Source organism: Pipra filicauda, unplaced genomic scaffold, assembly GCF_003945595.2.
Source record: "Pipra filicauda isolate LSUMZ 115617 unplaced genomic scaffold, ASM394559v2 scaffold13_size5146498_pilon, whole genome shotgun sequence".
Classification (NCBI taxonomy): Eukaryota; Metazoa; Chordata; class Aves; order Passeriformes; family Pipridae; genus Pipra; species Pipra filicauda.
The window spans coordinates 1543615-1615703 of record NW_024103874.1 but is presented as its reverse complement, the minus strand read 5'-3'; the positions used below and the strand labels follow the sequence as shown (position 1 = coordinate 1615703).

Sequence of the window (72089 nt, the reverse complement as noted above, 5' to 3'; positions counted from 1 at the left end):
CAGAAGGAATTTTGGCCACCAGAACTTGGCTGGAAGCTACACACTCACTCTATTCCTTCCTTTCTCCCCTACATGTCAGGTCTGCAATCAAATGAAAAAATCCAGTTTTAAATTCCTTAACATCTGGGCATACACAGGCAGATTTTACCTCCTTTATACTCCCTGCAGTCCCACTGATATTTCAGCCCATGAGAATCTGAGATCATAGTTTGGCTTCAAGGAAATTGAATGTACTAAAGTACAGATATACCATCTTTTCTCACCACTGGAGGGAACATTTTTGCCCTAGCTTGAAAAAGAACTTGGGTGTCATTAAGATAAAATAGATTATGGAGAATTTGATATATGTGTAAATGTCTCCAGATATTTAATCAATGGGGAAGCAGTGGAACAGGTTTGGGCAGCCTACAGGTTGATGACCTGTTCTGATAAAACCTGGCTGGACTATTGAAGTCATTCAATATCCATCTGTGCTGCAGTTTCTCATGGCCAGCTACCTACATGAAGCACAGATTCCTGATTTTATTAGACTTTAACTTGCCACCCTCATACAGGTTTTTGCTTTAGGATGCAAGAAAGTAATCTGAAAGGAACATTGAAGTTTTGCCTATCAAAAAACCAAACCAAACCAAACCAAAACCAAAACCAACCCCCCAAAACACCCTCAAAAAACCTCTCAGGAACAAAACCAAACCATTATATACCCAGACTGGGATGGAGAGGGGAAACTGTGGGAAATATTGGCTATGAGTCCTACTATATGCATAGACATGAATTCTTGGCTGCCCACTGTATGAGCTAAAAGGTTGGATAGTAACAGTGCTCTAGAAAAGATTGAACCCTGGGGCTTACTGCGAGGCAATGATGGATTTAATGAGCTGGGTGTGTCTAGAGGGAATGGAGGAGATTCTTCTCGGGACATGCCCGCACTTGAAACTGTGTGGGGTTTGTGCATCTCTGTTAAATGATTTGAAAAAACTATTGTATGATCAAAGACACACACCTCCTCACAACACTGCCCTGCACTCGAGATAGTCTTATTTCTGTCATTGCAGTTCTTCGTGCAATAACAACATACTCCTTACGAGCTTAGTTTAATTTCTCATCCTGTTCAAACTCCTTTAGTGTTTTGTGCTATTTGCCACGTGGTCACTTGTGAACCATTTCACACCTTTTCAGTTACAAATAGAATCAAACCTGGCAGATTAGTGTGCAACTGAAATAAAAGTGCCCAGTGAAAATGCTAATGCTATGGTTTTGCCTCTGATCAGCAGGCTGCATTAAATAGCACATTTCCATTTACGCAAGAGAAGGTTTTGTTAGTCAATAAATCCATGCAATCTCAGAGGAAAGAATTAATCTTACATAATTGGACTTTTGTTTCAGGAAATGAATTTATACTAAGAGATTCAATCTCTTAATTAAAAAGATTTAGTGTGTTTGTGTTCCACTTAGCAGTTTTATTTGTTCTTTAATTTGCAGGAGTCCATACTGGGAAATAATTTAACAAAAACGCCAGGAGGAAAGGGATGTGCATACCAGGTTTGTGTGCAGACAAGAAACAGGCTCTCTTCAGCTATGCTACTAGTTTTGACTCCTAAGGACCTCTAAAAATCTCTGGACATGGTAGTTGCTGTGTCTGTAAAATGAAATTCAGCGGTGGGTTGTCTCGTGGCTGTGAGTGCTGGAATGCATAGAAGGAGCAGTTGGTAAGTGCACTCCTGGTATTACGAATGTAACAAAATCAAAGAAAGCAGGATAAGATTTCATGGATGGGAAACACTGCTTTAACAAGAGCCTTTTTCAAATGTCTTTCTCTGCTGACAAAAGATGAGGAAATTACTCGTAAATGCATTAAATTGTATTACAGGAGGGGGGGGGGAGAGCTGCCATCTTTATATTCTGCCAAGAGGAGAAAACCAGCAGTAAGCTGTTGGTACAAAAATGTTTGTATATTGAGAGTGATCCTATATCGAGCTTGTGTCCCAGTGTGGGAATTTTGTTTGCAAAAGAGTTGCCAGGATTGTTCTGCAAAGAGCATCCAACCCTCTGGACCCCCCTGCCTTTCCCAGGAACTCTTGCTGCTTGGCTTACTGCTTCTGACTGTGAAGTCTGAAAAGAGTTCACAGAGGAGCAACAGGATCAGAATTCCTTCTCACCTTTTGTTGCAGAAAAAGAAAAGGGTTTGATCCAATCCTCTAAAAACTGAACTGGACCACAAACAAACTCATGTTATGCTCACAAAACCATCACCTTCCAAACTCCTGGAATTAAAATTTTTAACTTGCTGTTTTCAACCAAATATAGCCAAATATCTCTTAGACCCAATAAAAAATTATTCTGGAACCAGCATTTGCTATGACTTAGGTAAGTATTCCATAGGTCTGACTTTAGCTTCCATTGAAAACTGATGTAAGGAACCTGCACCAGTGGACACAGGCACATATTTCATCCAACCCACCACTACCAGTTCCACGTCATGGCGATTAATGCTTTTCACATAAACACACTTCTTATTTCGAATGTTAATGCCTGTTTAGTGCAAGGTGAAAGTCTATCCAACGATAGAATCCCTTAAGAGTGTTAATTAAACAGGACAATAATAATCCACTGGTGATTTATAGTGAGGTGGATTACTAGAGCATAGTGGTTGGTCTGATAGGCATTTACTGCCTACTTAACCATTTAAGTATAACAAAAAAAAATCATTGTGGGACAAAAGGTGATGAATGTTTCTGCTAAAACAGTCCATTAAGATGATTCATTAACATTACAAAGAGGTCTGCAGCCTGTGTGCCACTTGGAGCCTTTAAAAGTCTGGGAAAGTGAGAGGCATTACCATAGGAAATGCTTCATGCTAAATGCTCGCTGATAGAATCTAAAGTCCACTTTCTGCAGATAACATCACTTTTTACATTTTGCACTACAAGGTCTAAGGATGCTTTGTACTTCTCGGTTCCTAGAGAATGTATCTTCCTAACAGCGCAGTGCGGGAGGAGAGGAGCAATAAAAGTCCCAATGCTCTGGAATACATTCGCGTTCCTCACACTTCCCTTTGAACTGATGGGCCTGGAATGCTGAATCGCTGGTTACACCACTGCGGAATGACATGGGAGTCATGAGTTATAGTCACAACAGCTACAGCTTTATTAAATGCACACCAAATAAAGCTCCCATAATGATCTTTTCAGGTCAAATAACAGCAGATTCCTGCTGTGTAACAGCAAGGCAGTGTACCAGCTACAACTGCTACAGGAATTGTGGGAGGGTTAAATCAGCGTGTAAATGTATCCAAAATAGTAAAATTAAGTTCTCAGTATTTTCCTAACAAATTATTCCCTGAAAAGCGAAATTAACGAAGCTTGATTCTTTATGGGCTTACGCTGCAGCTCTCACATTTCCCTCTTGGAATAACCCCCGTTGTCCTCCACCATATCCCACTGCAATGCCTCCAGCCCCCCTCATCCCTCCAGGCTCTCACCTCCCCCCTGCAAGAACAGGCAGTTCCCTTATTCCCTGAGGAGTACCACAGCATGCCTTGGCATCTTTCTCCTAGCCATTCCTTGGCTTCTTTTGGTTTGGCAGCCGAAGGAAGCAGTGTTTTCACCAAGGAATATCAGAGCAATGTGCAAATCACTCGAGTGTCTTGCTGCTGTCAAACACAATTGCTGAATTCTCCCTTCTTCCTCAATGGGAGCATTAATAAGGATTCCTTTCTCTACTTAGGAGCTAATTCTTGCAAACAGGTAAGGACAACTGGACAGAGTCTCTGAAACATCTACATAACCTGTGACAATGTGTCAGCATATTGGAAACTGGGTCAGACAAACAATAAGACTGTGTAGGTGGTTTCCCTAGGGAACCAGACTAAGAGGTGTGATAGGATCTCCACTGACCAGAAGTCAGTAGAATCTTGTTTATAGTGTGTACAGCACCTGTCCAGACTACCTGGTCTCAAAACAAGCTGGACCAGGTTCTAGGAGCACAGCAAGACACTTGTACCAGAGCTAACACATTCTGCTTCTCAGTAGGTTATTGCACTGGTTTATTTCCCAGTTGGTGAATTAGCACAGCTACACCAAATCCTGGGCTGGAGATGACTTTCATGGCTTTCATTTTCACTTCTAGATACCTCGGTTGTTCAGAAATTAATGTTGGAAGTGAAACATTACAGATACTGAATCTGTAAAAGGGAATGGAGCTGAGGAACACATGTGACATCAAACACAACTACCCCAAATGTAACTCCCCCCAGTACTGTTCAATACTTCCCAACTACTCGAGGGATTGGGCAAGCAAGATTTAATGTGCAATGCAAAGTATATTTCCATTTTATTCTTCTAGGAAAACAAGGTACTGACTGCATACACGACCTGTGAGCTTTATTACAAGGCATGCTGGACTGGACTGACTCCATCCGCAGAAATGGCATAACTGTTTCCAAACAAGGCCATTAACCCAGTAATCATCTTTCCAATAACCAGTCTCAGACACGGTAAACATCTTTAAAATTCACTATGCTGATTAATGAATTGAGAGTGCTTAGGCGTGGTGGAGATGTGTGCTGTTGAAACACATGCTCTGCACCTCTACAAAACACCTTTAGATTCCCCTGGGGCACTTGCAAGTCTCAGTTCTTAGTCAATAATGCCCAAGGGTGCCCAGCACCAGGGAAGTGCCTTTGTGGCAGGATCAGGCCTGGTGTAAGGCAGACAGAGGAAGGAAGGAATACAAAATAGTGGGAGGTTGGCAGGAGCACAGGCTAAACCAGAAAGAGAAGCTGAACGTGTGTGTCCACTGGGATGTGATGAGATTCAGAGTGGGAACAAGGATGAAAGGACTGGATTGAAAGATCCATGTTTGCAAAGCAAAGGAGAAAGGTTGAAATTTCAACCCAAAAAATTTTCTCACTTTTTTCCCTCTACATACTGAATTTAAACTCATTTAGCTAAGAGACAAGTCATAATATCTTTTTATATTTTACTCTAGATATTCCTTATGAACTTCCCACAAATCTACCCACCAGATTTCCTCATCCCAGACCACACTTCACTTGTGATCTCTTCTTAAACCTACAAAAATACTGAAGGTAAATGCCTTACATTTGTACAATCCAGAGGTAGGTCTCAGCTCAGAAAAGCTGGTTGAAAATCTTTGGACAAAGTGCTTTTTTCCATCAGAAAATGCTAACTTGCCAAAAATAATTTTTTAAAAAGTAATACGCTGATTTCCATGGAAATACAGTTAGGCAGGTTCAGATATTTCCATGAGAAAAATCTGTTCTGAATGAGAATGGAGTACAAATGTGGATGGTACTTTATTGACTCCCAAAGTCAGAAAAATACCCAAATGTATGCTAGCACCCTACCAAACACAACAGAGTGACTGTCTATTCTCCATACAGCTACTTAATTTTGTTCTAAAAAATAAAAATAAAATTCCCCAGGCCAAAGAGAGACTGAGTGATGAAACAGCTGGTGACTAAGTCTCACCTATGAAGCACAGGACTCCAAGCAAGCTCTTTTTCAACCCACTACAGAGCCCAAATTTCAGTCTGACAAAAATAATGTTGAAAACATTATGTCAAATGTCTGCTCCAAATCCCATAAAGCACTCCTTGGATAGGGCCCAAGTAAATACCCTAGCCACTGGATGTTGGCTATTCTGGGATGTCTCATTCTTTCTATTCATGTTTTGTTTTTTAAATCATTCTGTGACAAATCTAAAACAAATGTCAAAACCGTTAATTTTTTTACACACTAGATTTTTTCTGTTTCTGGACAACGCTAATTCTCAGTGCACCACCCTTAACTCTTCAATTCATCTCTTCTCTTATAAGTTGGTCCAAGTTGCTGGCCTTTAGAAGAGTGAGAGACATTTAGCTCTTGCATAGGGAAAATTAATTTGATTTGTGCATTCTGTATTGTCCTACATCACTGATTTTTAAAATTGTTTCACAAGCATTTGGGGTCTATGAGCTACTTCCATAGGGAGATCCAAAAAGATAAATAAGATATACTGCTTTGGTATGACATAAAGAATTGGCGGCTGCCAAAGCCTGCAAATGAGAAAATGTTAAAGATCACTGATTTAATACCAATATACTGTGTCCTACTGCTGTTAGTATAGGTTGAAAGCTTGCAATAAGCTTTTAGTTGCACTGGAATAAATAACTACCGACATTATTAAAAACTAAGAGGATCACAGTATTGTTTGGAAGAGAGTAAGAAGAATACTCTGGCTCAGGAGATGCATGTATAGCCAGATCCATCACTTCCAAGAGAAAGCAATTTTACACCAGTCAAAGTTAATATGAAGTTCATGTTGTTACTTTTTTCTCATCTTTATCCTAATATAATCATATGAAAACCAGAGAAAAATATCATTTGACACACTCCTTTTTCACGATTAACTGTTATCACATTTCCAATATGACCTCTAAACATGAGAATTTCTAGTCAAAACATTAAATAAAATCTGCTTTACGTGGCATTAAACACAGAAATCCATTTATTAATTTTTTTCTGTTTAATTAATTCCCATAAAGTTATCTAGATAGATTCAGAAAACAGCCTATCCACCTGGACTTCTCAACCAGAAAGTCTCTGAGGCAGCCAATTTTAGTCAGATACAGCTAATTTGTTTTCTAGAAATTTTCAGTAAAAACAATCTTCAAATGTGCATTTTTGAGGAAAGATTTGACAAAATGAACACTGTACCTTCAACACTGTACCACATTTAATTCTGAAAATTACAGCTACAGCACTCTGTATGATGCCTACATGCATATAAAGTAGAAAAATACAATTACATTCATTGGAAACATGGGCACGTGCTCATGGACCTTGGCTACACTGCTGTGAAAACATATTTTCACAAAAGGCTTGGTCACGTCTCAGCTGCTCTTCCTCAGAACTGTCCTTTAACAGGAGCATTTTCTCTATCCCAAGCCCAACACAGTTTACAGTAGAGAGGAATTAGGCCCTACAGTTTATTTCCCTTGATGTCCGAACTGCTCTTCCATACACACCAAATATAGCAAACAGTAAATGCTCAGCTTTTGGTCTTGCCTCCAGGCTTAGAAGCAACTTGCAAATCCTCTCAATTCACTTTGTGTCCCCATTCCTTCCATGAGGCTTGCTAACAGTATCTTTCACAAAGATTCTTTTGTTTCCACTGGAAAGGTTTCTTTGAGGTTTCCCTGTTTCTCTTTCTCTCAGTATCCTGCCACAGGGTGCTGGACCTTCATCCTGGGACTTGCCCAAATCCTTCCTTTTTCCAAGACTGGACTGAAACCTTCCATCCTACTCTCCTACAAAAGACGAGTGTGGACACTGTTCACAATCAAACCACTAAAGCTTAAAGCTGTGAACTGCTGGGCACTTCCCAGAAATATGAGACTGCCCTCAGACTCCATCACATCATGGAGAATTGAAGGTGTTCTGAATCTTGTTATTTTCTCTCCATGCTTTATCCTTTTACTCAGAATTCTTGTCTTAATGGATGTTCTCTCTTCCCCTTCCACAATCTCTTCCTATCTGAGTCCAAATAAAGCAGAAGCCCATGCTTTAAGTTAGAAATATCCCTATAAATCCAATAATAGGACACAAACTCCAACTTCTTTCAAAAGAAACTGGCATTTCCATCTGCAAATGTAGCCAGTGTAATTCCCAAATCATCCAAATGATGGACTTTTGCTGCCCAACTTGTCATCACTTCCCAATTACAGACAGTGAGATGCTCCATAAACAGGTTTCTGTTGAAGTGGAAGGTCTCCTGTGCTATTTTCCTGGTGTATTCAGGACATGGAAATAGCGACAGGAATAATCAGGAAGTGATTCAAAACCTCCATAGCCCTCAACTGCGTGAGGAGACAGTCTATGCTGCACGTATCCTGCAGTTACTCAGCTGGAAGAACAGGAGTTTGGTCCTTAATGGTCTCAGTTTGTCACTGTGCCTTCCATTTCTCTAAACACTGAACAACTGAAACCTTTCCCCTGCTCGTGTTAAACACATTATTCACAATGATGACATTTACCCCCAAAACAAATGTCAGGATCCTTCCGGAATGTAAAAACCTTAACTTCTCTGGACTTCATATTTTTGTTTTCATGAGCTTAACAGATAACAATGTCGAGAAAAAAACTTAAGCTCTTATACGGAACTCGTAAGAGTCTGTTTTACAGCTCCTTGATTCAAATAAACAAACAAACAAACATACAAACTGCTTCCTTCTGCTCTTTTCCCGACCATCCAAATATTTAGTACTCTTTATAGGATGCTAACTGTGGAATTCCATGCTTTTAAATTATGCTTTTTGGGTGCCTTGAACAACAAAAACAACAGATTCTCTCTTGCGGTCAGACCACCAAAGCGGAGTAAAGTGCAGTAACTCTGAGAGTTTCTGCCCCATGTTCTGCTCTGCTTGTCCTTTTGAAAGGGGGCTCAATGAAGAGCCTTGTTGAGACCTCCGCTGGTGCCACTGTTTATAGAGGGGGTCATTAGGAACAGTTTAGTCAGAACAAAAGGGGTTTTGTTTCTATTGTCCCGCTTGCAGTTTGACGATGTCTTAACTGAAAAATTATCTTAATAGTCTAACAGTATATATTCGCCTATGGGGCTCAGACAACTGCAGAAAAGGCTTTGGATGAATGCTGAAAAGATGCACTTTACAAAGCAAACTCCGTGCACGCTGAGCACGATTTAGGAAGCACGTTTTTTTCTGACTGAAAACTTAGAAGTCCCAGTCTCGGGAAGATAAACTCTTATAGCATTGCACTTACAACTAAAGCAGCCTCCACAAAAGGATCGGCAGTGACACCAACCACTCCACACACACCCCGGGCAGCCCGGGTTGGCTTCTGGGCAGGTGTAAATACATACACCTCCACCCGCTCACACGGTGCTCCACCAACCCACACCAGCACAGGAAAGAATCCCTTCAATATTATTTTAAAATCCTCCAGCATAAACGTCTGAATAATGATTTTCTGCTGCTAAAGCTCTGGGAGATTGCTTCATGCAGCCACTTGTAATGTGGCAAACCTCCTCCCTCGGTCGGACCCGGAGCTGGAACGTCCCTCAAACCGTGGAGAACTGGGGCCAAACTGTGCTACTCTGAGAGACTTGGGAAGGGATTTTTGTGGCCTGGGCTTTAGAGAATCAAAGGAATCTCCAACTTCCATCTTGTTTCAGACCGGTTCAGAAACACAGCTATAAATCATGGCAGATATAAAGTTATTTTAGAGGCAGAACCAGAGACCAAAAAATGCACATTGTGTCTCTGCAGCCCCATGCAGCTCGGAATTGGCAGCACAGAACTTCCAATTTGAGTGGCTCTAATACGTATTCAAAATAAACTGTGAAAATAATTGTTCCTATGGAAATGAAATATAAATAAAAATAGAAGCTGAGACCGTATAAGATAATGTTGGACCAAATTCTGTTTCCTGCTTATTTAAATGCACAAGATAAGCCTCAACAGGAGAGAGACTGCAGGGTGCAGCTGTTGTATATAATCCTGCTTCCTACAGACCTGTAAAACCAGCAGTCTCCAAAGATCTCTCTGCTCCAGCAACACAAGTTTTATGATTCAGGGGCATGGTACATATGGTTTAGCATACACACCCCAATTTTCCATGCAACCTCCCCTGTTAGGATTACTAATACTTGTGGCATGAGTAGTTTGTACAGCAGCTGTGCAAGGGTTATGCAAGCATTTATGTACACACTGGAATAAAGGCACAAAATAATGGTTCTTTTGAGGTATTACTCTGCACCTGCCTGGAGAGAAAAAGTAAAGCCATCCAAATTCATCCCATTGCACTTTACAGGTCAGAATCAGTTATCGTTGTTCCCTTTGACAAAAATGAACAGGTTTTATATGCTTTTTGTACAGCATAAAAATATCAAACTTCTCCACATTTAGTGAATGCAAACAGCAGGAAACTAAAAAAGTCATAAAGCATATGTTAATAAGAAGAATCCTGAATGTCTGATGGTGAACTGCAGAAGCAAAGATCACCATTTATTGCAAGCAAATGTAACAACTAAGCAGAATTTCAGAGGCACATTTCCAAGGTGCTGCAGCACGGCTTAAGTCCGCTCTGAGCAGTGACGTTCGAGCGCGTGCCCAGCATAGCTTTTCACAAATATAAGCCTGAGATTTCAGATGTTCAGATTACAATGTTACCAATGAAGGAAATGCTTGGGTTTGTGCCAAAAAACGTCAACCAAATCGAGTGTGCACGCAATAATTTAATAGTACAAAATTAAATTCAGTTTTGTTTGGGCTGCTTTGGCAATATTCGATTCCACGTTAAACAGTACTCATATGGCTGTATCTGTGCTGTAGGAACATATTACTTACATAAAGTTTGAAGACATTACTGAAGTATGCTGGTGTATGCACATTTACAAATGCTCATACCAACATACAAATAAAAATACAAAATACAGCATAGGCCTATATTCAAGCTGTAAACAGATGTACGATAAATGTAATACTACAAATGTTTCAATGACACAAACTCATTTCTAATGTTCTCTGGAGTAAATAGTAATAAAAGAATCCCTGTGGAGATCCAGTTTTGTGGAGATCCAGTTTTATGAAGTCCTTTGAAATGCTGAACTGTGAAGGACTGAACTTTGTCCACCTTACTCAGTTGACAACCATTAAATTCAGTGCTACAGTCCCATTTCATAAATCCAAAGATCATTTTCTATTTTAGCTATTGCTAGCATCTCCAGAAGAAATAATACCTTTTTCAAACCCTAAACCACAGATTTAATTTCTGACTCTCCTCTGATCAACAGCAATGAGAATCAATACTTAATTTTTATAACATAGTCAGTATTGTCCAACCCGGCACTGTTCAACCCAGATCTGTTCAGATTCCTGGATTAGAGCTAATATAATGCCTTACCCATAATGAGATTAATTTCTTGTTGGTGAATACGTTCTCAGTAATAATGCTGAAGGGATGAATAGAAACTTTTGATAAGAAGGATCCAATATAGCATAATTAAACATACAAGCTAATTATCCATTCTTATACAAATAATAATGGTATTATTTTTGCTATGTAAGTGTTTTTCATGCTCAGGGTACAGTGAAACAGTTCAAAATTCCCCAAACACATGCTATTTTAGTGGGACTATTTGGAAGGAGAAAAAAAGTTTGCTATAATTTAGGACTTGCACTTTGTTCAAGACAAATGAGAGAAGATGCAAAACAGAATGGAAAAGAAACATGGTTAAAGTTAAAAAGAGGACATCAAAGTAGGAAGACAAGGAACCCGACACTGATTCCACAGAAAAGAGGAAAAAATGCTTTGTGTCTGATTTTTGAAAAGTCATTAAATGAGTCTGTGAGCAGAACCCACACTTTTTACTGCCCATTTGGTAAAAGTAAATGCAAATGGCCAAATTCTGCCACTGGCACATGCCTTGGATGGGCACAGGATGATGACAGCAGCGTATACAAATTCACCTGATACAGACCTGCACAGTTTTGTCCATTTCATGGTTTTAAATCAGACCCTTTATTTATCTCCTAAATAAGTGCCTGCAAATACATCGACTTTCACACAAATGGCAGTAGTTGGTACAAAAATCAGATAAGACCGTACACACAAAGCTCAAAGAGATCAAAAAGCTACTCAATTGGTAATGTGGCTTGTGCAGAACCTCAGAAACATTGGGAGTTTGTTTTTATAGAAATTATCTGGAGCAGCAAGTGCCAAAAAACAGGGATTACTTCATCACCAGCATTTCGTTTTCCTTCTTAAGAAGAGCAGGATAGACAAAAGAAACAGAGAAGAGTAAGAGGAAAAACTGGTTTCTTAATTGATCCAGGAAGGAGGAGGAAAAAGACAGTGACATGAAGGTGCCAATATTTCAGCACCCTGTGTGGAACTGATCCTACAGGAAGCAGGATGGGGTTTACACAGCAGGCAAGAAAGGAGGGAAGAGAGAGACGTTGTCCATGAGAAAAGGTACAAACTGGATTGCCTTTCTGTTTGAAAGGTATTTGAAATTCAAGCTCAGATGTGAGGGCTGAACCTCTGCAGTTTGAGCTGCATCATCCTTTGTTGTATGCAGCAGAATAAATGCTGCCCTTTGTTGTATCCCAAATCAAGCTGAAGCCAAGAGCTGAGGACTTCACATCAAAAACTTATTCTTTAACAAATTCAGTTTCTCATCACACACTGCTAGAGTGATTTTGTTCTGCTGTTTTAAGAATACATGCAAGCAGTATCCCCATTTCAAACTATCAAACTATCAAGGATTTATTTAATGCTGTACCAGTGCAATACAATCAGCGAAAATACTGTATAAAAGAGAAAACTTTCCCAGTTATTCCTATGAAAGCACAGGATACAGTTGCAGCACTGTCCCTCTTTAAAGAGCACATCCTGCATTAAATCAGGATATAGGTAAATGTGGCCAAACCCAGACCACTTAAACAGACAGAACAAGAAAGAAACAGATTCAAACATCACTTTTTCAAGAAATTTGTCAAATCAAGAGGTTTCAAGGTTTACTTTTTATCCTCTGCTGTTTCTTTAATGACACCTACAGCTCCAACAGCAGCTACCTAAAGTGTTAGCAAGTCAGGAGCCAAAACTCCCATACTGTCTTTTTCTTTTCTTTCTCTCCAAGCATGTTGCCATTCCAAAGCATAACGCTGACCTGAAGTTTAGCCAGTTTTTGAAAGGGAGCTACAAGTAATTCAGGTGCAAGTAATTTAGGCAGCAGAGACACCTGCTCTCCACTCCACTGTTCCAGCCTCACAGATCTTTTCATCTCAAAGTCCATGCCAAAGGCAAGGCTCCTTGTCCTACTGCTGCTTGATGAAAGGCCAACACTCACAGTTCTGGAAAAACAGTCTACAAGGAACAAAAAAGGAAGAGAAATCAAGTTGTCTGCAGCTGAAAGGGAGAGCAGAGTGACACCAAATCATCTGTCAGCCCTTCCTACTGCAGCCTGACCCACACACCCTCTCCTTGCCCCCAGCTGTGCATTCCTGTGGCCTCCTTAGTTCCACCACAATATGTAGTCAGTCAGAACAAGGAGCTGATCCAGCAGAAAATTAATTCAGCAAAAACAAATACATAAATGGTTAAAAAAATACTTTAAAAACAAAATAAATTTCCTGACTTCTGTGTAAGTATTGGTACCAGCATTGGAGAGAGGTGGGGTTGCACAGCTGAAGGTCCAGGCTAGGGTGGGATGAGAAAAATAAGTTTTTCTCAGGGGGAGCCTGGCTTTAAATCAGCTTAAATTGATCTAGAAACCACACCCTCGGCAAGAAAGAAATTTAGGCAAATACTTGCCTGGTTAAGAGCAGGTTAGTGCTGCTCCTCAGGAAGTACAAAAGATGCTGGAGAGTTTGATCTTAACTGGGCAGCCAAAATGCAGCTGCTCAGGTACTGGTGTTTTCATTAGTGGGGAGCACTGGGACAGCAGCTATAGGGGTGATATTTTGAGCAGCCCCACTGGCACCAGTAAGTTGAGCAAGTGCTCCCATGTTACCTAAGGTGGATATGGCTTCACAACCTCTCTCCCCCCACCATTCTCCCAGAGCTTAAGCCATTCCTAAACATGTGTTAGGATTGAGCCAGGACTTCAATGCTGGTTCCACCACTATTTCAATAGTGCCATGAGTCATTTTGATGTGATGTCTCAGTTTCCCTGTTATTATGAGGTGCACATGCATGTATACAAACACATGAAACCATTCATCATGTTTCCCATGCAGCTTTTTGACTAGTTATCTGCTGTTCACGCAAGGATTTTAAACATAAAGAGCTAAAAGAAGTGCTGAACACTAGTCTCCAGAACAGTTGCAGGATCTGGTGCTGGATACTACTGAATATTGCTCTTCTATAAAAAGAAAGCCAAAAAACTGCTGAACTCTTATTCCTTGCCCCTCTTCTTTGTCTTAGGAATGAATCTTAATGTCAGCATAAACTTAGTGTGTATGTATATATACATATATATATATATATGGTTTCTGAAATTACCTCGGGAGGGGATTCAGTGACCCAAATAAACTATCCTGCCTTCCCCTTGTTTTCCAAGTAAGATTTGGGAAGCAATAGTCTACATTTGTTATCTGATATTGTTGTTGTTATTATTATTATTATTATTTACTGTTGTAGCAGACATGTGGCTGGACTAATCAAGACTGAGGCTCCATTAATGTAGATGTTGCACACACTGAGTTAAAAAAGCCACTGCTTTAAGAAGGTGACAATCCACCTCAGGACGGTATTCCACAAAGGTGTGTACCAGGGAGCAGGAGGAAAAAGGGAAGGCAAGAGTGGAGGGTACTCTAGTGTCATAAACCACCCGCATGCACAGGTTGATGGTTCCAATTCATCTCACCCCTCGGATTTCTAACGCTTCTCCATTAACTCTCTCCGCTGCCAGCTGGAAAAAGTGACCCGGGGCTCTGTGCACACAGACATACATACGTGTCTACGTGCGTGAATGTATAATGACCACGTTTTAAATAATTTAGTGCTCTTGGTTTTGTCCCGGACAGTCTCTCCTCATCTGTACTCCTTAAAAAAAAAAAAAAAGAGTAGAAGAGGAAAAAGAGTGTGTATGCGTGTTTGTGCAGACAGACGATGTACTTGCATCTGTAAACTCTGTGGGAGTTTGGGCCCCTTCCTTATGCATAAACCGCCCTCCCTCCTGGGGAGTCTTCTCCTTAATGACGTTCACGCTAATTTAGACGCTCGGGACCGGCTCAGCCTCTCCCGGAGCCCGCAGCCTCCACAAACATCCTGAAAAGCAACCTGAGCAGACGTCCCTCCTCGGGGCAGATCCAGGGATTTTTCTCTCCCGGGCGGTTTAGGAGCTGGCGAGCGAGCGAGCGCTCGCGCTCGGGTTTTCCAGCGCCTGCTCCTCCCACCAGAGACACCCTCCCGCCGCTCCCCGCCGGGCCGCGCCGCTCACACGGCTCCGCCGCGCCGTGCGGGACGCGGGCACAGCGCGGCCGCTCCCGCCGCCAGAGAAGAGCTCCCGGGGAAGGGTCCATGGGCCGGGGCCGATAGGAGCCCCCCGCCGCCGCCTCGGGCCATGAGCGGGCAGCGGCGCCTCCGCGGGGGCTGAGCGGGGGCCGTGCCGTGCCGGGCCGTGCCGTGCATGCCGGCGGGGCGCGTCCCGCGGCGGGGCAGCCCCGCGCCCCCCGCGCCGCCCCGCAGCCCCCGCCGAGCCGCGATGCCGGCGGCGGGGCGCGGGCAGCCCAGCCCCTGGCTGCTGGTGCTGGGCGCCGCCGCCCCCGCGCTCTGGCTGCGCTGCGTCCTCGCCGACTTCACGGTGGACAACGAGGTGCACTCCAGCTTCATCCACCGGCGGCTGCGCGGCCCCGAGCGCCGCGAGATGCAGCGGGAGATCCTCTCCATCCTCGGCCTGCCGCACCGCCCGCGGCCCCACCTCCACGGCAAGCACAACTCGGCCCCCATGTTCATGCTGGACCTCTACAATGCCATGTCCGTGGAGGAGGGGGCGGCGGGGGCCGCCGCCGAGGACGGCGAGGGCTTCTCCTACCCCTACAAGCCCATCTTCAGCACCCAGGGGCCGCCCCTGGCCAGCCTGCAGGACAGCAACTTCCTCACCGAGGCTGACATGGTCATGAGCTTCGTCAACTTGGGTGAGTGCCGGGCTCGGCGGACCTGGGTCCGGGGCAACCGGGCAGGGAACCGCGCCGGGGGGAGGCTGGAGCGGCGCCCTGGCCACCAGCGGGAGGACAAGGGCTGGTGGTGCAGGTGGCCGCGCTTGGGAGCTGTTTCCCAGCGGGTCAGGTGGGTGGCAGCCCACCTGGGCAAAGGACAGGTAGCGGCCCTCGGGAAAGCGCCTCCTTTGCCAGGTAGTGGTTAAATGGCACCAGCGTGGAGAGGGCACTGACTCCCCATCACAGCAGTTGGACAGCCACAAGCTTTCTCCACGCTCCACCCTGCGTGCCGACACACTAAGTCTCCCTTTGATAGTTGCTGCACTTCAGAAATTGGATTTGCAGGTAGGAGTTACACAGGACGATTAGCAGGTCTGTTCCACACCCCACACTGCCAAGGAATACACGAAACCCAGACAGGACCACGGGTCCCTGCACAGCTCCCGGTGCCGGGCTGGCTCTCGTGCTGGATGCAGAGCCACCAGGGCTGCCTGGACGGATAGTTCCCTGCGGCATCCCAGCGCCGCGCTCCCGCGGCCGGAGGGGCTGAGCCGCTCGCACATGTTTTCCTAATGGCTTGGGAGGGATTCCACAGTAAATCCTTATTTACTCCTGCAGCTTTTCCTGTTGACCCCAGTTTATGCCGCTAACTCGCCTCTTTTCACAAGCACATGTGGATGGGTTTATGCAAACGATAGAGAATTGGCACGCTTTGTATGCGCCTCGCTAGGCCTCTCTAATTGGATGCCACGGCCCAATCTGATTTCCATTTGCTCGCTGCAGATTGCACACCCGTGTGGACTGACTTGGCCGGATTTGAGTAAAACATTGTCAGGGTGCGCGTTCTATTTTAAATATGTAATTATAGACCTGGTTCGCTCTATCCATTTTTAGACCTCATCATGTGCGGCTCTTAAACCACACATGTACAGACTGGGTGCCTGCAAGTTCAAGGCAGAACCTGAATTGTATTTCCAAAACAAGATCCACTCAAACTTTGTCCCAAACAAAGGGAGACACAAAACACAAGAGGAGACCACCTCTGGCACGTAACCTGCTAAGGATTACAGACCCCCATCTCCCATAAATCCATTAACACCTTTATGGATGTCACTGTTCTGGACACTTCCACTGTCTGGAACTTCAGAGGGAACAAAGATTAAATCACCATCTAAATCACCACCTCCGTAATCCCAGCACTTTAACCAACTTGAAAAGATCAGCAGCTGTAAGGGCTCTGTGACACACGTTAATAATTATTAGACACGGTAGCCATCCCGGCACAATTCGTGCATGATAAGGAGACACAGGACGCTGTGGGAGATCTCTAGTTTGCATGAGCTGCACCTCCTTATTAACTGCCATAAGCTTCACAGTGGGAAGCTTGGAATTACATCTGGCCCGGGGGCTGTGCTCTGTGAGAGCTGGTGCTTTCCATTTGGAATTACAATGTTTGTCTAATCAGTGCTGGATCCTTAAGCTGATGAGCAATGATACATTTAAAATCAAATATTTGAGCAGTCAAAAGTACCAATGACAGTCAAATATTTGACTTTAGAGATAAGAGAGATCTTGCTAACACTATTCTCTGTGATTCTTGGGTCCTACACCGTGTACAGCCAAGTGCAAGGAGAGTCTCAAACAGAAGACAAAGGATGTTGAAATAACAATAGCAAAATTCAAACTTCTCTTTCCATAGCGGTAGAGAGGAGAGAACATTTATGAAACATGTAAGTACCTAATGGGAGGGAGTTTAGCCCTGGGGAAGCAGCTCTGCTCCGCAGGTGTAGTTATCTGCTGCATAACTTTCATCAGTGAAACTGCAGCGCTCCCGTCCCATGCTTCCAATGTAAGGAAAAGTCTCCCTGTCAGCCCATGGAAGAGGTGCACTCTTAATGTTCAGGTCACTAATTATTTTGAGTTCAAAGGAGTGGAATCGATCCATAAACTGTGAAATAAAACTTACATTTTGGATATGTCTGTGTCTATGTGAGAACTCTATACAGAGCAGGTTTCACCTGTATAAGCCGTAAGAAACCAATAGTCAACATCCCGATGTGATGGGATGGCTGCAGAGGATATTTAATTCGTTTCTACCTGCCAGGTTTTATGGTCAGCTTAGAAACCCAAGAGTGTTCTTGATGCAAAATACTAAACGATCATTTCATTTAGATGCTGTCAGCGTGGTCAGTGAGTAGTTAGAGCGCTGGCAAAATCCAATAGTTTTAAGGACAGGCGGAATTACTACCAGCAAGGCACATTTCGGAGGTTTATCTGTGCTGTTTTGTTCCCTTGTCAACAGTGCATGCCAGGACGAGTTTAAAAAGGACATAGATCTATAATAGCTTTCTTCATCCCTGTGCACACCTTTCATCCCATTATAGTCATCGCTCTTTCATCTTTATAGGACAAAGACAGGCCTGTTTATGGACGTTTTAATGAATTAGACCAGCCACTCGCTCCCGTATATAGTCAAACACAACACCTGCTTTGAGACGTACAGTTTTCTATGACATTCAGGGAAAATTAGAACATCTATTGTAGGACTGAATTTTTTTGGAGACTTTCTACAATGATCCCTTTTAAAGCAGAGCTGAATTCCTAAATGCAGACTGTAGTAAACTGTGTCCTACTTTTGTAAGAGATACTCTGTGAGCATTGCATTTCACAGGTAGGCTTTTATTACTATACTAGAGCCATCACAATGAGGAAGTGTCACAGTATAATAAAGTTTCATTTCAGAATGGAGGAAGTAAAAGTGAGTAAAGAAATAATACTTTTAAATTTCATTCAATAAAACATGTTAATTCCAGGCTTCCAAATGCTAATTTATAAAAGCACTTTTTTGCCTTATTCATGTTCTTCATTTATCCAGTTTTACAATTTCAGAAGGAAAAATATTAAAAAAAAATTACATTGCAAGATTTACTAGGATATATAGTAAATAAAGCCAACGACAAACCCCACATACATTGATTTCTATGGAGATACTGTGTATATTTATTCTAGAGAATTTATACTGGGTATTGGTAGGGAGGAACCAAAATACAGGTGCTCCGTTTCAGGGAGCTTTTTACTAAGCATGTAATGTTACTGTAAAATCTTGACAATTAATTAGATTTAGATTTATAACCAGTTAATTCACAGGCTACATTTTGTCTTAGCTTACACCTGTGCTAAGATGGATGGGGAATGGATTTTTGTCAAGAATGAAGTTACATGTAAATTAAAAGAGAATTTAGCCACAGTGGTCTGACTAAGTTAGTTAATTACTGGCTAATTTTGTAAAATTTATTACTATAATTTCAGTATTTAGAATTTCGTTTCTGTCCAAGTACAGTTTACAAACTGAACCATTTTAGGAACTGAAAAAATGCAAAGCATTTTTTGCACAAGTTTAATTTCAAGTTTATAAACAGCAACTAAGGAGTAAACATCCTCTAGATGACTTAGACCTTCTCTTCTAAAAATAATTGAGTTGTCCTTATGCCGGTAATCTTGCCTTGGTAAACAGAGTTGCTTAGAATATTTTTAAAAGAGTCGGCACAAGTGATATGCAATTTGTTAATTTGTCCCGTGGTTGATTATAAAATGAACAACATTGTTTAATCCTGGCAAAAAAGAAGTGTGGGGGGGCGGGAATTAGTCATTCTTGGAAGGAGCACTTGAAAGTGGCTTTTGTTAATATAAATCAAGAAGCTGAAGAGCCCCCAAGTTTCCTTTTATTTCATACCATCTGGCTATCCTTTTTGTTGACAAGTGTTTGGCATAGAGAACCATCTCTTTGCCCTTTAATAACAGGCTTTAACACTGTAGGGTATTAGAAAAAGATTCTATAACAGTTAAAAAATTTCCTTCGGGGAATACTTTATAAAGTGAGCACGGGCTGCAGGCATTTGCAGCTGTAACCTGGCTTGTGTTAAAATTTGGAAGGGGCTGCCTTGCATTCCAGCTCACTACAGGCCTTCATTGGTGTACAGCCAAAGGTTAATATAGATGTCACACAGTTTTTCTTTGGAGAGCCTCAGATATAAGAGTATGCGTACAGCTGTGTTTTTAGTAACCCTTTCATAATCACTTCTTTTAAACCTCATTTTCCTGCTTATATAAATCAAAGATTTTCAAGGATATTTGACCTGGATTTGAACTTATTTGATCTTCACATATTTCCCACTTGAAACAAAGCAGATTAAAAGTTAGCCCTGGATGCCTGGTCCCGATCACATGGCTTGTCCATACATTAGTCCCAAGCCCTTGGTGTTTTTTTTTTTTCCTCCTCCACCTAACGCTGCTAGAAGCTCTGAAGCCTGAACAGGTACATCCCATAATTGTTTTGGGCAGTGTGGATATGTGCAACACTTGGTGGCAGAACATTAGCTAAGGAAGGCAGAAAGCTTACAGCAAAGTGAAGGTATGAAGGACACTGATGTGCAGCAGGTATTCTTTGAATGTACAGGCATGTTCTAGAGAGAATTCAGTTAATTTCTAGTGGCAGAACAGAACAGGAACTATTTACCTCTGCTGTGCTGGTGCACTGGTAGCAGAGAAAGGAGCAGCTGAGGACAGATGTCCTTATGCAAGAAAAAAGGACGTGGAAGTTGTCACCGCCCCCCACCCCGCTTGCACACAGTGGATTTGTCCCAGGGCAGGATCTTTCCTCCTTTCCCACCCAGGCTGTCCTGGGGGGGGGGTGAAGCCCCCTCTGTGAACTGTAGTTTAAAAGCCAAAACACAGCGGCTCCTAAAGTGCTTTTGAAGGAGACAAGCCTTGATGGCCAGGTCTTGTGATGCTGGTAATGGGAGCTGGGCACCAGTGGAGCGTGGGGGACCTGCTCCCACCCGTGCGCTTGTGCCCCCAGTTGTGCTGTGCGTGTGCTGTGTGTGTGTGCTGTGTGTATGTTGTGTGTGCTGTGTGTATGTTGTGTGTGTGTGTGTGCTGTGTGTATGTTGTGTGTGTTGTGGGTGTTTGTGGTGTGTGTTGTGGGTTTTGTGTCTGTGTGTTGTGTGGGGGGGTTGTGGTGTGTGGGTGTGCGTGTGTGCTGTGTGTGTGTGTTGTGGGGTGTGTGTGTTGTGGGGTGTGTGTGTGTTATGTGTATGTGGGGGGGTGTCTGGGGTGTGTGTGTGTGTTGTAGTGTGTTGTGTGTGGGGTGTATGTGTGGGGGGTGTGTGTGGTGTCTGGTGTGTGTGTATTGTGGGGGTGTGTGCTGTGTGTGTTGTGTGGGATGTGTGTGTGGTGGGGGTGTTGAGTGTGTGTGTATGTGTGTTATGTGTATGTGGGGGGGTGTTTGGTGTGTGTGGGTGTGTGTGGGTGTGTTATGAGTGTGTGTGTGTGGTGTGTATGTGTGTTGCATGTGTGTATGTGTGTTGTATGTGTGTGTGGTGTGTGTATATGTGTTGTGTGTGTGTATGTGTGTTGTGTGTGGGGGGGGAGGTGTGTGTGTGGTGTGTGTATATGTGTTGTGTGTGTGTGTGTCCCTGCAAAGGGGGTTTAATGGCCTCTGGGCAGGCAGCACAAAACCAGGCTCTACGTTCTCTTCTGGAAATAAGCCCGACACACATTTTCGGGTCGTGGGGGGAGAGATGTGTGAGAGAAGGTTACACAAGTGGTTGGAAACATTAATTAAAAAAAAGATTATAACTATTAAAGCCCGGTCAGAGCTGTTGACAGGCTCCTTTTAAATAGGACACTGCGATGTTTTAGTTTAATACATTCTGGCAGTGTCACCGGGGTTAAGGCTAATACTGGGATGTGTGGATTCTGTCATGTTATTGTCAGGAGGAATGCAGGGATTAGGTTTAAAAGTGGCGGTGGGTGAGTGGTGCAGCTGTGTACACTTATTATAAAAGATTTAAGTCCCACTGGTAAAATCAATATATTAAATTGCAAGAGCCCCTGTTTTTAATTAGTTTAAATCAAATATACTGTTAGTGCCATTATGGCTGCTATCCCTTGAATCAAGTGAGGAAATGCTAATATTTATATGGAAACTGTTAATTTGTGGTTAAAATGATAACACATTTAGTTTTATACTTCTAAATTGTTCTAACTGGATTAATACCAGTGAGAAGTTGCAATGGTGGATGAAGTCATCTGAGCAAGAACACAAGTAAGCAAATTTTGATAATATGCCAGATAAACAGACTACCTGTTGATATATAGCATTAAGAGACCATGATATTTTAAGCCCTTTCCAATTTTCCTCTCTGGGGCCTGCATCAAAGTACTTATGTGAATTAACCACCCATATATAAAAATGCATATATTATTGTATATAAATAAACTATGCTATTATATATATTTCTTCTCTAAATGGAAGGAACTTATAAAGAAATGAGAGAGCTGTTTAAATTAGTTTCAGGATGAATATTTTCCTTCTGCAACTGTTTGAAGTAAATGGGACTGCTCACGAGGACTAATCACGGATAAAGTTCTGCACACGCTTATGTTTGGAAAAATGGAAACCCAAGAGAAAATTCTTGGCTAGGTCTTCATTGGTGTAAATTGTCAAATTTCTACTGGAGCTGGCCCTGTGGTCTCATTTATACAACTCTACGTCCAAAGTAATTCCCATAAACTCCCTCTTGATTTACACTAGCACCACTGAGAGCAGAATTGGGCCAAAGAAATGCCCCTGTGTTGAAATAATGAGCATGCAGTAGTTTCTGCTAGAGCTTCACACAGTTTTCTCTCCTAATCTTGAAATTGTTTCTGAGGGAAGTTTCCTTTGCTGCAAATAATCAAAACATGAACTAGCTCCTATTAGTCACTGCTTATCATTATTAGCCCGATCCATGTTGTTGAACTACAGCTGAATTCCCATCTTTGCAACAAACAGAATTTAACAAATAATGTTTGACAAAAATGTGAAACTGATATTTCTTAATACAAGACATATTTCATATGGAGAAACTTCAGTGCTGAAAGATTCCTGGTATCAAAATATCTGAATCATAGTACAAATAAACAGCGCCTTGTAAAGACTGCAGGGCCGAATTCCGTGCTGGAGTAAGTCCACTGAAGTCAGTGGAATTGTGCCAGCAGATAAACTGCCATCTAGATTTTTTCAGTGTTGAAGATTTTGTCAGTAAAAATCTTTGCTACAAAAAAGGTTGCAGGTGGCAAAGTTTGAACTGATTCTAATTCAAACAGTCCTTCTGGAAATCCTTATTTTGCTGATAAAAGATACAAAGATTCCTGAGCCCCCCCTTTATTTGGGTATGTGTTCTACAATTCCATTATTTATACATTAATACACCTGATTTACGGCAGGTAAAATAAAAGCCACCTTGGGTGTAATCCCTACAACACTGTGCTTTATCCATTTTTTTTAAACATTTGTATCATCTACCTCTCAGAGTCAGTGAAAATCCTTTAGTGATCCAGGCTGAGTGGACTGAATTCATGGCAACTTTGAGACTACAAGTTTTAGTGTAATTGCTTTATTGTCTTGGAACCAAGATGCTTACAATCCAGTTCCTGTGCAAACATGTTTAACGTGTGTTAATGTGTTTCAAAACCAGACCCTCTCCGCAAAATTCTGCTTTTCATTAATTGACATCAGTAGCATGGTACAGTATTTCAAAGCACTGGCCAAATATAAACTGTGTTTCTAATTTCCTTACTTTCCTGTGTTTGGAATGCCAATGTTAATTTGTTCCCATGGAAGAGTGAGAGCTGCCAACCACAGTTTTATGTAAATGGCTTTACAGTGCAGGGCTGCCAACATTAAACGATACTTAGGAATTTTCATGACATTTTGTATTTAATGCTTGTGTGTGTGTGAGAGAGAGAGAAATAGAGGGAGATGTATGGGATGTTGAACAGCACAAGCACTGATGATCAAGACAAATGTTTGAAGAAGTGTATCCTTTGAGTAACTATTACTTAATGTTTCTTCCCATTTAACATTTTCTAATAATCTATCAGATATTACATAGCATATTCCCTGTGCCTAGAAAAAAGCTGTTTTGCAGGGAACTTTGTTGCTAACTATCCAAACAATTCCCCCCACCTAATAATTTTAGTTATTTATTAATAGATGAGCAGATGGACTTTAGTTTGTGTTGTTCCTCTGATCATTCTGAACTAGACTGTAAGAATGTGATATTACTCAGCATGAGAAAATGTAAGAGCAAAAAAAGCTGCCACAACTAAGGAACAGGGGAATTAACTGATTTTGATTAAACTGCCAACAGATAATTTTTCTTTAGAAGAAAGGAGTAGCTAGATAAAATCATTTGCTTTCTTAAAGAAAATCAAGCGTAATAGTTTCTTTAGTGGTATGTCTGCCTTTGTACATGAAACAAACGTGAAGTTCCCTTTAAACAAGTTTATTTTAAACTGATGTTGGTAAAAACAAGGTCTGTTTATGTATTTCTCCTTTTATTCCTGGAAGATGTTCAAAATACAAATTGTTCATGTTTCAGTAGATTCCTCTTAATGAGTGCTATGGTTTATCTCTCCATTTCCCTGGTTTATTGGAACAGGTGCAGTGTCTGCCATCTGTGCCAGCCCTGTGCTATACCAACAAACAAAGTGTTGTTTTGGTTCACTGGATTTAAAAGTCTCCTGAGAGTAAAGAAATGAAAGAGAAAGAATTTAGAAAGTGCCTAGTGAGGGAAAGGCACTTCAAGTAATGTGCTTTGTCACTCAAGTCTTCCCGTAAATTACCTTAAGCTATTTCTAAACTGTTTGAAAAATTTTATCCGTCGAGGATTAAGTTTCTGTTGCATCTTGGAGGTCCCACACTATTCTTTATCATCTTTATCCTACTGCAGTAGCTTCCAAGTTAGAGTCTTTTGTTATCAGGTTGAATTAAATTTTACAGGAGTAAAAACTCTTTTTTTTCCTTTTCCTAAAGTGGAAGAAGCAGGAATTTTCATTTTTTCAGTGTTTCTGCTTCCACCTCATTTGAGGGATCCTGCAAATAGCCATCCAAGTTTAAACAAGATTATGTTGTAATTAGACAGACAAACTCATAATTATTTAAGGGCTAAACCAACAACAACAACCCTTTCAGGTTCATTTTGACAGTGTTTATCCAGTGTATCTGGAAAGGCTTACAATTAAAGTGCCTGAAGGGTGGGGATGAGATTTTTCAGCATGCAGTCAGTGCTATCGGGTCCACCTGGCCTGGGAAACTATGCAGGCTTTGTAGCAGAGAAAATCCTTTAACTTAGATCTTCATGGCACGCTCTTAAAAGCTGCCTTCCTTTAAAAATAAAAAAAACAAGGAAAAGGAGGGGAGAGGGAAGGCGCTGCTTCCCTCTAAGCAATAATTAAAACGACCAAGTGCCCCTCGGGCTCTGTGTGATGAGGGAGCCCCATCTCTCTGATAATCTCCCGGCGCATCGTTTTTTAAGGTTTTCCCTGTTGTACACAACTGCCTTTGGAATGAGCACAAAGTTTCCTCTCGTCAGGCTGCAGCCTCCCAGCGTGGTGCTGGGCTGAATCACACCTCCACGGACCCCACTGATGTCACCAGGCAATATCCTCAGCTGGAGCAGCCTGGCCCTGGGCCACCCCGGCGGTGAAGTCACCACCCCTGACACCATCCGAGGAGCTGGCACAGTGTCCTGTGCCCAGTCTGGGGGGCTGTAAATCAGGGTGAGATCTGACTCTCTTACTGGAGCCACTGGGCCAAATTCTGCCTTCAGCCGCCACGTTTCCCTGGCGTTGTCAGGGCCGTCTCGTTTTTACCAATTGTTCTTCCCACAGCACAGTGGCAATAAAACTTTTTAAAAGAGATCAGAAAGAACTCTGGGAGAACTACTAAAAAATGCTCATAAAATAATACAGCGTCAGTAGTTGGGAGTTATAATTCCGATGGAGAGACAGGTTTCTTCCTGAGGATTGGGAATAGGGCTGGTCATATTTCCCTCCCTGTCTACCTGGAACACCCATTGACTTTAATGAGTCTTTTGGCACCCCAAGGGAAAGCAAGTTCAGGTCTACCATTGAAATGGAAGATTAAAAATTACTGTAATTTAGCAATTCCAGCTTCTAGTGCTTACAGTTGAGTAGTGTTCAAATTGTTGTGTATCAGTATTTCAACAATTTATTTTCATCAGCCAAATATCTATAATGCCATCAGTGATAACCAGTCATCACTAACAGGAATCATTTCCCGATTGTATTTGTTCTGTTCACATGCTCGATGCTAGCTGCTCCTCCCCTGGTTCTTAAGGTTAAAACTTATTGCTTCCATCACTAAAAATATTCTGAACAATTTAATCTTGCTACTTTTATTTGTTTATTACTCTGCAGTCGTTATAATCCCACAGGGACTTTTTAGATGTTAATAAAGAGTACTGCACATCACTTTTCCTGGAGCTTGTGTGGCACTATAAACATCATGCTGAGTTTAAGTTCCCCTTTCTGACCATATCCTTAAAATATCCAGCATTTGTTAAGAGAAAGGAGGGGATTTTTTTCCTTTCTTTTTAACAAAAAGAAATAAAAGGGAGAAAAAAAAAGAAGTAACTTTAGCCTCACAATCTGCTAGCTACATAAAGCAGTAAATGTTCAGCTGAGGCAGGGAAAAACCAGAACTGCTAGAGACTGGTTGTTTCCTTTTGGAGGAAACAATAAATGTGCCCACTTGTATTTTAACAGCATTACTACTGGGCCCCCTAATTACACAAATATACTTGTAATAAACTGCAGAAAAGAAGAACTGAAAAAGAATCATTCAGCACAGATCTTTCTCCTCAGGTCAAAGAGAAGCTCTTGGGTAACCACTGTAAAATCCTGGCCCAAATCAGAAGATGAAGATATTTCAGCACTATGTGATGAATCATTTGTCTCCCGAGACAGGTGAAAAGGAGAAGCAAATCAGACATGCGGTGTAAAACTTCTCTCACTGGTGTGGACACAACTTTGACCTCTGAATACAACAGTTCCTGCAATCCATGGCATGCATTATAATCAAATTACCAGAATATTAGAGTCCATATCCACGGAAATCTCTGACTGTTACACTACATTAAAACCTAACACAGGGAATACAGAAATACACAACAGAATCCAGAAAGAAACGCATTCGAGCAAATCCCAAATATTTTTTTAGAAAACAGTAACTGTCATTTTACTCATTAGTCCACAACTGTGAGATGGGAGCTGTTTCACTGAAAATATACAGAGTAGGGGGAAAATCTAAGTCAGTGTGTCTAATACACTGAAAGTCTTTCCTGCCTGTGTTGGCAGTTGTAGTCCAACAAACGAGTAGTGACTGGTAGGCAAGGGACCGAGCTGGAGAAGGATGATCTGTGCTCCTGCTCCTTCAGAGACGCTTTCATAAACCCCATACACTCATTTCTGTGCTATTTTTACCAGTTGCACGCAACAGGACTGAACTGCGTTCCCTTCATTCACACCAAACCCATGCGAGGACACGAGGGCGTATTACAACAGCTGATCTTTTACCCCAGAACTGCAGTTGCAAAATTGCTTTTGAAGATACGCAAAAACCCAAAACAAAACAGAAAATGCTGTTGTTAGGGGCTGACTCAGGAGGCTGGGATGGCCCAGCCCTAGTGAGAGGCTCAGTGTCAGGAATCCAGCCCTGATCCACAGTGTGGTATGCAGGGCTAGGTGCTGCTGATGTCACTGATGGGCTTATCTCGTACCAAAAAAAAAAAATTCCTCTTGTATAATAGGGATCGTGGGTGGCAATTAAACCGAAAATAAATCTTTGCCCCTCCATCAGATGCCGTTTTGCCTCAGGCATTGGCCACCAACGTTTACAGTGCAAAGGGGACAGACATGTGCACACACTCTACACGTATATGTTTGCCTTCCTGAGGACATCTCTGAAATAATAGTTTAAACCTGCCATCACCGGCGTTTTACATCTGCCAACGGAAATATATGTGGATGTCATCAACTCCCAGATCTTTAATATTCATAGTTCTCAGGCCTGTATAGAGTTATTAAAAGAATAAACAGCCTCCTGCCTGTTTCTCAGTGAAACTAAATGTGTAGCACAGCAAACATTCCTAGAAAGCAAAACCATCTCACACATAAGCTACGAGTCCCATCGCAGGCAAAAGGACAGTGAGAGATGTGCAGTGGCCAGCAGGGAGGATCATTCCAGGCAGTGACCTCCTCTCCTGTGTCCCAAACTCAGTGCCCCACCTGAGCTCGGCTGTCTTGACAGCACAGAGGAAACATGATGATCTCAGAGAAAAATGTGAACTAGGTCATGAAGTCACACTTGCACAGGCGAGGGCACTCTGCAGTATCTTTTTAAGCAGTAACTGAAGTATCTAATGATTATTCTCCAAAATGTTTCCTCCCATCCCTCCAAATATTGTGTTTCTGTTGAATAATCCTGGTTTATAAACGGTGTTGATATCACTGGACCTCCCACACAGAGAACACCTGAGAAATGTGCAATAGCTGTAACAGCCCGGGTGCAGGGCAAGCACTGCTCCAGCAGGGATTTCCCCTCTGGGGCAGCCAGACCTTTCCCCTGAATAGTTTGTTGCCCCCTAATCTCCCAGCACTTGCCTGGCCGAGAGCTGCAGATGTTTGTTAGTGCATAGGAAGCTCGAAAAGCCTGGCTGATCATGGTCTTAGGGCACAGCTCAGTGTACACATTCCAAGTTGAAATAGTGCTGATTACAATCAAAGGCTGAGATTCTTATCTGATGGCTTCGTGCCTGATATCGACTGGTCATTTTGTAATATTCCACAAGCTGCTTTCTCAACAAATCCAGAATCTGGGATTTCAGCTGAGAAATCCAGCAAGTCGTATGGGTTCAAACCTGGGAAACTGGTTCTTGAATTATTTTCCTTTTATCACAGCAAGCTACAAGAAAGGCTGGATTCCCTGTGACTCCTGCCATGTTCCTCCCAGGGAGCCTGTGCAGGTGTAGACCCACACTCTGCAGTATTTGGGGGGATGCTGGTATTGTTGTGGCAATCCAATATTAAAGGAGGATTAATTAGATTTAGGCTATTTATTTGGGCAGCTGTTCAGTAGATGAAAGGAAGCCTGATGCAATTGAAATGAATAAACCTTAAGAGGCCAATGTCCAGTCACTTCTCACTCGTGTCCCTTAGTACAGTCAGTGCAGAAATGGGCACATTCCTTTGGCAAAAATGAGGCATTTGAAGATTCCATCAGCTGAACTTTCTCTTTCAAGTGTTGCCAGTAGATGCACAATATATACATGTGCTTTTAAAAGACTTTTATTTTGAACTCAAGATGTGAATCTATGGTATTAAGGAAAGCAGAACAATCCTTTATTTAGCTGCACCTGCACCTTAATGCCTAATGAGTTTAGTCTGATGGAATCCAGACCTCAGGAAGGATTATAAATTCTCATTTGATTTCATTTACTTCTAAAATACCTTAAACCAGCTGTACCAGTCCAGAATTCAGTCCTTCTTTCTCTATCAGTTTTGCAAGTGTTGTTGAATCTTTTGCTGTACTAAGTAACTTTATGCTATATAATGATACAGCATTAGTAATAAGAAACAGAGGGCAGCTTGAAAAAAATCATGTAGTGGAAGATAATTAGCATTTTATAAGCTTGGAAAGCATCAGATTATGAGCACAACTTTCATAAAGTTCTTTTTGCCCTGGAAACAAGATTTGGAAAAGCTGAAAGTAGGTTGGTAGGCAATATCCTCTGTGACTGGGCAGTGTGAGGCAGAGGAGCCCGACCATGTGGGTGAACTCACTCTCCAGGCACCACTGGTACATTTACCCATTTCTGTCTGTTTTGTATAAACACATCAGAGACACTCGGGCAGTGACCTCCCCAAGATTACTGACTCAGGCTGTTTGTTATGAATAGTATCTAATTTATCAAATACATTTGAAGACTTCTTACTTTTCCCCAGTGCAGTTACAGGAATGCAAGAGCATAATTTGATGCTGTTGCATCTCTGCATGGAAGAGTTACTGTGTGATGATTTGTTTTTAATTTGCATGTCCTCTGCACGTGCCTCTTGCAGATCAAGGTGCCTGTGCTGCAGGCTCCCAGCTTCCTGCAGAGATGTTTAGTCCTTCCCTTGGGCAGACACAGGGCAGGGAAGCCCTCCAGGGATGAGCTCCCTTCCAGACTGCCACTCACTGTGGGCTGTCTTCCTTTACCTGAGCTTAGGTTAGAGCTGGCTAAAAACACTTCAGGGAAACTTTCTTGCCTTCTCCCTGCTCTGAAATTTGGTCCAAAGTGAAGAACTGTTTCACACTTGGAAGCTTTCAAGAATGACCCGAATCTTCTTATTCAAAAATTTGCATTTCATGCCAAATAGCCCATTTTAGGTTTGCCTTGTAGCAGTCTCTCACTCTGCCTCTTATCTCCCCTGGCTGAATACACGTGGTTTCTGACCAGATTTGTTCAGCTGCTTGTCTCTCCTTGCTTGGGCCTGGGAATGTGTTTCCATTTGCTGAACACTGTGTGTACAAGCAGACAGGCAGGCTGCTGTTTTTTGCATCAGTGATTTTTTGAGAGGCCTCCAGCCTCAGAGCAGGTTGCAGGAAGCACCTTGGGCCCCATTTGTCTGCTGGTTGGACTGGGGGATTATTTTTCTCAGTGAACCATATTGTCACTAACTTTTCTCCCTCTTTGTGCTCTCCAGCCTCCTCACCCTTGAGACACCTACCACCCTGCTTTCTCCTCTAGACCAGTACTGCCCTTCTCTGTGCAGCGGATGCCATCTCAGTCTCCACTGTCCTGATCCTCATCGTGATTCCTCCCCCTCCTCCCCAGGCTGCCACTATCTCCCTGACCCTTGGATGCACTGGCTAAATGTGTGACTTGGAGTTCACACCTAATGCTGGCACAGCTTCCCTGGGAAACTGGGCTCACCAGACACAACTGCCTGATTTCATAGCACCAGGAAAGCAGCCTTGCTGCTCCCTGCATTACAAAAAGAGAGCAAGCAGTGTAATGTAGGAATCATCTCTGTTCAAATGAGAAAAAGAAAAATGTATTCCTGCATCTTTACATGCCTCCCACAGCTGCATCCAGAGGATTCAGTGTTGAGGGGATGTATTAGACAGCAGCATGTCTCTGCTCTCAGGCTGTGTTATTCCATACTGTGCAATACAGTACAGACAGAGAAAAGAAAGCAGGAGCAATTGCCTGTCATTTTGCTCACTGCACAGTTTGGCTACAGGGACATTACTAGAGGGGGTGTAGAGAAGAGCTGAGGTTACCCTTGATGGGCAGGAGACACACAACAGTCCTGATCTGTCCATGCAGTCTGTCGAGGGTAAATGCCAGCACTCTCCCAGTGCCAGCACGAGAGCTTGAGACATTTGTGGTGGCCACAATGCTGGCCAGTTGGGAGGACACAGTAGGAGACACGTTTTGCAGAATCACCACAGTCCCCAGCTTGCCTCTAGGTCCCTCTGGAAAAATGCCACCCCCAAGGTGCTGGGAATGGGAGAGCTGCTGGGGCAAATCCCCAAGTCAGCACTGTCCTTCCCCATGAAAGGAGGAAGAGAAACAAGATTTGAGATGCTGGTGTTGGAGGCCCTGCAGGACATTTTCTTACAGTGGATTCCAGGAAGATGGAGGTAGAAATACAGGGAGTCTGTTGAAAGGAACAACTTCATGAACTCCCATTTATTTCTTTCCCCTGTCACTCGCCCATATTCTCCATCCCCTCACACCCCCCAAATCCCACAGCAATCCTCAGTGCATTACAACAGCTGAAGATGGATTGCAGCTCCATATGCTGCTGTGTTTCAAGTGATGAGTCTGTGAATAAGGTATTCTGAAGAAACACAACTCTTCCCTGCTTATTTAACTTTGCTTTCCCCAGATACACATACAGACACAGCAAACAGCATCAGGATTCGCACCACGATCAGTCTGTTTACTATTAGGAGACTTTCGTGTTCACAGAGCAGTCCCACGTGTAAATTTTTCACAATACCTTTCATCTAGTCTGGCTCTGCTTTCAGCAGAGAAACCACAGAGTAAACGGGTACCAATCAGGGCACACTCAGAAAAGAAAATAGATTACCTGTGCATAACCTGCCCAGATATTTTTTAAAGAACATCCGTTCTTTAAGAAGAAATAGTTTTACCATCCAGCATTGCCCTAAAGTGTCTGCAGAGAAATCCCAGCAGGGAATGTCTCCAAATGCAGAAGGCAGCATGCATGCTTCTCTCTGTCCCTTTTCCTCCCAGTGAGTATATTTCCCCTTTAGCGTCGACCATACTAAGGAATTTTAACTTAAAAGGCTCCTGGGTGACACATGGGGCGAGAGGATGTGGTGACTCACAGCATCCTTTCACCCCCACACCGTGTTCATGGCTCCCAGGGAAGCAGGTGGCTCCACATCGTGCTCCAAAGCCCTGCCTGATGTGGGTACGACACTAACCCCAACACTGGGAGAACATCAGGAAGGGAGAAACACCAATTTCTGCCCTGAGCAGTCCTTGCTAGCTGAAGTTTGACTTAGTCAGGAAGAACTTGCTGCTGCTTCGGAGATAATTAAACCCATCTTCCCTCGCCCTGCTGTTTGTACACGCACAATGATACCATTGTTCAGAGTCATGCAACACATATGCTGACATTAAAGTGTTTAATCTTGTAGTACAGTATTCCATTATTTTTTGGACATCTGTACATGATAGAAAGGGTACGTATTAAGGGATTTGTTGACAAAGAAATGGCTAATGCTGATACATGTGTGGACTGAAAGGATCTTTCCAAGTTGTGTTCGGCAGCAGGGAGGCTGCTGCTTCCCAGGCCCGGCCTGGCACAGATGTGATATGCACTGTTGCTATTACCACTTTTCAATTTATAACAAGGAGTCAGTGTTTAGAAGAATTTTGGAAGCTCCCTGCTGGGTTTGTGGCTAGGTGGTCTTGCTGGCAACACCACCTTCATGCTGAAAGCTGAAAAAATGAAGTGATGGCTAAAGGAAGAATATTAACTCCAGAGGGTTTTTTTCCCCCCTTTTTGAGGCAAAAATGCTTACCCCAGATCACTTTGCAGAATGAACACTAAAGAATTTCTAACCTCTGGGTTTGGGGATCAGGATTTATAGAGCCTGGTTTTCATCTCATTTGAAATTAGTACGTTAGTCCTGCTTTCCACCCATGGATGGGGCAGGACTTGCCCTGCCACACACTGAATTTACCATGCAAGAAATAGTTTATCACCTTCACCTCCCTCTACCTGGCTATAAAATGGGTCCATGAGCGCCTGGGTGCAGGTTCTCTTCTGCTGAGTGTTGCCTTGGCTCAGAGCAGCCCCATCAGGACAGGGCTTTGGCAGATGAGCCCAGAGTCCCCAGGTGCCTGGGGGTGCTGGGCCTGTGTCTGAAGGACTGACTGTGTTTTTAGAAGTGTCAGGATGGCAGCAATCCCTGGCGATGGGATGCATTAATGAGTTATAGAAAAAAACCCACAGGCTATTTTTCTAGTAAGCTTATCTCACAGACCAAAATTAAGGCAGTATTTGTTTTGCCTTAGGCTTCTCCAAAAACCTGCGGTAGCTTTTAGATGACTTGGAGAACTGCAACTATTCAATGTAAAAAGCCCTCCAAATACTGTTTTTATCACTCTTTAAAAAAAAAAAAATCTCATCACGCAACCCAGGACATTTGTTCTACTCCATTTATAGAACTTCCAATTTATAATCTCCAACTATTTCTTCAAATATTTCTTTAACTGCTGCTTTAGCTGCCTAATGTCAGCATGTAAATCTTGTAGCCGAGAGAATGAAACAAATGAAAACCAATCACAGAACTTCACATTCCCAAATTCTTGCCATTATAAATTTCCTGCCACTGCCCCTGTAACTCTTGCTGTCAAGCACAATGAGGAGGGAAATGTGTGCCTTCGCAGACTGTGGCCTGGCATGACATTATTGCAATCTTTTTTATAGTCCTCCTTTTACTCAGAAAAATATAAGGACTGACCTCGCACTTCTTGCTCAGTCAGGAATCCTGCTGAGCCCAGTAGGTTCTTTCAGCTGCAGACCACTGGATCCTTCCCTTAATTGGTTTCCTCCTTCTTCAACCTCAGTAACATAAGGAAAAAAGGCCTATATTTCATAAATGCCATGGTTTTATCCACCAATTTAGAGACAAAGAAGTGCAATTTATAGAGGGAACATTTAATGCCTGTTAATTAGAATCCCATCAAGAGGTCTCGAATTTGGCATCCTGAAAATTTACAGCCCAGTTTCACAACCACCACAGGCCCAGAGTCCAAGGGGTGGCCCTGGCCTCCCTCCCACCATGCTGGGAGGTCCCCAGTCCTCCTGCCACCACTCCTGGGCGCTGTGGTGAGCTGGGAGAGGACAGGATCCACCCAAAATCTCATCTGGGGAAGGGAAAATTATTTTCCAGTTGAATACACTTCCCAAGGGAAACAGGAGGGTGAGGCAGCAGATAGGAGCAGACCTTCCCTCTGAAAGCAGGGGCTGAAAGGACTCATGGACCCCAGGTGGAGCTGGTCCCAGGGCAGCTGGTTTCTGAGAATCTCGTGCTCTGCACTGGAACAGTACAACAGAGTTTCTGAAGTTTTGGCTTCAATCACAAGGGGTGGTGATGGACGGAAATAAAGGTAAATTTTCCCAGAAAATTCAAACAAGATTTTGCACTGGTGGATGCAAACAGTGTAATGCAGAGTGTAGTTTGCCCTTTCATGGAAATGCTAAGGGTAGGATCAATCCACTGGCTCTCAGGACAAGCCAGGCAGCCCCCAGCCACCTCTGAACAAACAGTGTCCATTTTCTGTAGCTCTGCAGCTATCGGAGGGAAGGCAGATAAAGACCTTCCTACCTGCTAAATTCATCTACATGACTTTGTCCTTGGGGCAAGGCAGGTACAGCTAGACTTCAAAAACCTGTTAGACCTTGATGCCGGAATATGGCAGATTTTTTTTGCCATCCAAATCTCTGAGGGGTTGCTTAGGCAACTGCTGATGGCTCAGCAGCCGCCTGGCTGAGAGGCTGAGGCAAGGGGGTGTTGTCTTTTGGAATCTATTTTCCTTTGACTTATCTTTTAGTCTCAGGAATTCAGGACCTTTAATCTATTTGAGATTAAAGTCCTTTACAAATCCCTTCTGGCCTTTTTTGGGAGTAAAGAAGTTGCAGACACCCTACTGCACATTCCTCCCGGTGCTTTTTTTCATTGTAAATGAGAAACAAGTAGCTCAGATTGTAAGCACTACAATAAATGAGACAACTACTCTTAAAGGGCCTTATAAAAAAAATTAACATATTATCAGGCAAAAGCGTTAACAAGAAAATGTATGTTTTTACTTGTTTATATATTCAGAATATATTCCAAGTGCATCACTCAAATGTACCAGGGAAGATGAAGTATGGAATTACCAAAGCTTTCCCAGTTTGGCAGCCTGAGCACAGAATCTATTCATCTGGTGTTGACTTTCTTTGTGAAAAAGAAGTTTTGCATCTTCAGAAAACAAGAGCGTAAAAAATACCTGGGTAGGTAATTGGCCTCCCACGTAATCCATTGAAATTAGTAGAAATTATTTTTTTGACTCCCCTGGAGTTTGGATTAGCTCTTAAGCTTTCATAATAATTGTTTTTTAACACAGTTAATTCTTGGAAAAATACTGCTGTGATTCACTGGTTCTTTGCTGGACACACGGAGCTGGTGCTACTGTGCTGGGTACAAGGGCTGAACCAGGATGTGTCGAGGGAAATAATAATACTGCAAGCTATGTCTCAGCATAATCTCGGTTGTCACATGTCATGCCTTGCCTGCCATCAATCCATATTACAAACCCAGAGGTCCAACCAGTGTTTACAGAATTAGCTCAGGTCAGCTTTTCACTTACCAGCAGTGATTTACAAAGAAGCTGAAAACAGTTGGGGTGCTTATTTCTAGTCTCAACATATTTTGCTGTGAAAATAGCTAAACATGGGATCAGCCTAAGTTTAAGTTTTATGCTGGTGTGTCATTTGCTTTAGAAGTTTGGGTACCCTGGGGTGTTCAGTCAGGACCACAAGCTTTTCTGTCCAACATTACTTTTTTAGTACTTGTTTCAACCATATTGCTCCGAGTTCTTGACATCAACAGCTACACCTTTTCATCCCTGCATCTTGATGTTTCCAAGTTCTATATCTGAAAAGTACACTTCAGGACACGTCAAAACAAGTACCCAGTATTTGTTGACATTTTATCTCCATCTTTCCCATATTTTTTGATCTGATACCCGGCTACTTCACACCTGAGCATATGTATCCATCCTGTTTTCTTTTGACCATCCCTGTCGTTACAAAACTATGCCAGTCCTGTCTCCTCTTGCGTCACCATCAGGCCACAACAGAGTCAGTTTGGAGAGACAAAAGACTTCAGAGAGCTCAGAGCCCTATCTCTATCAGATAGTGCAGCCTGTGCAGCATTCAGATCCTGCACAGATAGGCAAGGCCAAACTTTCAAAGATGCTGATCTTACTTGCATATTTGAGACAGGTGTGGTGAAGTTGCTGATAACCACTAACTTGAGATATTGCTTGTTTTGGCTGGATCACCTTAATTGTCCTGTACATTTTGGTGTCTTGCTTATTTTCTTGTGAATCTGTTGTCCGTCTCCATCCCACAGCTCACAACTCCATCCCAACCTTTCCTTTCCCAAAGGACTGTGCCAGAGGGAGTGTCTGATGATCCTCATCCACTGTAGCTCCAATTAACTGCCACACTCACCATGCCCAGTTATTCTGCAAATTTTGAGCCATGTGTTAAATTAGGTCAGAATTTTTTAGCAGTGTTTGTGCCTCCAAAATGTGATACTACTTCCAAGAATGAGGAGAGGCACACATTTACACATGCCCCACCTGTGAGTGACTTTGGATTGTTTTTTAAGGAGAGGAAGTCTGCTGTTTTCCCACAGCTAAGGCACACAGCCTGACAGCAAAATTATTTTTCAAGGGTGTTCTTCCTTTTCCTATTTTACAACCTTTGATTGCACATCCAGAGCTTTGGCTTCCTCTCCAAGCAGCTGCCTTGCCAAGGCATTTGAATTGTGAGCTGGAATTTCCAATGTTTGCAATTAGGATCTGGGCTAAAACCATTCACCAAAGCCTTTGGGTAGTAGTGATTTGTAAGAACTGTGGACCTGGAACAAACATGAGTTCAGGTTCTGTGGGCAAAAGGGCTCTGAATCGAATCCAGCAAATATTCATATTGCTTGGTGACTTTTAAGGGAGCATATAACATGTAATGGCTGACAAACAGCTGGGACTAAGTCCTTCAAGAATGATCAAAACATTCTTATGGTATGTTGTGTCAATGGGCATCATGGATTTTATAGATCTACTGGAGAAACTACAGTCACATTCAAAGAGCCGCTGCAATTCTCTCAACTGTTTCACTGAACGCTTAAAATGCCACTTCCCCCATCCCTTTTTTTTTCCTTAACACTACCCTTCACTCTCCCCCTTCAAACTCCTCAGGTAATTAACTGGAAATGACCCAGTTGCAGTATTGTCAAAGGTCTAACACCCATCAAACCCAGGAAACTCAGGCTCCTTGAGCGCTCCTCTGCTTACCCCGTGCTGTTGTGCTGAAGGTATTACTGGGGTCTACAAAAAGTGCTCGATCCTATATACTGTACCATATGTTCCCAAATACCAACACACAGCAGTACGACTTAGGGATAGGATTTCAGCCTTCATAATGAAGAGTCTTGCTTTTATGAGTTCAAGTCAGACCCTTAACGTTATTTTAACATAGATTTTGGTGTTTAATTATGTAATAAGATTTACTGCAGTCATCTAACAGATGTTGATTCAGGGTCAGTGTTTCTCATAAATTAGTTCTGAAAGGATTTGTTACTTCTGGGTCAGCAGATAGGTCCAGAGTGCAAAGAAAAAGGGGAAAAACAATAAACACTGAGTTGAAGGGTTTCTTGGGATTCTTTCTTCAGTTACATATCCACATATTTTCATGATCTTAATGACTATAGCCACAGGAATGTTTGCTTTAACACTAAAGATGGCTCAGGCCAAAACCCTATATCCTAACATCTGCAAAGTATGGGAAAGTTCAAACTTGGAGGCTCTTTATTTTATGACCCTGGCTGTTAATTTTTCATACTAATATGACACATTTTTTCTAGGGCTCTGCAGAGGAAATCACTGTGAACTCTAGCAGCACCCCAAAAAGTTTCATCTTCGTGTGCTTGTTGTCAGACCTTGTGTAGAAAGTGCAGCTAAAGACCAGTGTTGGCTGATGTAGTTGTCATCACACATATACACTGAAAAGGTACACCCACCTTTGGAAATTTAGCCTTCCCACGTCTTTGGAAGCAAATCATATTGGTACATCCTACTGCTAACACCCTGCCTGTGGTGTTATCTGTAATACAACTAAAACCACACAGCATTATAGTCATTCTTCTGTAGCTGTGGTTAAAGGAGCTATTTTATATTAGAGTGTTTTTCCCTCCCCCCTATAATTTAGGTGCAGACAAATTCCTTTGAGACTGAAATCACACTCTTAGTATCTTATTCTGTTAGGAGTAGTTTGGAGGAAAGGGATTGAGGTAAATTTAATAGTTTTGCTAGCACTTCCAGGGCAGTTTTAGCCTGCCAAATGTTTTACAGACACTGGTGAATATTCACAATATTCTCCCACGTCAGGGTATGAGACACTGAACGATCTCCGTGAGGCTTATGAGATGTTTTAGCTAGAGGTGTAACTGCCCAACCTACAAAACCATTTGCTGAACTTAATCACCTTTGTCTTGGAAAGTGTAGAGGTTTCATACCTAAAAAACTCTCTAAGATGAATCCCAGCTATGAGTAAGAGCTCTGAAGTATTTCCCTGAACAGCAATCACACAGTGGCAAACTGTGAGCCCTGGACTCCTCACAGAAGGGATGTGAGAGAGGAGGAAGAGTCCATGGCCAGCAGCTGAATCTTGGCTAGCAAAGCAGTGCTGAACCTGCTCCATGCTTGGACACAGCCTGGTTCCCAGAGCCTCCCCACACTCTGTCCCTGACACAGGGGAGAACCCCACGAGGTGCTGATGTACATTTGTACCGTGCAGCACTGTAAATTTAAATAACACTTTCCAGACTCTTGCTTGAAATTCCTTTTTTTCAGGAGTAATTCCCTTTAAGTCAATGGATTTACACAATGGATTTACTGCTGCCAGAAGAGAATCAGGCCTGTAGAAAGACAAGCATTCTTTGCCAAGGAAATCTCAGAGCTAACTACTTGAATTGTGCAGTCAAGCTGCAGAGAGGTCAAGTGGACAGACGACAGGACTGGGACATATAGGAAGTCTCTGGTTCAAACCTCAGCTCTTAAAATGTCATGCAGTGTGACCTTGGGCGAGTCAGTTCATTCCCTTATACCTCCGTTTCCCCCTTTTCCTTTGTCCGACTTGTCTATTTAATTTGGAATTTGTCCCAAGAAGGGTGATTTGCGTCATGTGTCGGGCTGGGGCACTGACACCTCGCCTCCCCCTTGCTGGAGGACTGTCTTGAAGTCTTTGTTTCCTCCCAGCACTGACCCCCCGCTTCCGTATCCACAAGCACGAGACCATCAGCTGTCCGTCAGGGGACAGGCAGGCCTGTCACTCGAAGGGATAACACACCATCCCCACACTGTCCTGGGAAGATTCTGGCACTCCTTGTTATTTCACAGTCAGGGTTGGGAGGTGAAAGAAGGTCCTTACTTTGAACATTTGCCTCACAACCCTAAGCACTAAAGATCCTTTAACATGAAAGCTTTGACCCTTCGGAGCGGAGCCGCGAGTTTGTGATGAATTCAGCTGGCACCGAATGTGGGTCGCTGGCATGAAAAGCCTCGAGGACTGGAATCTGTGTATATATGTGTGTGGGTATGTGTGTATGCCTGTGTAATTTTCAGAAGCAGAGCCAGGCCAAGAACCTGCACTCCTGAAAAGCCCCATCTGTTTCTTTCAGCTCCTTCCCACAGCAGCTTGGTTGTTATTGGTGGCAAATGTCCAGAGTCACTTGTCAAGCACAAAGCTGCCAAAAATCATTAAAACACAACAGTCCCCCACACCCTGTACCAGCCAGCTGTAAAACTGTTTCAAAGGGATTCTGATAAACACATATATGCTTATAATAGCCCAGATAAAGTCATGTATTTCCTACGTGCTTTAATGAACCGAGTGACAGCGTGAGATGCTGCAATCAGATATTCTTGCCCTTTTCTGTTGTGGCAACTCTCAAGCGTGTTTGATGGCGAGGGGAAAGGGAACAAAGCAGGTGGCTAATGGGCTGTTTTCTGTTTCAGTGGAGCATGACAGAGAGTTTCACCATCAGCGCTGCCACTACCGAGAGTTCAGGTTTGATCTCTCCAGAATCCCAGAGGGGGAAGCGGTGACGGCTGCTGAGTTCCGGATATACAAGGATTACATCCGCGAACGCTTCGACAACGAAACCTTCCAGATTAGCGTCTACCAGGTCCTCCAGGAGCACCCGGGAAGGTGAGTGACCCACAGGGAAAACCTGATGAGAGCACAAGCACAGTGTGTTCCTTCGGGGAGTTATGGCTTATATTGTTAGAAATACTAGTGCCATCAGCAAAAGCGCCTGGGTTTGGCATCAGGTTCGTACAGTGAAATCTCAGCACGCAGCTGCCACGTGGAGTGACATGGGGAGAGGTCCCTGTGAGCCTCCACATGCCCCAGGGAGCATCCCCAGCACTCTCACCCCTGTGAGCACTCAGTAGCTGAGGAGCCAACAAGCCTGGCCATGTGCTAGTGCGGGAAAACGTCATAAACTCAAAGTATTTCAAGATTCCTGGAAGTCCTCCCCGCTTCCGCCTGCTGCTTATGGATCCTGAAGTGACAAAACCAAATGCTTCCTCTGGAATTGTAGCTTAATTGCTAGCCTTTATTATCAAAGGCATTCGAGATCCCTAATTAACAAAGACAGATGACACCATGCTTTTTATACTGACTGATTGTTTTGCATGTGCAAAACTACAAGATGAGCTATTAAATCCATTCCAAGCAATTATTAATGTATGCCAAGCTCCCTGACAAATCCTCCCGGGAACTTGAATAAGAACATATGTTCAATTTTCTCATCTGTTTTTAGTTCCAATTAATCAGCAATCCCAAACCATCTATCCAAGGCACTTAGTTTCATTTGCACATATTTCTTTTACATACAAATCCTACCAAAACTGAGATTGCATTTATTTACATGAAAAGTATTTACAGTCACATTCTAGTCAGAAGTTATTCTTTAGGACTACTAAATATGGGATAATAATACTACAGTCCTAATTTAGGTTTATGAAAAGGGGAAAGCCCAAAAGGATAAGAAAAAAGTGGAATCAGGACTCTGGCTTTATGGTTTTATAAGCACTAATAAAAATGCGGGAAAAAAATGAAACATGACAGGAAACTTTATCAATGTTTTTTTAAATGGTGAGGATTTCTGCTGGTTTTGCTGTATGGTAAAAATATTTAACCACTGGTATGTTTTCTTCCACATCTGAAATTCTAGTTTTATAGCTTAAAACTCACAGTTCTCCTGGCATTTCTAACGACACAATTATTCGCAGGGTTTGGGGTCTGTGCTAAAATGATTCTGTTTTTATCAAACAGCCATAATTCGAACTATATATTTTAACCAGGTTTTCCTTAAAGGAGAAGGCAACAAGCCACAACTGTGCACAGGACCCATTAGATGTCCTGCTTACCATAAGCATTTCAGTTTATTCTCTTTTTCTTTTAAGCCCTTCCAGAAGTAGAAGCCTCGCTATGCTGTATTTCTTAAATAGGTTATTTAGGTACAAGCCTGCAGGAATAACTTTTCATTCTTGGGAACAGCAGAAACAATACATGTGTTGGCAGAGGAGGAGGCACTAACCAGTGTGTCAGGGTATTAGGGAATGCCAGAAACCTGTTGTTGGAGTAAATGACCTTCCTCATCAGATGCCCAGGAAGTTCTCCCTCAGATTCTGATGAGTGAGGTAGGTGCCCACTAGGAATCTTACTGACAGAGTCAGAATGATATTTAGTGCCTTCATTTTACAATGGTACATCCACAGGTTGGTTACAACTCTGTTTAGAGAGAGTGGCAAGGTACCACTGAGGATAGTTGTGTGGAGCAGAAAGTGTTTCTGCAAACTGTCTCCTCCACAAATTCTTATTCCTAAGGGACAAAAAAAATGTATGCAAAGTGCAGGCATATACATGAACCACTGGCTGGAAGAGGTGAGGAATCTTGCTAATTATACAGATGTTCCAGCCACAAGATGAGATGCAATTTTACTGCATCATATTCACCACAGGAACACTATTTTTAATGAGCGTTCGTGCATATTCCCTTTTTGCATACATTTTGGCACAGGCTATGGCGAGTTTTGAACAGTATGTCCTGAAAAAATATTCCTGTTGGTTTGGATTGACCAAAGGTAAAAATATTGTCACTAACATTTGTAAAAATATTTGCTCTTTTTCTGCATTTTTCCACTGACATTTTCCACCCGGCTCTGTCACAGACCAGTCATCCAAGTCAGTGTGTCATTGGGCAAGTGGAGAAAGAAAACAAACTCTCTCCAGTGTTGATCAAAAAACACCCATTCACTTTGATGCTTCCTTGGCTGTTTGTCTCATCCCGAGCCGGCTGGAAAGTCAGACCCATCTGACGTTGTTAGCAACAAGAGCAAAACAAAGCCAAACCCTCTCCCCCACGCAGGCAGGGAAACGTTTGCTCGCCTTTGGCTTTGTGGATCCCTCTCCCTGGAGCTCCACAGGTACAATGGCCAGCAGGAAACCAAAAAGGTTCCCCCCTCTCTGTGCGCTTATGATAACACAAGAGCAGTGGGATTCCCCCAGGAGATTGCTGAAAATGCCCTTTGAGATTTGAAACGTGGGATTCTCCAAGCCTGTGCTGCTCCTGTTGCAGTGACCCAAGGCACAGCAGCTCCTGCCAGGCTCCCCAGGGGCAGCTCAGCATCGTGTCACACACAGCTGAGAGCAGGACACCTTCTAGAGCCACAGAACAGCACAGGGTGCAGGTGGAAAGCCCAGGCTGAGGCTGACTAGGGATAGTTTCCTTTGAGTGCGAAGAGACCAAGGGACATGCTGAAGGCTGGATTTTCAGTTAAACCACAGATGAGCCTCTAGTTTGAGGTGTGATGGTGCCCTTGGTTCAAATAAACCATTGGTATGAGCAGTTCAATAGTTAATGACTTTACGAGTTCAGACAGGTTGGTATCTGACCATCAACATCTCTTGCCTGCACTTTGTTGTCGGGGTAAAATACAGGCATAGGTCTTTCCAGACTAACAGCTGCACTCCCAGCTGACTATTTCTGAAATCCTTTCCCTCAACAGTACCAACATTTGGACAGAGGGCAGAAGCTCTCTCTCATCCACCTCAGTTGTGGGCAGACAGACACATAACAACCCTGGCAGGAAAAATGAGAGCCCAGTCCTGCCCTTTGTAGCAGATGAGATGCCACTCAGGCTAATAGAAATTGTATCTCTGTCAGACTGAAGATATTATGACAGGTGTTTGTAGGAAACCAGGCTAAATGATCAAATATTCTCTTTGGCCTTTCCAAATCTATGAATTCATTGCAAGGCAAGCTCTTCAAACTGGCAACATTTCCTTCATAAAAAGGCATGTGCAGCATTCTTTAGGCACACAGCATCAGTTATTCACTTTAGGCAAACAAGTACATTCATGAACAAAAATGTTCACAATATCACAAACACTGTAAAAACAGTTGACGTTTTGACTAATATAACATTTCTCAAAGCTTTCGTGTGCATAGCTCAAAATCCAGTGACTCAGGTCCAACTTCTGTTTGGTATTTATGGCTCACTCACCCAAAAGCATGGGAAAGTGCTTTACAAAGCCAGGACTGGCTTTAGAAGGGTGCTGAGCAGCAGGACATCAAGTCCCTGTTGTGGTCACAAACCCTTTTAAGGGGGAGCTGAAGGTGGCCATCGGGCAGCCAGGTGCTGCTCAAGCCTCCATCTCCTCCCTCCTGGAAAAGGAGGGCAAGCAAACAGATCCCAGTGCTAGGAAACACACACCACAGGGCACAAGGTTTGCTACAAGGTATTGAAGGTAATTTATCCTGAGCATCTATGCATGGAACATGGCAAAATAAAGTCTATGGATGTGAGCCTGAGAGAAATGAACTTTGGTACTTTTACACTGGAATCATGAAATAGTTTGTGAAGCACTTTGCAAAAGAAATATCCATTACCCTCAGAGCCTCCACCTCTGTAAGCAATGGCCAAAGCAAGAATTTCAAAGGGATTTAAGTGCAGAAGAGACACACAGGTATGCAGTGGGATTTCTAACAGCAGCGAAGCAGGCTGGATACGTAACTCCTACTGTAGTTGGTAGGAACCTGCATATTTTCCAAAAGTACCCATGTAGTTCTGGGGCAGATTGTTAATCAAGGCATCACCCTCAATTTATTAACCTGAAGCTGCAGAAAACATGCAGACCGGATAGCTGCCCTCAACATCAGAGCTCGATTCTGCCCTTCTGTCTGCACCTTCAGAAGCTGAAATACCTCATCCCAGAGTTGCATCTCCTATTTCATTGGACCCAGCACTCGCACTGCAGAGTGAATCCCAACCCCTTTGAAGTCGATGGGAGTTTTGTTACTGGAGAGAATAAAACCAGGTACTTGACCAGCCTTTAGTAATTGAAATGTAGTTGTTACATGTTCACTTTGTGGCCATTATGGATTTCACAGGCTTCAAAGGCAGTGAATGATTTGAATGCTCATGTTACCAGCCCTGCAGAAAAATCAGATCTCCCATGATGCATTCCTGGGTTTGACTTGCAGCTGGAATGCTTTAGCTTGTGCTTCAAACTACACCACTGCTGCACCCAGATCAAACCTAAGCCCCTCTCCAGACCCCTTTTCCCATTCATTGGAGTCTGTTTGCATGTTGTGGGTTGAAATGTGTAATTCTAGTAACTAAGAAAGGCTTAGGCCCACCCAACCCGTGAAGCAGATGTGCCTCTTTTTTGGAGCTTTTACAAGTACCAGCGTGATTGTTCTAGGGATGGTGCAGTACAGAAGGGAAGAGTTTGTTTTAATGATGTGCCCCAGCAGCATGACAGTACCTGCAACAGCATCTAGGAAGGTACTGACAATAGCTTTGATTATTTTTTTTGGTAACTTATAGATAAGTCAGTTGATAACTGTATTCATTTATCAGCAAGGAGCAAGGGAACTTCAGCATGGAAACCCTGTAGCTCTCCAAGAGCAGAGCTGGATCTAGTTATCTCCTTCAGACCATTCCTAAAAGCCACTGCAGCCTGCAAAACTTCTGACAAATCTTGAACTTGCTAAACAAGGCACAGCTCTTCACAGGCACTTGAGTAGCTGCAGGAGGCATTTTGCATACCCCAGTGGGTTCTTGCTCAGCTAAGTGATGCACTAATGAACAGTGACTCAATGCTGAACAGAAACCGCTTTATATGAAGCGTCAGAGATATGTGTGTAACCTCAGTTCTCTCAGCACTGTTTTTACAAGAGGCTTCATATTTAGGAAACGTGTTGCTTCTCAGTAACAAGCTCCCATTGCCACTTTTAATCAGCCTTTGAGACGTAGATCCTACCCTTCTCAAACACTGCGTAGGAAAGGCAACACAGCTACCAGAAACACACAGACTTAAGAATCTGCTGAAATTTTAAAGTGAATTTATTTTTTCCCTAGATTCAACAGAATTTATACAGATCCTGTTTCACTGCCAGTACAGTCAGCTTTCAGACCAGTCCTTGGAAACCACCTCCAGCAAACTATTCCTGCTGTGGACATCCCTTTACCCCACAGAGCCCCTGTGGGCACGGAGAGGGCTTTTATCAGTGGGGAAGGAGCAGGAAGGATAAGCAGGGGATCCCAGGCGTGGGGAAGGTGTGGGAGGAGGGCTTGCATCAGGTCTGTGTACAGAGGGTGTTGCAAACGTGCCAGGGAGAGGCCCAGGGAGATCCTGGGGCCCTCTCAAAGTAGGAAAGTCTGAAAAATATTTTCCTAAGCTTGTCTTTGTACAGCTGCAGCTGACTTTAAGCAATGACACCGAGCAAACTGAAATCTGGACACTGCAGGTTTTTAATCCAAACAGATGTCTTCTAACCCTCCCAGGATGCCCTCTCTGCCTTCTCCTCCCTCCACCTGCTCAAACCTGGTCATGAATTGCCTAACTCCCCATGCCTAACTCTGTCCTTGGGCTGCCTGTTGGAAAACTTGCACCATGCCTGTGATCTAAACAGCCTCTCTATGGTTAGAATACCCAGCAAGAGGACAGGATTATGCTCCTGTCTTAGAGGCTGTGGTTTGCATGCTGAATCAATAAGACATTCAACATATCCATGCCTCAAGTGTTTCCCACTTTAAAACAGAAGCAGGAGGATTGACTGTCTATTTGTAAAGCTGTTCAAAATCTATTGCAAGGTGTCACTGTGTGGTTATTGTTTAAAAAACTGTTATATCTATAATTCCTCAAACTATTGGGTAGGGATTCAAGCAGCACAGCTACTGGATAGCCTCAGTGTGCTCTTTGGGCTGGTGGATTACCTGACGCAGGCAGGGGACTGCAGGACCTGCTGGCAGTGGCCCTGGCCTGGCTGCTGCAAGGACATGGCCAGGTGAGCCAGGACTCCAAAGCTGCTCCCAACCCAGAGTGCTGGCATGTCACAGAAATCACCTTGTCTTGCAGTGCAATGAAAATTGCTGAGTCGCCTTTGCTGCTGCTGCCTGTCCTCCTTCTCATTTATTTTTATCCCACTTGGAAGTGCTCATTAGTATTTACTACCACTTGTCAACCAGCAGCTTAAAATAACAGGGCTGATGAGGGGGATGGGGAAAGCGAGTGAAGAAAACAGACGCTAAAGCAGGGACTGTTTGGCAAGAGAACTGTCCTAAAGCAGTGTAGACTTCACACCACTATAGCCTATAAATACAGTTTCATCTCCTGTTCTCTTGCTATTGCATAATTGCCAACTCTCATGTTTTCAGTGAATCTCTCTTCCTAGCCCGTGTTCTCCTCGTGCCTCAAATCATCAAGGCAGGTGATTAAGGGAGATACTGCACTTCTCATCTCTGGATATGTTTCTAGTGTTTATGGCTTCAAACCAAACAGCATCCTAGAGATTGAAAAAGTACCCCAACAAAAAGGCAAAGAGCCCATACATACTATTTTCATGAAGCTTCACGGTTGTTAATCTCTTATTTTACCATATTGCAACATGGTAACTCTTCCTTACTATTTCCTTCCAGAATACTCTACTCGTCCTTTCTGTATTTTGTCTTCCCTTATTTCTCCCCTCATCCCCACTTCTTCCAGTCCTTTTCCCTTCCACTAAACACCTGTGATCTCTTTTCTTAACTGCATTCCTGCCACCAGCCCTCTACAGCCCTTTGGCAGCTCCAGCCCTTCCACCTCTATAACTCCAGCTGCTTTCCAGACACGATCTCACATGCATCCTGCCCAGCCACCCTCACTTTGCAATGCTTGTTACTCACCCTTGAGTCCAAAAAACAAGTTCACTAAGGAAGTTTCACAGACCACACAGCAGTTATATGACCTGTAGACAAATTTTTGGGAGTGCTTTCTAATGGGAGATGACTCTCTTTTCTGGCATCTGCTGCCAGACACTACCAAAGCCATCAGTAGACAAGTGCCAACCTCCTGTCCTCATCTCAGACTCCACTGACAGCCTGATGCTTGAGAAAACTGAGCTGAAAGCCCCGTGTTTTATCATTGCTAAAAGCTCTGACACTCCCGCTGATGTCACTACTTTGAACGCTGAGCCATTTTGATGTGGTCTCAACAAAACATACTTGTGGTCTGGATCCAGATTTCATAATTTGTGTAACTCTAATCTAGGCATTAACATTTCCATGTCCCATCTTAATTTTCTGTAAAAGGAGTATCATGTGCCTTTCCTATCCCTCGCTCTGGTAAAAGGCTCGGTACAGTTTCTTACGTGCACTGAAGTTCTTAAACGAAAGGACTGAATGCAGGGCCAAGGAATCAAAGGGCTTTTCTGCCTCCTTGTTGCAGAGCCATTATTTACATTGCTCCAAGAACACTCTATGAGTACAGTTGGTAGGAAGGGTACCAGAGTGAGATGTGCACCAGAAACTTTTTCTCTTTGTGCTTAGATCTTTATCTCAAAGCTAAAACCCAAACCAGCCACATCAGTTAGACTTAACTAGCACTATCTCCTATGACACGTCATTAGATGTGAGCCCTCAGAGCACATATTGTTTAAGTCTAAGCAGAATAACATTTCTTTGCTTTGTTTACCATGTCTTGTCCAACAATGATATCTCAAGAGCTTGCTGTCTATGAGCTGGTGATTTAACACTGTTTGCCCCGTCTTTGGAGAGTAGGGCTTTCCACTTAAAGGGAGGCTGTTCTTTTTAAAAGAACAAGAGGTTTCTTTTCATTGGAACAGGAGTCAATCTCAGGAGCCTCTGCTTGCAACACCAGTCAGGTTTTGCGTCCCATCCCTGGCCACTGCTGGTGGGCCAGAGTGGAAAGTGCTAATCCAGGAGTGCTTGAACTTCTCCAAAGAGCATCTGACCTGGGGCTTTTTTGGGGTCCAAATGTTCCAAGTGTGTGTGTGGGAAGGACATTTCCCTTTAGTGGGTCCCTTTGATCTCTCTCACTTCAGGCTTCCCCTCCAGGCCTATTGTTTGCACATTGCTGTAACTACAGGAAAACAAATGCATTATACAATTTCCCAGACTGACTCACCCTGGTACTTGATGCCTCATGTTGTCTGGTTACCCCGATTGCATCATGTCAGCATGGGAAGCTTAAAGGCTGGGTTTTCTGAGTAATAATACTGCAGTTGAGCAGTAGCTAAAAACAAAAAAACTATCATTATTGCTAGTATCATCAACCTGCAGACTACAAGGGGGAAAACCAAGCAAGCCAAGTCCCTATGAACCAAACCTTGTGTGAATCATGACTTCCAGTTGGGGGCCATGCTTAAATAGTGCAGTACGTGAATATAAAAACTCTTTACTTCTGGAAACTTGGCCTCAGCCATTGGAACGGGCCAATCCATACTACTCCCTCATCCCTGGCTCCTCTGGGATGTGTGTTGTTCAGTGTGTTGTAAACAGGGAAGGGTGGGAGATGTCCACACTGCTGTGTCATGTGCTGTGGGAACAGGGCCGTTGCTCCTGGGTGGGGATGAAACCCCAGGAAGTTTGTCGCCCCGTTGGAGTTCAAGCATCTTGCACTCCTGTAACTAATGTGTTTATGGAGAGAGGGGGTTATCCATATTATTTAACTTCAGTTTTCCTAAGGGCACCCAGCAAAGCTGATTGAGCTCTGAAGAGCAGCTCCCACCACCTGCATTGAGCCTCTCCATCACTGCACCACAGCCCCTTCCTGAGCCATCCACCTGGGCTGCCCAAACACTCCCCACAGGATCCCCTTTCGGTAGCAAGCGTTTCAGCAAGTTCAATTCTGATGAAGGGCTTCTCCCACAACCCAAAACTTTGCTTAAAAGAAAGCACTAATTGCACCCTGAGCAGCACTGGCTGGATCTGCACATTCAGCCGTGTGGTATCCAAAGGGATCCTGCTTTAGGGAGGAAACTCAGAGTCATCCTCTTACACACCCCAGGCCATATGCTCAGGTGCTCTGCAGGAACCAATTTCAGAAATTTAACTTCATTTAAGCCATCACGGAGTCAGAGGCAGTGACACCCATTAGCTCACGGATGAAATGCATCATCTCTTATATTCTCTGGCTCACAAAGGTTGAAAGCAAAGCTAGACAGTAAAAGCATTACAAAACCCCCTCCATTTCTGTTTTGTGTGGGACAAAAGCCTCCAATTTCTTGGTATCTCACAGGGAAAAGAATCACTAAAAGCTATGCCTCAAATACTTCTCAGATTCATTTCTGATCACTTGATATTCCATGTAAAGAAGAGGCACTGTGTAATCTAAGCTAAATATATATATTTGCACTGACAAATCCATAGTGACAAAATTCATAAGGTTTTCTTTAAGCTTTGAGGACATGATTAAAGGGTTTTCCAGAGATAGTTCTTCATTCAAAAGGATATAATTACACTTTAACAAGTTACCGTGTTTGTGCACCGTAGGTACAAAAGCAGCTCTTACAGGGCTTGTCTAGACACTTCCACTGTGTGCCTTTGTTCTTCTTGTAAAGTCTTTTTTATGAAGGAACTGCACCACTATGCATTTTTTTCATCTAAGTTTTATCTCTTTCTTGATTTCTGATAACACATTCTTTCCCTTACAGAACCTGTCGTTTTCTAGTTTTCATTTTTCAAAAATTTGCCAGGAAACATTTTGTAAATCCAGATTGATTTCACCCTTCAAATGCACAGAATGCTCTGTATTGCAGATCTGTCTTATTTTCTTGTATTAATTCTTTACCTGGAGTAACTAAATGGTGATCATTAAAAAAAACAAGCCATGAATTGAAAGAAAGTTGTGACCCACAGCAGTGCAGCAGTCTCAATCAGTTATCTGTAACGTCAGACAAACAAATTTAAAAAACCATTACCTATGTTAATATATGCACACTAGTGTTCCAGCTGGCTTGCACCAGTGCTACAATTATGCATAAAAGTCAGAAAATTATGTGTGGAAAGGCTAATGAGCAGCATTGTCTGCCCAATTACCAGGTTTACATATGCAAACAGTAATTTTGCAGATCTGTGCCTGGCAAGCCTTTTTTCTGAAGCTGCATCAGGAGCTCTAAGGGTAACTGTAACAGCAAAGTAACCCAAAACCACCTCAAATCTGCTTCAAGCCATTCTCCCTTTTTTGAAGAGAAAAGAAGCTTCATCTGAGGGCAAGATATCACTGAAAGGCTGACCCAGGACACTGCCTAAAGAGACTCCAGTGGAAAGCCTGGGTAAATGGGAATTATGCTTCTTTTCTTTCAGGGATTCAGATTTGTTCCTGCTCGACTCTCGAACGATCTGGGCTGCAGAGGAAGGGTGGCTGGTGTTTGACATTACTGCAACCAGCAATCACTGGGTGGTGAATCCCCAACACAACCTTGGCCTACAGCTCTCCGTGGAAGGCACTGATGGTGAGTGTCAGACATCAGACACCAACTGCAATCAATGAGCCTCTGTCTCAGGTACCTGAGTCCCAGCCAGGGGAAGCCCTAAGCATTCATCACTCTTTCCTCTGAACAGGATTTCTTAAGCACGTTTTTCCTGAATTTGCCTAAGGTGGAAATAATAGTAGCATTAAAAAAATAGCCCCTAGACATATTTGAGGTTAAGGATGTACTCAGATGCTGTAACAGATTGGTGACCTGCCTGCAGTAATTCCAGTATTAGCTGTGTACACATCCCCATCAAGGTAAGAATATGCTGCTTGGCTAATTTGCAGGTAGTGCAATCCAGTCAAGGAGAGAGGAATAAATTTTGCTATGTGCAAGAAGACACAACTGAGTGATGTAGAAGGCTGCTGTCAGTTGGCACAGAAGGCCTTTCAAATTCAGAAGACAGCTAGGAACCATTTTAATTTCCTTTGTGGCAGCAGAACTTACTGGTAAAGTCATGCATGGTCTGGATTCCAAGGTCTGCAGTGTATGGTACAAATCTGTGAGGTTTGGGAATGAGTGGGAAGACCTGGCTCTGAAACATCTCCAGAAAGGATGTGTTTAGAATCAGCTGGGGAGTTTCCCTAATCAGGTCTTAACTAAAAAGTCACGCTACTTTGTCTTAACATAAAGATCCCTCATGCTCACTTGGAGACTTGTGCAAGGAAACCAAAGTATCCTGGATCTTCTTGGGGGTTCCCAGGACCTGGGACCACCTGGAACTGCCTGGCTGCCCCACAGGAATGGTTGAGCAAAAACCAGCTCAAAATTATAAATACTCCGGATGTAGTTATCTAAGGACATAATTTCATTCTCCGCTAACTGTGTCTATGATATCACTTGCTCCTGGCTTTTATGCAACATTCTGCATGTTTCCAGTAAGTAGCATTTTGCATAAAGACTGTGCAAAGTAGTTTTGAAACAGGCAACCTACAGAGTCATTTACATGACAGGGTGATTTAACTCATGTGAGACCTGCACAGAGAAGTGCACAGGGTTGGTTTTAACCTGCCCTTTGTGAGTGATCGGTGAACGCAGAAACCCAAACACAAAGAAGGAGCCTCACCATGGAAGTTAGTGGTCCCCACCCTAAAGACATGTTTGTATAAAGAGTCAAATTCAACCTGATATACGAGTTAATCTTAACTCTTAAAGTTAGAACAGTAAAGCAAAATGACAGCCAAGTTTAACCCCTTTTCAAACACTTTGCAAAGTAACTTGCTGCTTTCTCCAAACAGATTAACAAAATACTTTAATCAGCCTGTCATTAAAAATTAGAAAATCCAACTGCAGTGTTTAGTAAGTAAATACAGAGATACAGGACCCGATTGTCTGCTTGTCTTCTGTAACTAATTTCCTTGGCAGCACACCTTTGCACTCACATTTCTCCTCCATACACATGAATTTTTCTTTCTATTTTGAATGGCAAGGACATGTCCTTCCTTGCTCCCCAAGTTTCATTTTGGATTTAGACCAATTGCGTGCACTAACAAAAAAAGCTGCTTTTAACACCTGGACTTCATACGAAAATCATATGCTGCAAACAGCAGGATTTTGATGCAACACTATATGCTTGGGCAATCCCCAAGGCTTTAAGTGAATTAGAAAAACAAAACACAACCAAACCCAACTTTTCTTTGTATCTGTTGTTACAGATAGAGTTCTGTAATCACGAAGCAAATATAGTTATTTTAAAAAAAATCTGACATCACAAGCACTGTCCAGATGAACTGATACAAAATAAGCAAATTTAACTGATCTTTGTATTTCTTTATAATCTTGCCAAATAAGTCTATCAACATGTATAATAAAGGTAGAATCAAAGAGGTTTTGTTTATTCCTGAGACCAGGGAACAGCTACAGCAGAAGAAATGCTTGAGTGACTCAGTAGCCTTCAGCCCAGCACCCACAGGGCCCTTCTCAGCAGCAGCACATGGATTGGGTTTACTTGGTTTGGTACTTAGGATCCCACTTTTGACAGTATTAAAAAATCACCTTCAGAAGAGCAGATGAAGCTGTGCCCTCTGGTTCATGAGCACAGCTACTGCTTTTGTGGGACAAGTTTTTCATTGTCTAATGGTGATTACACACATGTCCTTGTGTTTAACCTTGCTTTCTGGGTGGGTAGGAAAGGTAGAAAGAGCATTTTCCCCAACTCAATTAAAAAGAAATATACTACTTCACAAACAGAGCATTACCTTTTTTTCCCCCCTAAGGCAACACTGCCACCATACTGGCCTTGAATGTGATGTGTTGCTGTTACACTGGTATTTGACCGGTCAAATGACACTTATTGCTGCTCTAGTGCAAATCCACTAAACATCAGGATGAAGCTGGGTCCCCTCATGCATACTGCTGCTCTATTCAGAGACATGGGAAAGGTAAAATAATTTACACTGGAAAAGCCACAGCTGTGGGCTAGTTTAAACAGCTTTGGGAAGCAGAAAGGCTCATTTGAAGGGGCAGCATTCAGTGAGCTCTAATGCCTGCAGGTGAGCTTGTTTTCAGGAAATAAGGCTCAGATCTGGCAAAGCCTGAGCACAAGTGGAACTACTTATATATTTAACATTGACTGCTTGCTTAAGCACTTTGTGGGCTCAGCCACAAATGTTTAAAATGAAAACTATTTGGACAAGTTTCCAGAAAGAAGCTTAAGCAGAAGGTGAAGGAGTTGCTGATGAGTGTCCACATATAATTCTACGGCCAGGAGTTTCTGTATTTGCTCTTTTCACCGAAGCTCTCCTGCTGCCCTGTCCTCAGATTAGTTTTGCCGTATCTTGCTTGTGAGACCTGGCCATGCCAGGCAGTTTTCCTGCTGCCAGGGTCCTGTTAAACACCTCTTGATCCAGCCCTCTTCACAAATCCCATCTACTGATCTTGGAACTTCCTCATGGTTTTAGAAAAACATAAAATAGGCTGCAGTCAAGGCTGGTCCATTCTTGGCCTTGAGCTTTGACTAGAGTCCCCTTTTCTGGGTCTGTCATATTTACCAATCTTTTGGACAGATCCAAGAGGAAAAACAAAAACAGTGCCAGAAAGACAATAATTTGTAAGCCTTGACATTTACTTTACTCATCTTAAAAAGAGCAGCTATAGAATATCACCGAGAAATATTTTAGGTTACCAGCTTCTTTTCACACATTAGTCAGAAACTAGCAGAGTAAGGATATTTCTGTCAGTGGACTGAGAGCCCATTTCCTGCTCTCCCCAGCCAGGCTGCCTTGCAGGGCTTCTCCAGGAAAGTGTCAGCTGTCCTTTGGCACATTTGATTTGTGGCTGACAAGGCCCAGCTCTGTCCTTAGCAAAGGATCACAAAAGCCATTAACATAACTTGGATTTAGCAGCAGCACTCAGTAGCTTGGAACAGAATAATCCTGGATATCATTCCTGCATTTCACAGCAGCACCCAGACATCCTTTGGAGGCAACAGGGGGAAATATTAAATTTCCCACTGCCACCCTCTCCTTGCCTTTTTTGTAAATAATTAATTCTACAGAGAAACCACCTAATTGTCTTTTACCAAAAATCAAATTATTTTAAAGCCCAAGATGAAGGACACGTGGATGGTAACCAGCAGTTTTGCAACAAAGCAATCAGATATGGTAGTGCCAAGATGCAGCAATAAGCAAAATGTCTCTAAACATTTGATTTTTTTCAACTAAGGTATATCTGGAACTCTGTCAGCATTCCATACAAGGCATTTTTATTTTAAGTTAATAACCTTCCAGTGGGAATTTAGTGTTCCTATGGGCTGAGTTTTATGGTTCCTTTTATAGGATCACTTCAAATTATAGGTTGGTGAACTTAAAGAAACCCCTCTAAAGAATGCAGGAAAAGTTAATGCTAAGCGGATTTAGGGTAAAATAATTATATATAGGGCTATTTTATGTAACTTTTACACACAGGTATAAAATGAAGTTTAGCTGTGCTGAGCTGCTCTTGTCAGAAGCAGCTTTGCCATTTAAGTCCAGGTCCTTGGTGGATCAATGCCTACAGGAATCACCCTTAGCAGCCAGCAGCTCTCCTCCTTGTTATCCTGACCGTGCTGGAAAAGCTGCTGCAGCCCCTCTTATCAGTCTGTTCTGCTTCAAGGGCAAAGCATCAACCCCAAGCTGGCGGGTCTCATCGGAAGGCACGGCCCTCAGAACAAGCAGCCCTTCACTGTCGCCTTCTTCAAAGCCACCGAGGTCCATCTCCGCAGTATTCGCTCCACGGGAGGGAAGCAGAGGAGCCAGAATCGATCCAAAACGCCAAAGAACCAGGAAGCTTTCCGGGTGTCAAACATTGCAGGTACGCTGTGGGTTGCTGGGTCTGTGTTTCTGGGTGTGGGATAACGTGGGAACAGTTTCTCCCACGACATCTGCTTGTTGCCCCTTTGGTCCACCACTAGTGTTCAGTTGTTGGTTTGAAACTGCGTGGGATTAGGGATTATTTCAAAAAAGTTAGAAAAAGAATGTTTCGTTGGTGCAACGTTAAATTGTGGGATTTCTTAATCCAAATGAAAAAAAACCCACCTAACCAGAAGAACTCTGTTGCTCCCACATGAAATAAATTCTCATTTTGAAATAGAAGATAATTACATTAAAGAAATGAGTAAGTCATGAAAACAATATTTCAGAGGGTCTGAATCCAAAGGCTGTCCATATTCAGAGTTTATGACTTTAAGTTTAGCCCCCAAAGAGTGTAGTAGTCCCAAAAGTCTTGCATGGAAGAGGAAAACCTATTCTTTCTTAGGATAACCACAGCTATTCTGGGGGGAGCTCTGCTTCCTAATATGGAAGAAAACTCCATCAGGCATTTGAAATAGAAATGTGGCTTAATTATGTGATACCTCAGAGTAACAGGCCCTTGGTGACAATCCCAGCAGGAGCCACAGCACAGGGCTCACTCTGCAGAGGCAGCAGCAAATTCCAGCTCTGTTTCTGTGAGAGCCTCACTGAATGGAAGGAGAGCTTGTGGGAGGCAGGAGAAAAAGGAAGACACAGCTTCCAACAACAAGAGTTGAAGTCGTATTTTTATAGAATCACAGAATCATTAAGGCCAGAAAAGACCTCCAAGATCATCGAGTCCAACCTTTGAGCAATCACCACCTCACAGCTAGACCACTGCACTAAGTGCCAAATTCCTCCAGGGGTGGTGACTCCACCACATTCCTGGGCATCCTGTTCCAACGCCTGACAAGCCTTTCCATGAAAAAACTCTGCTCAAGCCATTCTTTGTGGTACTTCTACTTGGATCTCCAGCTCAGGCAGGCTACACGTCCAGGATGGGCACACGGTTTCAAAACTGCATGAAGAGTTATGGTTGTTCAGTTCCATGATTCAGATTTTATTCATTGGTTCATCATTATCAGCCACTGCAAGGAGTCTGTAGTCTGGATCCAGCTGCACTGGACAGAAAAGCAGATTCTACACTACTTTAGCGTCCCATGTTGCTTTTTTAGACCTGAAGGTGCAACTATCAGCAGTGATTCAAAGGCAGGAATTTAGCAAATAGGTAAAGGGTGCCTTTCCCCATCACTCTTTTCATAGGTTGTCCTTCTATGTCGTAGACTATAATCAGAGAGATCTGTGTGTTGCTACTAGGAGGTCAGGGGAAAAAAATAAAAAGGAAAAAGAAAATAGCTATTTTCCCAGACCTTTTCTGGCTTTGCACAAGAAGCCAGAAGGGCATTTCATGTGTGTTAAATGCTGCAATTTTATGACTAAAATTGAAATGGTTAAAAAGGCGCCCCATGTGCAAGAGATGAGCAGCAATGCCTCACTCCCTGCTGGGGGCTGTGGGTGCTGGGGCAGCCCAAGCTCATGGCCACCCATTCTCCCCATGCAGAGAACAGCAGCAGTGACCAGAGACAGGCCTGCAAGAAGCACGAGCTCTACGTCAGCTTCAGGGACCTGGGGTGGCAGGTAAGGGCTGTGTGTCACTGGGGTGCCTTTGCACATCACTTATCCAGCTGAGTAGTGAGATCGAGCCAATAACTGGATTTTTTTTATAATTCTCAGGGCGAAAAAATTGTATATTGCCTTTAGCACGCTTCAGTGCTTCTGCTAAGTTGTGTATACAAATATTTAGCATGAGGTTGGCTGGAAACTCAACACCCTTAGGTCTTTTTGAGCAACTGTGGCCCTGGCACTGCTGAAGGCTCTCCTTTTTCAGCTACCTGTTCTTTTAGACCTGGTTAAACACATATTCCTTTCTGAAAGCTTGTATCTCTCTTGTGGTGCTGGGTGAAGTGATCCTTGTGGACAGCCAGGAGGACACTGCTGAATGGATAAACAACTAAACCCAGATGTTCAGCTACAATATGGGCACATTTGCCAAGTAGAATGTGTCCCTCCAGGAAAAGCAGCTGCTTTAGAGGGCTATAAGAGAGCATTAAAAAAGCCAGTGTGCCAGATATTTATTTTGCAGGCCACTGCAACTGTACATGGATGTATGAATGGATAGGTTTATGTGCTGGTTGGCTTTTTGTTTCACTGCACAGTATTTCTGTCTTTCTCCACAATCTAATGGCTTCAATTTACTCAAGGACTGGATCATCGCTCCGGAGGGCTACGCTGCCTATTACTGTGAAGGAGAATGTGCTTTCCCGTTGAACTCATACATGAATGCTACAAACCATGCCATTGTACAGACACTGGTAGGTGCACTGTAGCTCCTGGTACAGGGTTATATCTGATAGTGCTGTTCAGAAAGAAGTTTGTACACAAAAGAGGCTCTAAGACCTAAGAAGGAAGGTCTGCATTAGCTCATACAATGCCTGCAGAATCTGCTCAACATGTCTGGCCAAGTGGCCTGAATTAATAGTTGGCTAAAAATTACCCTGTCTTTGCTGCAAGCATTGACATGCTCTCTCTGCTTTGAAAGGGCCCTATGATAGACATCATGATGGGGGTTTAGTCCCACTGCATGGAAATGAAAGAGCAAGATGTGAGACCCACTATCAGCATCCCTTGGAAGAGCTCTGTAAGGATCCACTGAATGTGGATTTGGGGGCAGACTGAGGAAGGGGTCAGTGAATCCCAGAGTTACATGCACAGAGCAGCTGGGCTGTGTATTTACTTTATGAAGTTGTGCAAAGTTGTCCAGATGGGAGCCCTGAGCTCGTGACACAGCACCTGTGTTTGGGGGGGACTCTTGGCTGGGGCTACCCAGCCCAGCTGTGTCACCAAAGCCACTGCACCCCCAGCTGACTTGCCTGCCTGGACACCTTCCCCTACCCAGCTGGGCTCCAGGACTCCTGCACACATCTGCAGGGCACAAAGAGGCTCACTGTACCTTCTCATCGATATCCCATGTCCTGTGCATATCTAAAGACAACATTGCAAAAAATGTTAGGGAAACTAGAAGCAACTGTTTCCAAGGGATGAAATATCTACATGTTTTTCTCCTGGTAGATTGTCTTTATTTGCCTTTTACCCCCTTCACCTTGGAGGTCCCACATCTTGGAGCACAGGGGACCTGGATCCCTTGGCCCCCACTGGGTCTTGGTGCTGCTGGGCACGGGGACAGGGTCCCCTGTCCAGGGCTGAAAGGATTTTTAACAAAACCTCACCCACACATCCCACAGAGTTTATCGTAACTGGTACCCACTGCAGAACACACTGACTGCTCTGACAAATGGGAGTTTTCTAATGAAAACCTGCCTCACTGAAAGATTTCCAACTAGATCAGCCTTGGGCGCATGCGTCAGCCTCCGCACACGCAGGGGACATCTCAAGATGTTTGTACACAAAGCCAGGTGTTCCAAACATGTCCGAGTGAGGGCGTGGGACAGACAGAAGGTTTTCTGGGAAAGAAAAACTTGGGGGAGGAGAGGGGAGAAGTAAATCCTAACATGCCTCTACTTTCATTCCCCAGGTTCACTTTATAAACCCAGAGACTGTGCCGAAACCCTGCTGTGCTCCTACACAACTCAATGCCATCTCAGTGCTCTACTTTGATGACAGCTCCAATGTTATCTTAAAAAAATACAGGAACATGGTGGTACGGGCATGTGGCTGTCATTAGACTTGTAGGAAAGAAAAAGAAGGAAGAAAAAAGTTATTTGTAAAGAGTGGGTTTGTATGGCTATGTGGGGGAGGGGAAAATTTTAGCGCTCCAGCCATGGGTTTAAAAAAATCCCAAACAGTTTTTAGGACCAGGCCTCTGAAAGATCAGACAATGGAACAGTTTCTGGATCTAAAGTGGCATTTGAACACATTTTGTTTTAGTTTATTGCAGACAATGAGCTTGTAAACTGAAACAAGCCAGAGAAACGGTTTAAAACCTAATCTGCCTACAAAATTGGCTCCTACAATACATACTTTTGCAGATGAGTCTTTCTGAAGATTGCAAACTCACCAGTGTTGATTGTGAGTTAAACAGTAATAATCTATCTGAGGTGAGACTGTGCTGTGACTAATAAGTGTGTGTAGTTCCTGTAACACAGTTTGCAATAAAATAACTGAACAAAATATACCTGGAGTGAACAGGTATTTTGTTAGAGAATTATTACTTCCATCCCTCTGCTTCAATTTCATGAGCAAAACCAAAGATAATTACGTGCAACTTCCAGTTTTAAAATACAGTAGCAAAAGCTGGATGTGGATTTACACAAATTCAAAGCACGGACCAGGCTAAGAAAATAATAATTAATTGGCAAGCAAAAGAACTGAAGGAAATGATTCCAAAGAGCAGGACTTCTGGGGCATACTTTTATTATCGACAGGGAAGGAAATTTCCTCTTGCAACCAGAAAGTATTTGAATTTGCTATAAATTTGTAACACGAAGCAGCAAAATGCTGAGAAACAGAGATTAACCTAACTTTTAGCTGGGGTATCCTAAGCAGTTATGGAGCTGTGTACTCCAGCTAAAGATCCCACTGCTGTTTGGAAAATGTCCATTGACTTCACTGGGGGAACAAGTTCCAGCACTTTTTGGAGAACATGAAGGCTCAAGTGCAGAAGGTGCTGTAAGCTGGGGCATACACCCAGTACCACACAGACTAGAAACAAGCTGGGAAACCTTCCTTCCCAGGGGCAGTGCTTCTGATAAACCCTCTGCTCTGTTGGCTTCTCCTCAAAAAAACCCACAAAAAAAAATCCCTTTCAAGAGCCCCCAAGAAGCTGAAACCAGAAGCAACAAAATGTCCCCTCAAGGCTCTTGTTTTTCCTTCTTTAAAAGTCACAGGTTACACAAACATCACACTTAAGTAATTAAAACTCTATTAAAGTTATTGCAAAGAAGAATACAAAGTTGCAGCAACCAATCACAAACCAATTCCCCACTTTGGCTGGTTACCAAAGGAGGACTGGCATAAATTTCGCCATGAGGATAAAAAGAAAATTCTGCCCAATAAAACAACAGGTCCGCAGCACACCCAGCTCTAAATCTCCAAACTTCAAAAACCTAAACCTCCAACAGATGGGTCCAGGACATAATAAATCCCTGGAGATGGGTCTCTGCTCAGCAATGTAGCTGCAGTGGGAACTTGGCTCTGTATTTTGCCTTAGAGGAGAGTTAGAGAAAGAAGATAAATGAACACAACCACCCCATTCGGGACATCACTCACTGCTCTTCTCCCTTTAAGTCACAGATCAAATCCAGACCAGATGCCTCACTTTAAAAAGAATAAGCAAAGGAACTAAAAAAACTCCTACTGCCTATGAAATAAATTGGAAACTTGTTTATGATGGTCTAATTCTAATCTCATCTAAGTCAATTGGTGTTTTCCCAGCAGTTTTCTCAGTAGCAGGGTTAGGCTGATGGGAAAGTGGAAGTCCCCCCACGACGTCGGTAGGTTTTGGAGCGGGGCCTGGGTGAGCAGTTGCTACGTTGGCAGATGTGTCTGGCATCCTACCCGGGCAACTCCAACCTCTGCAGGACCAACCTGGCTGCATCAGGCACGTTCCACCAGCAGGACTCTACCCAAGGTGAGACCTTGGCCAAAGAGTTACAGGCAGCCCCACGGCAGGACAACAGCTGAAGCCAAAAGACCATCTCTCCTGCAGACATGCAGACATGCTCCTGCAGAGCCTGCAGACATGACCATGTCCTGATAAACAGCCAAAACTGCCCTCAGTGCATCACTTATTTAGGCTGGGGAATTGAAGTCACATTGATGGGAAGCATCTTTTGACATTGCATACGTATATACACCTCCTAAAGGAAGTGAAGGTGCTGCCTAGAAAGTTAAAAGCTGATCATGCCTAAACTTCCACTATTTAGTAGTCAAGGAGTAGTTGTTTCTTTTGGGTGTTTCAGTGTTGGTGGTCACTGTGTTGGTGTATTGCATTTTTAACTTGGACCACAGTATCTTGCTGTATAGGATTCATATATTAAATATTATGTGGGGATTGTTTCTGTTTTGGTTTTTTTGTTGTTGTTTTTACACATAATAACAAGATTTCTGTTGCTAGGCTCAACATCAGCTTCACTGTTTGTACATTTTTATGTAAATAGTTGTCACAGGCGGAAGAAGAATTATTTATTTCCATCTCTGAATTCCTTTTCAATCACATCCAGGAAAGATGATTCTCAGTTCCTAAACACATTTGTTTCCTTATTTAAGAAGATATTTATTAACAGTTGGCAAAAATGCATACACATTTCTGGTTCTTTTCTTAGAGCAGTTGTCAGAAGCCTTTTTGTACGAACTAGTAAAATAAATCATTGCAACTTTACAAAAGATATCCCGACGACATTGTGTATCTGTGTGGTTATTCTCCTGATATTCAAAGAACCTTTTTGGCTGGACAATATTTCATCTTGAGCCTCTGTTTTCATGTAGCTCAATCTCTATGTACGGGCAAACCCAGCACATGTTGCTATTTGGTGCAACTCCTTTGGTCCAAATACAACAGGGAGGGAAGAATACAAAAAATATGAATGTGTTTTGCAGTCTGCACTGCAAAGATCCATGATTGAATTATAGTGCAGCTGTCAGCAGCTGTTTCAAAGAAGCAGGGGGTAAATTAGTTCTGTTTACTGCTAACATAGTTCAGAGATTTAGTCATCCCAATAAAATTATAGAGGCACAAGAAAGGAAGAAAGAAACTCCAAAGAAACATCAGCCAAGAAGCTGACATTTTCTAATTTAGATTGTTTTAGCATATTTCAGAGATGCTGCTGGCATGAGGTTTCCTACTGTGGATACCACACTGCATTGCTATGGAGGCAGCTGAAAAAAATAACGGGCTAAATCCCTCTTATTAACTAAACTTTGTATCTTCGGGGCATAACAGCAATTTTGGGGTTCTTGTTTACTTTGACCTGCGAGCAAAGTAGTGCCAGTTTATGTAGATGTATTTGCTGAGCCAGAAGATTAAATCATCAGCATTTTGGAGTTAATTTGCCATCTTCCACAAGCAATTACAAATTCATAAATAAATTTGCTTTGTGCACTGCTTGGAAGTCCAGCAAAGCATCAGTGGAAAGACCTTTACTGAGCTAAACCAATACCTCCTCGGCTTCTGCAGGCCTGGACTAATTTTAGAAGAAGGATCCTCCGGTATTTCTCATTATGGTCCCAATTCTCTGCATTTAGATCCAGTGTAAGTCAAGGGTAGTGCCAGAAAGGGGAGGAAAAATAAAAGAAATCAATCATGCTGCTTTGCAGGGCCAGTCTTGCAGCCAACAGCAGCTTTACCACTAACTTCAACACGTCCAGCCTTATATCGTGAAATATCAGTTGGTTTCCAGCTCTGCCACAAATACACACAACTTGCTGGATGTGCTTTGGAGCAGCTTTCCCAGCCTGGGAGCCAAAACTCTGTTCCCAAGCCGGCTGCAGCCTCCCCTTGGTCTGCAGCACTCCCGTGGCTTTGTCTCCTCATCTACTGTTCTGGAAGAGGAATTCTTGACATCAATACATGCGCTGCCATAAACTGGCAGGGCCATAAAACTCTAGTGAACGAGCTTCAAAACAGCTAAATTTATCTGAGTAATGACATTTTAAAGCACATTTAAAACATTTTATAGATCAGTTATTTTAACTTCCTTTCAGGCCAGACTTTGAGGATGTTATGTTTGCTTAATTGAGCTGTTTCAGATCTGTTCCAGTACTGACAATAGGACCCTTTTGTCCCCACGCAGGAAACTGCCTCCATTGCTGCCAATGCTCATATAATAAAAAATAATGATTTAAATAAGCCTTAGTGTAATTTTAAGATTTCTGATTGTTATGGAAGTGTCAGCTGTAACACCTAAAACCAGAGAGGGAGAGCAGAACTCGGGCAAGCGCAGCTCAGCAGCAAGGCCAAGGGCTGGGGGATTTCCTTTGCTGCTGGATTCAGTCCTTGCAGCTCTGCCTGCAATGGGAACAGATAAAAACCCCCAAAGACTCCTCTTTTGAGTTCAGAATTTGCATCTTCTCTATGCTTCCATCCAAATACCCTGCTTGCTGACTTCCATTGCTGCCACAAACACATTATTCTCTGTATTCAGCCTCTCCTTCAGAGAGAAATTTTGCCCAATTAAGTTAAAAGGAGCCTGTTTGAAGTTTTTATTTATCAGGTAATGATTGACAAGACCTCGAGGCAAAAACTAGGAGTACTTTATACTACAGTCATTCATTACCCAAGTACAAAAGCAACACAAATGGTTTATTATGGCCACTTTTAGTTACTCTGTTTTAAATAAAAATATCTATTCCTTTTTCCTGCTTAATGCTGTGGAATTTGTATTCCTTAACCAGCATCTAAGAAAGTCCAGGAGTTTTGGATAACATATTTAATGCACTGATTTGTTTCCTAGTGTGCACATGGGTTTTCAAAGGGTTTGTTGCTCCTGTCCAGGCAACAGGAGCACACTTTTAAATTTTAATATTTTGAAATTTATTTATTGTAAGGTTTGCCACTTTAGGAAAAATCTGCTGTTTTCTCCAATTAATAGAATCTTGATGTGTGAATTAATTCTGTAAATGAAGACAGCACAATCTTAAACAGCTTGAGTTTGGCTTTATATTTAAAAGGAAAACAGGACGAGCCATTGTCAGGTTCATCACCTTTACATTTTTTTCCACCATGGAAAAATACTGGAGAAACTAGGAAGAAAAGGAGGTTCACAAACCCTTAGAAGGCAGCTTTGCACTTGACTACTTTTTGCAGGCATGGTTAAGCATTTAACCATTTGCAGGATAAAGCTCTACATGGGGCTGCTTGAATTAACCTCACCCTCAAAGAATTGGCTTGCTTGTCTGCAATAAAACCCAATCCAGGCCAGTCAGCAGTAATTTGGGGAATGGAGCATTTGTGCCTGGAACTGGGAGGGGTCGAGTGCCTCTATCCACTGCAACGTCCATGGGCTTGCCCGTAATTAAAAACATGCTCTTACCCTTCCCTGGGAGCTGAAGTGACTCCTGAGTTAGCAGCTCTGTGCTGCTGATAACTTTGGGCTAATGGGCTTATTTTAAGCAGCTCTTAAGAAAAAGGAGGAGATGCCAGGACTTCAGTGGATCTGTTGTGCTTTAGCATGTCAGCACCTGGGGCTCAAGCCCAGGGCTTCAGGGTTGTGCTAAATTTCCAAAGCAGCACATACAGGTTTAGAATATCACTGTGACTGTGGGGTGCAAAAAGCCCCACAGAGTCCCTGGGAGCCCTTCAGCCTGGCTCCCCACCTTCCCTTTCTTTACATGATCTCTTCACTAAGATCCAGAGTGGGCAATGGCCCCGGTAGTGGCCAGACACTGCTGGTGACACCAGCAAGGTGACCTTTGGCTTGGCTAATGAAGGCGAACTGTTGCAGGCAGCTGGATTTATTCCCAAGTTATTTGTTGCTGCTGTGTCAGGTGCTTCATATAAAATATGTGGAAGCAGAGACATTCAGTGTCTGGATTCGGTTATGAAGGGTCAGAGCTCAAAGATATCATTTCTCAGGTCCCAACAATTTAAGCCATTTTGTTCAGCGTTTGTAACAAGCTGTAGACAAGAGCAGAGCGGTCGGTGGCTCTACATCTGCCTGCCTTGGGCAGAAGCACTACTCAGTCTCTTTAAAAAGAGATGTTTGGGCAACTTCCTAATGAGAATAGATATAATAAATTCCTCATCTTAGCTCTATATTTGACTACATACTAAGCACGCAAGAAAGGAGCACAAACCAACGTGATCAGCTGATCCAAAACTGACATGTGAGTTTTGCTTCCCATTTCTTCATACATTTCCCACAGTGACCTACTGCCACTACTGATCTATATTTGGCTCCTGATTAGAATCTAGCTCTTAAATCCACTGAATTGAGTTGTTCTTCCTTAACAAGGAATGGCCTGGCTGGACTGCAGTTTTAGGACTTGGTTCATTACTCCAAAGACATATTTCATGACACCTCAGGGCTAAGTTTTGGAGCAGATAGCAAGTAGAAGCAGGGCCAGGTGTTAGTAAGAAGAGAGTGTGCAGCGACTCGCTTTGGAATGGTACAACCAGGTTCTGAAATCCATCTTGCAGGGTTCTCTTGGAGACCCAGCCAGTGGCTTTGGGGAGCAGGACCATGACACTCAGAGAGGCTGGGCCACATTGGAGCAACTTTAATCAAGAGATCTTTTTCCTAACACCAAGGTAAGACTTTTTTTTTTTTTCTTTTTGAAATCAGAGAAATGCACAAGTGATTCCAAGTTCAGCTCAGCCCATGAGTTGTTTTGGTTTCACATGACTACTGAGAAATCAACTGTAAAAGCTGGTGCAGTTATATACACACATACCATGCACAGAACATGAACTGTAAATACTGGCAGGGAGTCTGGTTTAAGAAGCTGCAGTTAATGTTGTGTCAGAAAAGCCCTTGGAACCCCCATTTCCAGAGACTTATAGTGCAGGGGGTGGGAAGGGAATAAATCCAATTTTGCTGGAGTTTTGCCTACAACTCCTCAGCCATAAAGCCTTTATTTATGGCTGTTACACAGCATGAAGGATTCAATTTGTCCTTTGTTATGAATTTCAGTGGATCATGTAACTGTTTATTTCCAGATATTTAAAAAAGAAGTTGGTATTTTTGGTTTGCAGGGAAAAAAACAAAAGCTCCTCATAGTCCAGACTAGTGGGGGTGTGCTTTGACTACACTTAGTAGAGGCAGGGGGTCCCTGGGTCCTGCAATTTCTTCTACTGGGTCCGCAGAAAAGGATGAGACAAGGCAGGAAAGTGCTTGCATGAGGTTGGTGTGCTTGGGGAAGAAGTCTAGGCTGTAGGTTGAGGTGTCCTCCAGCCCAGCCTCCACTACCTCTGTTGCTCAGTGACAACCTTGCAACCGTTTCAGTCTTTATTCAGGAATGGCCCCCTACAAGAGCTGCTGGAGGCATTTCTTCACAGGACTAGGTGGAAAAGCATAAATAATTCAAGACACAAACTGTATCAGCTCTTCACAGCTTTGAGAGATTTCCTGCTTCTAGTAGCAGCTGAGAACAAGATGCTCAATAAAAAAAAACTATCACAGCCAGAGAGAGACGTGTGTCCTCAGTGACTCACTGCACTTTGCAGCCTGACTCCTCTGCAGTGGCAATGTGGAGTCACAATGACAATCCTATTAATTAACACTTGCAAAGCATTCCCTCTTCAAAGTGTTTTTTGTTGATGTTAGGAAGAAGATTGTATTTTGCATTCGTTTATTTCATGTTTCTCATCTGGTTCGAGAACAAGCCTTGGGAAACCTGTTATTTGGACAAGAGGTAACAGCCTCAAGTTAAAAGGAATGGAGGCTCCTTCCTGGGAGTTGTGGGAGACCGACAGCAAATTAAGCCCACAGGTCAAATATTATGTTCTCCAGATGGGAATGACAGTCTTTGAGGAGGCAGATCTGGTTTTCTGCTGCAGCACCTCTCAGAAAATGAAAAGAAAAACGTCTCTGTGACACTGCAGGATACTGGAGTGGCTGTTGCTTCATTTCCAGACCGTGTGTCAGACACACTCTGGTGTCCCCTCAAGTGTCCTCCTTCCCTTTGTGAACAGAGGTAGGAGACCAGGGACTCATCAAGTCAGGGACGCTCGATGGTAAAGACCAGGGACACTCACAAATGAGTTTGCTCCAACCCTTCTGATGGTTATTTTCCAGCACTAATTTCAAGCCATCTTCCTGAACTGCCCTATTTCCCCAGCTCTTAGCCTGCCTTGGCAAGTCCTCACCACTGCTGTGCTTTGGACATCCTTGCAGCCACATATGTGTTTTTGTTTACATGTTTTAATATATCATGTGTGTACATACAATAAAGAAAAGCAAGGTAACTTGATTATTGCCCCAAGAATGGGGGAGTTGAACCCCCACCTAGGCTTGGAAAAGGGCTTCAAAACCAACAGTAGCTTCATCTAAAAATAAGCAGAGAAGGGGTGAAGAGATGAAAAAAAAATAATAAGCATACTATGCTCTTGCCAGACAACAGGTTTCTATGGATCACATTGATTATTTCTGCTGACTTAAGTTACACACTTATGGAGAAAGGTGGAGCATGCACAACATCCCGTTTGTTATGTCTCCAAAACACCTTCCACAGCACTTCCTTGCCTATGTCTACAGGTACCAAGCAGAGAAGCAATTTAGCCCTCACTGGTCCTGCTGCCACCTGGGCTTTGATGCATCTTTTGAGGCTCCCCAGTTCTAGAGTCAGGTGACAACAATATTTAATTTGATTCAGCTTTAGCTTTCGGATCTCTGCAAAGTGGCAGAAAACCCCTATGCATAGGTTACCATGAAAAAACCCACTGATCTCCAAATCTCCATTTACATAGAGATCCTGAATCCAGCCAGATTTCAATGAGGTTTTATTGCTTTACAGGAAACACACAGCTTCCCATATACACTATGGACACAAATACATCCTGGCTGGGACATGCTGCATGTTCACCAGCTCTTTCCTGAAATCTTCAAGGTTCTACATAGTCACAGAATATCAGAGAGAGTGCACTTACTGCTCCTACTCCTTAAAACTTAAAAAAAAAGTGATTTGGGGTGATTTATTGTCAGTATGACAGTAGTGACCTCGAGGGCTTGTTCTAGGCTCAAGATCCCCCAGTTTTGTCAGCCTCTAGCTGAAAATACACAGATTAATTGGATGGCAAACCCTCCCACCTCTATTCCCTTCTTCCGATGACAGTGTAGGAATGAGTAACGCGCCAAAGGTCTCACACATATTTGCAGAAGAGTTTACATTTAATCAACATCTGTCCCTCCCACTCTCCTCTACATATGAGAATATTTTGGGAAAAATAACAGAATCAATACACAGAGACACTGAACTACAGCTCTTCCTGCTTCAGTCAAATTAAGGAGAGACCTTTTCTGTGCAGCAACAACTGATAAACACCGTGCCCTATACTTAGGTCCTCATTGCTGTGTCTACCTTAATTGCTGCTTCCCATTTGCTTTGGCCTCTACTCAAAGGAAGCAGCACATCTAATTGCACATGGGGGGAGATGTCTGCCTCTGATCTGCCTGACCAGTTTCTCCCAGAAGTAGTTTAGGAGTGTCTCTGTTGGTACTAGACTAAACCAGCAAACGAGAGCAGCTTTGGGATTCAGCCATCTTCCCAAACTAAAGGATTTTCCCTGTTCAGTAGGATGTTGTCACATTTGGCTGCCAAAACTACTTATTGTGCTGTGAGTTGTCAGCCAAAATGAAGCTCCACTGCTTACATTGCCTGAAGTTGTACTCGTTGAGGCCACCTCATCTTTGAGAGGAAACTGCCATATCCCCCTCCTCACTCCATTTTCTTCCACCACTTACTCAATTGCATTAACAACAGCAGCAACAGCACAGAGTTTGTGGCGGTGGGACTGGAATTCCTCAGCTGAGTTTATTTTAACACATCTAGAATACCAGATATCCACAGAGCTATATATAGAGATTGGGCTACATCTGTGAAGAAGAAAAAAAAAAAAAAGGCCCTATATTTCTGAAAGCCACATGGCCACAAAGATAGATTATGTGAATTACTGTCATTACTGAAATTGCCAGTTAAAGAAGAAACTTCTAAGCACCATGCATTGCTCTAGCAGTTCAACTATAGGAACCACTATAATTACAAAGTATTTTAAATCATGCCAGTACAAACATGATCTGGAAATGGAAAATACCGTGCTAGTCATTGCATCTGGAAATTAATGGCTGGCATGGAAATGCCTGGAACTGGTTACTCATGCTGAGCAGTGGGCACAGTGAAGTCATGTCCACCACTGCTCCTGAGTACCTTTGACTACAGGCAAAGGTTATTTCCAGTCTCACCCACACTTCTGGCAGCCTCCAAATCCAAGTGTTGCTCCTCACAGGGAGAGCTGGTGATGCTGTCAAGGGACTGAGCTGTCAGCTCACAGCATCTCCAAGTGTCAAGAAAGGTGTGACACACAAAGGCCAAGGGGCTACATCAGACACGCCGCCCTCTCTTGCAAGATCAAAGCAACATTTAAGTCAAGTTATGCACAAAGAGGCATTTTAGTGAGTCTATTTGGAATAGCAAGTTTTAAGATCTTTTTACTAAAAACTTTAAGAAGAGAGTTTGTATGCAAGAAATTGCCATTGAAAACAAACAAACAAATCTATCTTTACAGCAACTTCCAGATTCAGCGCACAAGCCCCGGGTTTTACAGGCAAGAACAGCATTTCTCCCCAGTCTCTGTGCAAGGAAACAGTTGTGGGTAAACAGCAGAGAGACAAAGCATAAGTTCATCCATTTACATCACTCTTAGTGCATTAGAGCCCTGGTACACAGCAGACAGGTCCCTTCCCCAACACCATTGTCCCAGCTGCAGGTGCTCACACCAACAGGGCGATCCCACTCCTTTGCTGGGCAACATCCTGAGGACTAATCTCCAAACCCCATCAAGCCTGGAGAGTGGCTGTCCTTATCTACTGCAGAACAGCTGTTGTGGGCTTCTGTCTACAAGATCAAAGGCGAGCTTATTCCAAAACTCCAGCATTACTCAAAGCTGGAATCAGCTCACTCTGGGATAAAGCTCACCACGTCCCACACAGGGCTGGGGAGCAGAGCAGCAATATCACTCCAGCCAGAACTGCAGGATGAGCTCTGCTGTCCCGAGGACGAGAGCAAATTCGCTTTCAAAGACAGAACCTGTCTTCCTACTTCTGCATCCCCTGTTCCAAACAATGTTTTTGCTCCCCTACATGGATAAAGCACCATCCGCTCTTCCCTAGAGGACAAGCTACAGCAGCAAAATCCACAATTTCAGGATTATTTTGTCTGTAGGGTTGGAAGAACTTACAGGAACCTTCCCTCCTGCCCTGTGCTGTACTCAACCCCGGCACTGAGTAGAGCAGAGTGTGTAGCAGCAGAACAAGGCACAACAAACACAGCCAATAGACAGGTTTTGCCAGTCACAGCAAGTGAGGCCACTGCCTTACTTAGTTTTGTACACAACCAGACCCAATCCAGGTCAGGACCAAAAGCAAATAAAGCAAATAAAGCATTAGAATAATAATTAAAATAACATTGCTCTGAAAATCCTACACAGAAACTCGTCTCCCAGGATTCACACAGTATTTCAAGCTGCAGTCTGTTCACAGATCATCACAACACCTCTGTGTCCAGATTCATACCAGATTGGCTGAAAACCAAAAGACAAAGGTGGAAGTGGCTGTTCATCTGCTGTGTCCCACACAGGGCAGCAGTTCTGCCTATGACCAGGCTCCTCCAGAACCCACCTCTGGCCACTCCAGCTCTACCCCCACATCAGCCACAATGCCATGTTTCTCAGCCACTTCAAATTACTGTATCATTTTATTTAGGAATACAAAAGGTACAGCTTACCTTTCCAGTACCAGAGATCACCTTTTTCATTTCCACCACGCAGTCATTTCAAGAGAAGCAGGATGCAACATCAAGATGGCACCAGAATTCTGTCCTTCCAGGGTAAGGAGAGCTCACACCTTTCTGAAGTCACCAAAGTACAGCAGCCATAAGACTTTTCTCCTCCTCAAGACAAATCCTGGCCTCTCTAACCAGGCCCCCAGGACCAAGCTCTCAGCTCAACTTTCCAGTGACTGGTTCAAAGCCCTGTAACTCAGTGCTTTCTGGGAACTTCTGATTTTCACCTCATTTGGTGATAATTTTCCCATCAGGTTTTCTCAATCAGGAGGCACCATTCCTTCTCCCCCAGGTGATATGGCTTAAGTGTGGAGAAGCCTCTCTCTTCTGTTGTTACGGGCTCCAGGCCCAAAGAGCTCACTAATTATGCAATCATCCATTGCTAGGTGCATGCTGGTGTTCACCTTCACCTAATTGATTGTGTTCTTACACAGCCTTTCAGAGTCTTTTGCAGGCCACAAGAAGCCACACACATACCTGGCCCCACTGCAGGGGGACTTTCTGACCTACATCACTGTGGGGACCAGGAGGAATCTGCCTCTGTCCTGCCTCCCTCTCCCTGGGGCTCTTGCAGCCAGGCTGGCCCAGGGGGACAGGAGGGCCAGGCACTCATTTCTCTGCTTGGGCTGCTTTACACGGCCAGCTGGACAGTTGGGGTGTTTCTAGTGAAATCACTGGTGTAAAAAAGGTAGATTTTTCACATTTCATGCCTCACTGTAACAAGGATTGCTCCCAAAATTGTCCTCTCCCAAGCTTATCTAGAAGACTGGGGGGGGGGGGCACATCTGCAGAGGGGTTGGGAACCCAGCCCACGTGTGTGGGCGTATTCACATGGTCTTAGGTGCCCAAGGCTGCACACAAGGAGGCACAGAAACCTTTTTCCCCTCACATGTGACTTGAAAAAGCAGTTGCAGGCTGTGCTATCTGTCCCCAGCCCTGTATCAGCCTCCCAAGCACTTCCGTGTTTTCCTCAGAGCCGCAGCTTGTACGATCAGCACCACTTTCATGTGGTCTCTGCTGTCTTTGCATCTGGGTTCCACATTTAGGAATCCAGCACTTTGGGATGCAGCAGGGGTAGAGTGACAGTGCCCGAACCACTTAACTGGTTGTTTGCCAATCCCCCTGTTTTCTGCAGAAGGATTTTCCTCCAGTTCAAATTGATGGGCAGCGCTTCCCACACTTGCACAAGCCTGTGTTTTAATGCAGAGTTTGTGAGTCTAAAGACTGCATCAAACCACACCATGTCTTAACACAACCCTTAGTACAACTTAAATGATTTACACATCAGAGAATTTCAGAGCCTACTAAGGCAAAAGTTCCTATATTGAATGTTGATAATTGCTATTCTCACATCTGAACTTTAACAAGACATAACTCAGTAAGACATGGAAGGAGCTGCATCTGGTGGAGTCTCAACCTCTGTTTCACATCATCCACTGTATAACTTTGGGTAGGAGGAATCACTCATCAGTGCCTCAGTTTCCCTATTCATACAATTTTAATTTTGCAGATGTGACAGAATTTTTAAAGGAATGGGTGTGATGATGGGCTGTAAATCACACAAAGCCTGACACTTGCATACAGGGGGCAG

At 43.3% G+C, this 72089-nt stretch overlaps 1 protein-coding gene across 1 annotated transcript; it reads left to right on the top strand.

Moving 5' to 3' along the window:
* Nucleotides 1-14881: 14881 nt before the first annotated feature.
* Nucleotides 14882-61394, top strand: BMP7 (bone morphogenetic protein 7). Its single transcript, XM_027710697.2, has 7 exons — nucleotides 14882-15664; nucleotides 39907-40099; nucleotides 50551-50699; nucleotides 54813-55010; nucleotides 56550-56626; nucleotides 57250-57360; nucleotides 58581-61394. The coding sequence occupies exons 1-7, from the start codon at nucleotides 15157-15159 to the stop codon at nucleotides 58728-58730; spliced, it is 1386 nt and encodes a 461-aa protein (XP_027566498.1). The 5' UTR covers nucleotides 14882-15156; the 3' UTR covers nucleotides 58731-61394.
* Nucleotides 61395-72089: the final 10695 nt, after the last annotated feature.

Bases quoted from the DNA above. Each gene is read 5' to 3' on its own strand.
- BMP7 (XM_027710697.2), top strand. From the start codon at position 15,157: ATGCCGGCGGGGCGCGTCCCGCGGCGGGGCAGCCCCGCGCCCCCCGCG. The intron at 55,011-56,549 runs GTACGCTGTGGG...CTCCCCATGCAG, and splicing joins CCGGGTGTCAAACATTGCAG to AGAACAGCAGCAGTGACCAG. The intron at 56,627-57,249 runs GTAAGGGCTGTG...AATTTACTCAAG, and splicing joins TCAGGGACCTGGGGTGGCAG to GACTGGATCATCGCTCCGGA.